At 36.3% G+C, this 72,089-nt stretch overlaps 1 pseudogene; it reads right to left on the bottom strand.

Annotated features, from left to right (window-relative positions):
• Positions 1–22,663: 22,663 nt before the first annotated feature.
• On the bottom strand, positions 22,664–62,253 carry LOC149225853 (glutamate synthase 1 [NADH], chloroplastic pseudogene; annotated as a pseudogene).
• Positions 62,254–72,089: the final 9,836 nt, after the last annotated feature.

Raw genomic sequence — 72,089 nt, 5'->3', positions numbered from 1 at the left:
AGAGAGAAATGGAATGCAAACAATCACAGGAACTTGACACTCAAATCCACGTCAAGATAGAGAGGAAAAGGCAGGAATACGATGAAAGGAGGCAGGAAGAGGAAAAGGGAGCACAAGATGAGGAAGAGAAAATAAGGGAAGAAGAAGCCGAAAAGAAAAGACAAGAAGAAGAAGTTGCGAGGAAAAAACAAGATGAACAAAAAAGGTTAGAACAGGAACTGAAGGACATGGAGGAAGAACTAGAAAGGCAACGAGCACTGGCAGAAAGGGAAAGCATACAACAGGAAGAGGAGATTAGGGAAAACAGGTAGAAGGAAATGGTAGTGGTTGAAAAAGGAGAGACGAGCAGGGTGGTTGATCCAAGCCCAAGACAAAGTAAGCTTCCTCCTTTGGACGTACCTCCCATTCCTCCCCTCACTGGCGAACACCTACCCCTCTTAGAGCTAGTCATCACAGAATATCAGGAGGAAGAGGTTCTAGATCTGACTAAGATCACACTTGATGAAGTGAACCTCAAGATTATATAGGAGAGGAAGAGATCTTGTAGCAGAAACCCAGCTGACCCGTTATCGGTAACTACAGCGACAAACATCGTGCCAAATATCACATCAAACCTGCTAATGATTACCTCGACTAGTACAACATTCATAGCTACCACAGAACACAACATAGCTCAGATGAGTAGACAGATTGTAGATTTGAAAAACAGGTTATACACATCCGAGAAAAGGGCCAGTGTAGTGGAACAAGGGAAGAGGAACTTGGAGGAGGAAATCACGACACTCTGCTTGCTACATACATGATCAACTGATTTACAAACAACAGTCGCATTAGAAATAGAAACCCTGGGAGAGACTGTGGTTGTAGTTTATGAGGAGATGGCAAAACTGCACCACACTATAGCTCCCATAGTTGCTATTTAGACTCACTCAAAGGAAAGGGTTGCCATGCTCAAAGAGGCCATGACTGCCCTAGATAAAATACATGAGTGGTCTGAAAAGTACCCCGAAGCCTTGGCAATAGTACCCAGGAAAGATTGGATTGCTCTATAGAATACCAGAGTCCAACTTCGTATCAAAATGCAGTCTAGAGATAAATTGGTCAAAGATGTACAAAGGGTGTTGGCTTCCTATAGGCAATTGTTCAGTAATCTGGAGCTAGTGATCCAACTGCATGGGTCCCCTTCTATAGGAGAAATTGGATAGGTCAGGAACTAGGAGGAGATCAACAATGAGGTGCAAGCATTCGTAGAAACATATAGATGAGTTTCCTGCACAGGAGATATGCCAGTCTTAGTAGAAAATATCAAGTATTACATTGTCGAACCAATATGGCTCTACACCAAGCTGGGTACCCTGAACAATTCTATACGTGCTAAGCAAAATACTCTTATCCCGGACGCATTGGAATTCTTACACCAACATGATGAAGGCCAACCACCAATCTCCCCCATCGCGGTAGAATACAACATATGGCGCACTTACCTAACCGAAAAGCTCGGGTTCAACATTCCACAACTCGCCATATGTAGCTTAATCAACTAGGATGATAGCCATTTCCTTTTCTTGTTTGTGTGTGTACTATGCTAGCATGGAATACTATATGAACACGAAATGTCACATAGAATGCTAAGAGTCATGTGGTTGCCGAAAGTCACTAGGAAGTCCAAGAGTCAAGAGTAGACCAACTATCTCTCTCATCCTATAAATGTAACTTCACGTCTCATTTAAATAGACATTTGAGCGAATTACTTTTGGATAGTAATAAACGCAGTGCTTAAGAGAAGTGTGGTTCTTTTAGTCAATGCAAGAGTTAATTGTACGTTTTCACTATTGAATGCTTCAAATATCTATGTGTTGGTACCATGAGTATTTTCTACACTTGATAGATCGAATGTTCTTGAAATATTCTTGATGTGCAGTCGCTCCACATGCTATTTCACACCCTAAATTTGGTTTTTCTATGTATGAATTGTATTTGGTTTATTTCACTCTATACACATGCTAATGAACTATTTCTCTAGGTGTTAGTATAATCTCCTTTTGACTGTACGGTTTTGTATGATGGTAAATGGTTGATTATTGTGAACTAATTTGTAATCGTTAAGCAATATCTATTTAATTTGCACAAATCTTATTTAAAGTCCTGCTAATAGTAACTTTACATGAGAATGTGTGGCTTATCTCTTACTATTCATGCTATATATGTATGACACAGGATACTTGTCAATATTTCTCTTGTGTTTCTTAAAACTCACACTTTCTACTAAGTTCATATCACACCTTTACCCAAAGCTAGCTCTGCAAAACTGAGTAGCAGCCGGGCCCACATACCGAAAGGGATCTTCAACGCACTTAGTGTAGGCTCTATTTGGGAACCTACACTAGAGAGATCCCCTTTACTGTTGGTGATAAATTCGAGCACATCAATATAAGGTAAACACTATTTTTTTAACTAAATCTTTCTTTTTGTTAGTTATTCTCTATTCATCGAAGAAAATTATTATATTTGTTTTCTATGTTAATTATGATTGAAAAATTTAATATGATTTTATAGTGAAAGAGGGATATCTTGGAGACACAAGAGGACTTTCACATATGTATAAATGTAAAACGTTCAAGGTTACGTAAAGTGGTGACTCATTATGATTGAAGAGGAACTGAAGGACATGGAGGAAGAGCTAGAAAGGCAACGGGCACTGGTAAAAAGGGAAAGGATACAACAGGAAGAGGATATTAGGGCAAATAGGGAGAAGGAAATGGTAGCGGTTGAACAAGGAGAGACAAGCAGGGTGGTTGATCCAAGCCCAAGACAGAGTGAGCTTCCTCCTTTGGACGTACCTCCCATTCCTCCCCTCACTGGCGAACACCTACCCTCTTAGAGCTAGGCATCACAGAAGATCAGGAGGAAGAGGTTCTAGATCTGACTAAGATCACATTTGATGAAGTGAACCTCAAGATTATATAGGAGAGGAAGAGATCTTGCAGCAGAAACCCAACTGACCCGTTATCGGTAACTACAGCGACAAACATCATGCCAAATATCACATCAAACCTGCTAATGATTACCTCGACTGGTACAACATTCATAGCTACCACAGAACACAACGTAGCTCGGATGAGTAGACAGATTGTAGATTTGAAAAATAGGTTATACACATCCGAGAAAAGAGCCAGTGTAGTGGAACAAGAGAAGAGGAACTTGGATGAGGAAATCACGACACCTCGCTTGCTACATACATGATCAACTGATTTACAAACAATAGACGCATTAGAAATAGAAACCCTGGGAGAGACTATGGTTGTAGTTTATGAGGAGATGGCAAAACTGCACCACACTATAGCTCCCATAGTTGCTATTTAGACTCACTCAAAGGAAAGGGTTGCCATGCTCAAAGAGGCCATGACTGCCCTAGATAAAATACATGAGTGGTCTGAAAAGTACCCCGAAGCTTTGGCGATAGTACCCAGGAAAGATTGGATTGCTCTGCAAAATACCAGAGTCCAACTTTGTATCAAAACGCAGTCTAGAGATAAATTGGTCAAAGATGTAGAAAGGGTGTTGGCTTCCTATAGGCAATTATTCAGTAATCTGGAGCTAGTGATCCAACTGCATGGGTCCCCTTCTATAGGAGAAATTGGACAGGTCAGGAACTAGGAGGAGATCAACAATGAGGTGCAAGAATTCGTAGAAACATATACACGAGTTTCCTGCATAGGAGATATGCCAGTCTTAGTAGAAAATATCAAGTATTACATTGTCGAACCAATATGGCTCTACACCAAGTTGGGTACCCTGAACAATCCTATACGTGCTAAGCAAAATACTCTTATCCCGGACGCATTGGAATTCTTACACCAACATGATGAAGGCTAGCCACCAATCTCCCCCGTCGCAGTAGAATAAAACATATGGCGCACTTACCTAACCGAAAAGCTCGGGTTCAACATTCTGGAACTCGCATCTGCAGCTTAATCAACTAGGATGATAGCCATTTCCCTTTTTTGTTTGTGTGTGTACTATGCTAGCATGGAATATTATATGAACACGAAAGGTCACATAGAACGCTAAGAGTCATGTGGTTGCCGAAAGTCACTAGGAAGTCCAAGAGTCAAGAGTAGACCAAATGTCTCTCTCATCCTATAAATGTAACTTCACGTCTCATTTGAATAGACATTTGAGCGAATTACTTTTGGATAGTAATAGACACTGTGCTTAAGAGAAGTGTGGTTCTTCTAGTCAATGCAAGAGTTAATTGTACGTTTTCACTATTGAATGCTTCAAATATCTATGTGTTGGTACCATGAGTATTTTCTACACTTGATAGATCGAATGTTCCCGAAATATTCTTGATGTGCAGTCGCTCCACATGCTATTTCACACCCTGAATTTGGTTTTTCTGTGTATGAATTGTATTTGGTTTATTTCACTCTATACGCATGCTAATGAACTATTTCTCTAGGTGTTAGTATAATCTCTCTTTTGACTGCACAGTTTTGTATGATGGTAAATGGTTGATTATTGTGAACTAATTTGTAATCGTTAAGCAATATCTATTTAGTTTGCACAAATCTTATTTAAGTCTTGCTAACAGTAACTTTACATGAGAATGTGTGGCTTATCTCTTGCTATTCATGCTATATATGTATGACACAGGATACTTGTCAATTATTCTCTTGTGTTTCTTAAAACTCACACTTTCTACTAAGTTCATATCACACCTTTATCCAAAGCTAGCTCTGCAAAACTGAGTAGCAGTCGGGCCCACATACCGAAAGGGATCTTCAACGCACTTAGTGTAGGCTCTAGTTGGGAACCTAAACCAGAGAGATCCCCTTTACTGTTGGTGATAAATTCGAGCACATCAACATAAGATAAACACTATTTTTTTAACTACGTCTTTCTTTTTGTTGGTTATTCTCTATTCATCGAAGAAAATTATTATATTTTTTTCTATGTTCATTATGATTGAAAAATTTAACATAATTTTATAGGGAAAAGTAAAGTAAGAAAATAACAGTTAAAAAGTGAATGAAAGGAAAGTTATCTAGTTTAAATTTAAACTAAAATTGTTATGATGTTTTTTTTCCCTATAAAAAATTGTTTTGAAAATAAAATACGAGAAATGTGAAACAAATAAGAGGCTTATTATTTGAAAATAATGGAGAGAAGATTTGTTAGGTTGCTTTGACTTTGTTTGTATTTAGGGCTTAAATCCTATTTTCTACGATTCGTTTTGATCTCTTTATTCAAATGTGTATTTACATGATTGTATTGATTGTTTGGTTAATCAAAGAAAATCAGCATGGTGGCAGCGTCAGGGGCTCCTCACATGAGTGCTACGAATTTCAATAATCTATTATTTTGTCTTATTTAATTTGAAATTGGTATCAGAGTGAAGTGGACGTTGAACGTAGTGGATATTGATGTTAGTTGAGACTGATGTTAAAGTCTCGGAGGAAGCTACAATCTGTCGATTCTACGATCCATGTGTGATAAGAAGTGATCCATGTAGCTATACGTGGACCTCATACCTAATGGTACCTCCCGCTTATTATACCCAGCCGTTGGAGATCTCATACCGAAATGGTACTTGTGTGGAGTATAAGCTGCTGAATGGAGTATAAGACGCTGAATGGATGTGACTGGTGTGTATGACAAAGGTGTTGATCATGTGAAAGAGAGGGTTGATTGACAGTCATTGTTCAAGAAACTTATAATGCTTAGAGGAGTCGATAGCCAAATTGGATTGACTTGTGAGTGAGTCGACAGTGGCTCTTTGTTGTGTGGTTCATCTAATTACCAACTATGTGTGAGAGCATGAGAGCATTGACACACTTGTGGAGCTAGCCAGAGTATTCACATGGCATATGGAAGTCCTGTAGTGCGGTTAAGGAACCTTGTTCAGTTTCTTTGAGAGCAACGAAAGAGTAATCCTGTAGTGGAGTAGAAAGCATTGACGATCATCGAGTTATGCCCAATTTTTGTGTTTTTTTTTTATTAATTTGTAATGCCCCAGTTCTCACTGTAAAGAGACAACATGTGATTGCATTAAAAGACTTTAGATAGAGTTTTTGTATGGTCCTTAGTGAGGAGTCATGAAAAATTGTTATCGGTGGTGAAGACACTGTAAAGGGTTGGTTGAAAGAACAAATTGATTCCTAGGAATGCCACTAAGCACATTAGAAGTTCTGTAGAATTGTTTGTGCGTTGATTGAAGGGACAATGCACACTCCATTAAGCGAAAAGTGCATGATGAAGCACAAATAATTATATAATTCATTCATATATGAATCAATTTTTTCATAGCGCATTTATATGTAAATTTAATATGGATTGCATATTCAAAGAGGCTCATTATATTAATGGTTTTTTTTTATTTTTTATTTTTTATTATTATTTTTTTATTATCGCTAGAGCATCTCTCTAGATTTGGTTTGTGAACATATTTGGAATTGTTGGTGGTATTTTTGATGTGTGAATCATGACATTGTTGAAGATTGGGTTTTTCTATCAAGATGACGAATCCACTTGCAGAGACATACCTGAATGAGGCTAATAAATTGGATGGCACCAACTATGCTAATTGGAAATTTAAGCTACAAACATTGTTGGAAGGCTATGGTGTTTTCACCATCACAAAGGAAACAAAAGTAAAACCTGCTATAGGAGCGATAACTAAATTGATTCAAGACTGGGAGAAGCGAGAGAACAAAGAAATGGTATTATTAAGGATGTTTGTTAAAGATAACATAATCCCTCACATTCATGATTTCAAGACATCTAGTGCAACCTGGAATAGACTTAAGGAATTTTATGAAACCAAAAATACAAATTGAGTCCTCTTTTTTAAAAGTAAACTCATGTATATTAAAATGAAGAAAATGAATCTGTTAGTTCTTGTGTTTTAGGAATAAAATACTCGAATGGTAAGCTGGGAGATAAAGACGAATCAGTGCCTAGTACTGATCTTGTGACAATTACATTAACTGGAATGTAGAGGACTATCATATATTTATGAAAGGTCTTGCAAAAAGGGAGAAAGCTCCCAACTTTGAGGATTTGACATACATATCGATGCAAGAAGAAGAGAGGCGCAAGAATTTGAAACCTCAAAATCCAAACTTAACACTTATGATGAATAAGAAGTTTTTCAAAGGAAAAGTAGGAGGAGGAATTAAAGGTGGAATCCCATCTGAGAGAAGGCCATTTCCAAATCCAAAACAAGGTATGCCATTTGTAAGAAATGATTCTGGAATGAAATGTTTTTATTCTCGTAAAATTGGACATCTTTCTAGGGACTGTTTTAAGAAGAAAAGTGATGAAGCTAGAAATAAGCATAAAATACATTCAAGACATTTTGTAGGAGAAGCCATGAATTATGATCTAAAAAATCTTAAGTTGTTTGTGTCTAATGTTGTGTTGCCTATTGAAATAAACGATGTGAATTTTTGGTTTTTGGACTCTGGAGCCTCGATTCACATGACATACAATAGGAGTTGGTATGAGAACTTCAAGGAAACACACAATTGTGCCAACATTTATCTTGGAGATGATTGTGCACATCAAATCAAGGGATATGGAGACATTCCTGTAAAGTTTCCAAATGGAAGTGTCAATCACATTCATAATGTTATGTATGTGCCCGAGATCAAGAAAAATCTGATCTCTGTGTCCATAATTATAGATCAAAATCTAAAGGTTGAATTCTTCAAAAGACATTGTATAGTAAAAGACCTGCTAGATAACTACAATCATGTTGCTTCAGGGGTTATATTTGGAGGCCTGTACAAGCTTAATGTCGCTAAAAAGAGTCATCAAGCACTGATTTTTTGTTGTTGCAGAAACCAAGAATGGTTGAAGGAATCCCTATGTTAAAGAATGAGTATGTTTCTTGTGAAGTTTGTGCATTGGGAAAAATTCACAAAGATGAATTCTCCTTAAATTATGGTAGGAGAAGAAGAGATGTATTAGAACTTGTTCATTCTGATGTTTGTGGATCCATCCAAACCACTTCCCTAGGAGGTAATTATTATTTATGTTGTTTATTAATGATTACTAAAGGTATACTTAGGCGTACTTCCTTAGGAAAAAGAGTGATATCTTTGAGTATTTCAAATAATTCAAAAACATGGCAGAGAAGAAAACAGGGAAATTCATAAATATTCTTTATTCATATCAGGGGGGAGAACACAACTTGGGGAACTTCATCAAGTACTAGATGGATCATGGAATTGTGCAGTAATTTACAATACCCTACACTCCACAGTGAACAATGTTGCAGAAAAGGAAAAACAAAACATTAGTGTAGTGTGCTTGAAGTATGATTAAAGGTAAGAATCTCTCAAACTATTTTTGGGCAGAGGCCATTAATGTTTATTTAAAGAACATAAGCCCAACAATTTATCTTGATGTCAGGACCCCATTCAAAGCCTTGTATGGATTTAAACCAACTATTCATCATTTGAGGGTATTTGGCTGTAAGGCCTTTGCACATATTCTGAAGGGGAGCAGAAAGAAACTTGATGCTAAAGGTATCAAATGCATTTTTTGGGGACACTATTCATCATTTAAAGCATATAAAATGTTTGATCCATCTACTCACAAAGTATGTGAGTAGAGATGTAATTTTCCATGAACAAGTAGATGAATGAAACAAGGACAACAACTATGAAAGGTGGAACATACTTCTTGAAGTTGAAGACCATAAAGAAGAACCAGAAAACAATGAACAACAAAAGATTGAGGAAGAATCCAGTGATATGAACATCACCAGTAGTTAGAGTTCACCTAGAGGTGGAGAAATATCTTTAGATAACATGGGTGAAGACAGTGCAGTGCTAAGGAGATCTACTCAACAGATTCATCTACTTGAAGGATATAAGGACTATGACATAATGAGTAGTGTTTTGAATGTCATAGAACCCATGAGTTTTAATGAAGATAATGAACATGAAGAGTGGAGAAACAAAATGAATGGAGAATATGAATCTATAATTAAAAACAAAACCTAGGAATTGACTGAGTTACCTAAAGGTAAAGATCCCATATAATTTAAATGGTCATACAAACCCAATTTTATAGCATATTAGAGTATAGATAAATATAAAGAAATATTGGTGGCAAACGGGTACTCACAAAAAGAGGGTGTTGATTATGCAGAAACAATTGCACCTGTAGCTAAACTAAATGTTATTATATTGTTAATCACATTAACTACAAAGTACCTTTGGAATTAACATCAATTAGATGTAAAATATTCTTTTCTGAATAATGATTTAAAGGAAGAAGTGTATTTGACACAACCTGAAGGATTTGCGAAAAAGGAGTATGAACATTTAGTTTCCAAATTAGAGAAATATTTGTATGGACTGAAGAAAACACCCAATGCATGGTATGAAAAGGTAGATTCATTCTTTCCTCCATAGGGTTTTATGAGAAGCCAAAGTGATCCAAATTTTTGTACAAAATTTTATGCAAAGGGGCATGTTGTACTGATTTCCTTGTATGTTGATGAATTAATTTTTATAGGAAATTCAGTTAAACTAATTAATGGAATTGAGGTGCAATTTTCACAAGTATTTGATATGAAATATCTTGGTGAATTAAATTACTCTTTATTTCTTGAAGTGTGGAGAGATTTTGGTCAAACTTTTGTCTCTTAAGGTAAGTATGTCAGAGAATTACTTAAAAATTTTAAGATGCTTCAGTGCAAAGCTTATTTTATTCCAATGCAACAGAATGTGAAAATTAACTCTAATGATGGCTCAAAGGAGCTTGATGGTATAGTATATAGACAACTGGTGGGAATATTGAACTATGTTACTACAACCAGACCTAATTTAACACACTTTGTTAGTGTGTTAAGTCAGTTTTTGGAAGGACCTCTAGAAATCCATTGGAGAGTAGCGAAAGATGTACTCAGGTATATTAAAGGAAAAATTTATTTTGGTCTTAAGTATGTTGAGTCATTTGATGTTGAGTTGACAAGTTACTCAAATTCATATTGGGTTGGTAATTCGAATGACAAGAGATCTACTATAGGTTATGCCTTTAGCATTGGATCTGGGATTGTTTCGTGGAGTTGCAAGGATAAGGCAATTGTATCATTGTCATCTACTAAGGAATAATATAAAGCTTTGTGTACAACAACTTGTGAAGCTATTTCATTGAGGAGAGTTCTTCAAGATGTTGGAGAAAAATAAAAGAAAGCTACAATGGTCAAATGTGACAACAAAAGCTCGATCAAGTTAGAAGACAATCCAATTTATCATGCAACAAGAAATAATGTTGATGCCCAGTTTAATTTTGTTAGAGAGAAGATATAGTCTAAAGAATTTTTTCTCGAATATTGTAATACTTGTGATAATGCTACTGATATTTTCACTAAACCCCTTGGGAAGATGAAATTTGAGGTTTTTAGGGAGATTTTAGGTGTGGAAATAATTCCTTTCTTTGTTAAGGGGGAAACTTGAAAATAATGGAGAAAAGATTTGTTAGGTTGTTTTGAGTTTGTTTGTATTTAGGACTTAGATCCTATTTTCTTGGTAGTTGTTTTGATCTCCCTATTTGAATGTATGTTTATATGATTGTATTGATTTTATCGATTAATCAATGAAAAGAAGCGTTGTGGCAGCCTCAAGGACTCCTCACCCAAGTGTTGCGAGTTTCATTCATCTATTATTTTTTCTTATTTAATTTTAAATCATATGATTACTTGATATGCCCCTTCTTTTTTTAGATTCTTAAAAGTCAAGGAGGATTTCTAATTCAAAAGTAAGATCACCAAAAATGTGAGTTTGGGTGATCTGAATGATTGAGAGTGAAGACATCAAAGTTACAAAGGAAGTTATAGCTAAAACACACACTGAAAATATTATAATTAATGTAGATTTAGGATAGTATTTAATTAAATTAAAAATACATATTCTATAGAGTTAAATATTTACTAAATTTATAATATTTCATTTGTAGTAGGAGAATGTTATAGAATTTATAAAGAAAGAAAAATCCTTCACCATTATATAATACTAGTGAAAACATCTAAATTGAATGCCTAGTAAACACAGATATGCATCAATCTATAAGAAGTATCAAAACACTCATGATAAACCTCACATTATTAAAATTTTAAAAAGTCATAAAAACTAACTAAAATATAACTTTATTTTAAATTTAGTTTTATTATTATTATTAAGTAATAATAAAAATTAATATACAAGTTAAACATATATATACTTTTAAAAATTATGGCATTGAAAACATATTTGTGTTTCATCAAATCTCTGTTAGGAGGTAGAAATATACAACCATCACATATTTTCATTCATGCGCACACTGGCTTGGAGCACTATGCTACACAAGAATGTAACATGTAAACTAAAATTTCTCCCTAAAATTAGCACATGATCATTACACAAAGCTACTAAGGCTAGCTTGTAAACTTTCTAGAAGATAAAACAATAAATAAACATGTACATAATATAGACATAGAAATTATTTAACCCCTTCATCTAGGGACATGCCCTGAAATCGAGTGAACAACATTATCCACTTGATGTTTAAGACACTCCGAGTAATGATCACATTTACCACTAGAGCTCGCTACTTTTTTATTAACCTTGAGGTTAAAATCCTCCAAAACCTCTTTAGCAAACTTGTCCTCCATGCTAATTACCCTCACTTGTAACTCAATGATGGACTCCGAAGTAGCTCTAGTGGAGGAATTGGCATTGAGTTCTTGGTTTTTCACAATTTGATATTTATTCATGCATGGAGATGATGATCTCCTTGAGTCCTTGAAATATGGTGCCACGAAACATCTTGCATACAATCCAAAATGAGCCCACACAATTGATCAGGTGCTCAAAATTATGCTCAAAAAATAAAAGTATTAGAATCTTGATAAACTTAGCTTCAGATTGAAGAGCTCGTCATTTTGATTCCAACGGTGTGAATGACACTCAAATTCAAGCTCATATGTAGAAGTTAGAGCAAGTCAAAGTTCAGGTTTGACTTGGACACATGGCAGGATTGGATGATGTGGCAAGGTCCTTCATCGAATGAGGGGGCGCTAAGTGTCAGACCGTCATTAGCCCTTACATATCGCAAATCGCAATCAAAGGTGGGTTGGTGTTAAAAATCAGCTCCAAAATAGCCAAGGTGCGATGCAATAAGGCAGGCAAGAAGGCATTTAAGAATCGACCGAAGGAGAAATGCGATGGATCACAATTGCAGATCGGTGAAGGGAAGGCATTATGAAAATTGGCCCCACCGTACTCAGGTTTTGATGCGATAAACACAATCGCAGATTGCAATTGCAACTCGCAGGAAAACAAAGACCCACATTAGGTTATCTGTTGATTGCGCAATGGAAAAGGATCCTGGATGCAATGCGACTTTAGGTTCCGGTTAATATTCCTGTCGGGTCTGCCACATCGCAATCGCACATCGCCCACCATGTTCACAAGACCTTAAGCCCGTCGATCCTTTTTTATTGTGATTTGCAAAGAATAGTCAGCTGACAGAATATGGCCCACCGTGCAGTGAAATTTTTGCCTAGTTAGCACATTTTTGGGGCTAATTTGTAGGATCATATCGAGTTTGGAGCAATTTGTGGAGAGAATAATGGGAGAACAAGGGGAAGTCATAACTTCTTCAGTTCTTCACCAAATTTTATGAAAAAATAGGCTAGATAGCCATTTTTTGACGTTCTGAACTGAATGGAGTAGGTTTTAGAAGCATTTTGAGTATTTTAAACACAAAGTTTTACATTTTTGAGCATAATAGAAAGGCCCAAGCCATTGGAAGCTGGACCAAGGAGACGCATCCCAAGAGGGGTGAACTCCTTTATCATGTGCTTGTTGTAATGTGTTTTTGATGATGTTTTGTATATGTTTATGCTACTGTTCAGTTTCTAGTTTATGTTAAATTGCTCATAAAACTAACAAAAACACTCTTCATTTTACTTGCAAAAATTGATGAATCCCTAAGCACAATGAAATAATTTTGTTAATAATTTGAGGAAGATATTAGCACTACAAACTAATATTCTAAGTCAGATCACATAACCTCCTTCTCAAACAAGACCCCTTAGTTGTTGGATGTGGGTGTCACCCCCAGCCTCCACCAAATCGAGGAGGGGCTACTTGTTAACTATGGAGAGTATATGTGGAGGGGCTACTTGTTAATGGATATTTACCTTCGTTATACAATGGAGATTCTTAATCTGGAAATAGGCTTTGTTATAATAACATGGACCAATACAATGGTCTATCAATACCACATGCCCAAAACACCATAATTCACTTCATATGACACTTTGTTGATATGATTTTTCTTAAGTTAAATAATTTAATTAAAAACAAAAAGGACATAACTACTTTAGAGATAAAGCTCAACCTTCTATTTATGTACACTACCATGAATACCCTACCATCCACTTAATAATTATCTCTACCATCCACCTAATAATTATTGATAATTAAATTAAAATTCTAGAAGCACTATTACAAAATAAACACCCACTACCAGCATAATTAAGACAAAGTATTTTTCATATATAGAAATATAAAAATGTAAAATATTTCTATACAAAATTTGTATATCCTTTAAATTTTTGTTTCCATTAAAAAGAGGATAAACGAATTTTATTAGGGTCACTATATTTGGGATGTACCACACTTTTATGGTGAGAATAAATCTCCTTTTAAAGGAGAGGATTAGGAAAGGAAGTGAAATAGATATGGGATTGGTTTTTTCCAAGAAGAGAGGTGAATCTCCCCCAAAAAAGAAAAATTGGACAAAAAAATCTAAATAAACATTCCTCTCATCTCCACTTTAAACAAAGGGAAATATTTTTTTCTCAATAAATTAGAAATATAAGAAAAATGTGTAGTCTAACTTATAGACGAAATGACCTTTTTCATGACCTTTTTCTGGTTAATTTTAATCAAAATCTGACATAGATTTTTAAAAACTTGACTTTAAACTCTTTAATTTGCATAATTCAAGTTCCCCATGGGTTTTCAGGGTGTTGTAATACATTTATGCATTCAAAACTGTATTTTAAACAACAAAAAATCTTGAAATCATATTGCCGAATTTTGGTGAATTCTCATCAAAAAACTATTTTGTCTATAAGTTAGACTACGCCTAAGAAAAATGTTCATAATAAAAGAAAAAAGTACAAAAATAATTATCAATAATAATTATGATTTAAAAAATAAATTTCTATATCAAAATTATATAATAAAATTAAAATAAATTATAATTTTTTAATAACAAAATATTATAAATTTAACTAATTTTTTTTATTAAAAAAATCGTCTTTATAAATTAAAAATATATCATTTATGAAGATAAGGCATGGTAGAAAGGCACAATTAAATTATTAAGCATAAAACCTTCAAGGGGGAAGACTTTATATTGTTGTATGATAGCAAGTTCCTAAAGCATCGAGGTAAATTCCGAATGCACTAGATGGGACTGTATGTTATTCAACTTGTGATTGATGGTGGCACGGTGTAGCTTTAGAATCTAGATGGCATTCTGCATGAAGGATTTGTAAATGGGAGTAGGCTAAAACTCTATAGGGATATCCAAGCTCCTATGCAACTTGGATAGAGGGTGGAGAAAGCCAGTTTACTAGTTGTATATAAATAAGGTAGACTGACGTTACAAGTAGAAGACTTAGAAAGAGAAGAGATTAGGCTAAGGGAATTTGTTCTATATTGAATTCTAGAGGAATGGATCACCGTGCACATTAGGAGGTTGAAGGGGTAGCGGGTAGTGTTGGTGGCACCCGTATCCAAAATTAACAGTTGAAGGAGATAGTGTGACTAGAAAAATGGCACAGGAAGCACTGATAAGAGGGGTCCAAATTATGATAGTTCTGTTATGGTTGATGGAAAATGGTGGTGAGAAACTTAATCAATGGAGAAATATAGCGGACAATTAATGAGCATGCTTTTGGAAAATAACTGGCAATTATAAAGTGAATCAAGGGCATACAGGGAAATTGCTATCAGAAATATTGCAATCGTCGTAGGAGAAGGTGAATGTCCTATTCAATTATAGTAGATGAATATTTTTATAATGAAATGTTGTGCTAGGTGGTGGCATCAAAATGAAGTAATGCTTCAGGGAGGAAAATATGGACAAGTGAGTGAATGCATAGAGGTGAGCAGTACTGGTAACTGTTGGGTGGATCATAAACCATAAGTTGGAGTAAGGGTTCAAAATTGTGAAACAAAAGAATTAATAAGTGAGGAGAGCCAAGGGAAGAAGTGATGTCTGAGAAAGAGTAGTAGGTAAATCAAAAATGAAGAGGAAATCCCAACCATAAAAGAAAAGAAGAGATGGATAAAACACCCTCTATCCCTGTCAGAAGAAAATAAAAGGAGGGTGGTAAAATGTAAGGCAACTCCAAAGAAGAAAATATCTGAGCTAATACTATGGGTACAAGTGCAAAGGCAAGTGTAGAAGTAGTCGATTTAACAACAATTGTTGGTTGCGAATACCAGCTAGGGTATACGCCACCGTTAATAAGGACTCAGGAAGAAATGACAACACCTAATGGAGGAAAGTATACAATGTGAATGCCACCCCTGCCGCCAAGAGTGCTTTGCAAGGGAAATGTGAGAGATATTATGGAACATATTAAATACTCTAACCATGATCTATGTGATACATCTGGGCATCCTGATCTCCAGGATTACATGCAATTGGTGTCAAACCTACACAATATACTAGACCTACACAATATACTAGAGATGAAACAATAGTAGTGGGCCAAAGGGTTGGAAAATGTTGGTATTTTGAGCCTATTTCATATTCTACACTTTATACGAAGAGATGGGATAACCTTTGTCACCAAGTGCATAATGGACTATGTGCATGACATATATTTATGGCTCGACCAGCTAGTACCCATTACCACCGAGGTAATTCACAATATTATTAGTCTCCCGATGGAAGGAGAATATCTAGGGCTACTTAATGATAAGAATATCGCTATAGCTATGGCCAAAAAATATGAGATGGAGAGGGGGGAATAAGGGTTCATAATTTCAATGATATCAGACCAAGCTATCAGGTTCGCGGCACATGCCATTTCCTATAATTTATTGCAAAAGTATCAAGTGAGCGAGGTTCCTCTAGGAGTCATCGTTGTGGCAAATCAATGTGCAAAGGGGGCACAATTCACATGGGTTCCTTTGATATTCAAGGAATTCGAGCAATATTGCTTGGACACAAAGGGTCTAAAGATAGAGTTTCATTATGCCTGGCTATTAATTATGATAGCACGGGTCAAGTGGGAAAGGTCAGAACACTTCCAACCGATAATGGATCCAAAAAAACCCATGGTGGTGGCCAAGTTTCACAATCTATGGGATTCTAATAAGTTTGAGCATAAAAGGCTCAATACTGTTGTGTTTTAAAAGTATGGGGATGTTATATGAATGCATCATACATCCTATTATTACATTATCATGGACAATAAAGTGGATGATCACATGAGATCAATGCTTGTTTGCATCAAATGTGAAAATAGGAACAATCAATACAGGGTTGGAGAATGGAGAATGCCTCATATATTTTACATTTATAAGACACACACATACTGATAAGATGCACAAAGTATGAGTCCATAAGGGATAAAAATAATGTATACATAGGAAGGTAATAAAGATATGATACAGTAGACTCTTAAAAAAGGGTATGTTAGGATGACTTCCAAGAATAGGCACCAGTTGCTAAGTAATATTCAACAATTATTGTAACCCTTGAGACATTAGAGTCTACTTGTGACTTCACATAGTAGTGACAAACCAGATAGATCTCCTTAGTACAACAAACCATTGTCACATTGAGATAAGAAAAAAATGCAGATAATGACATCTTTCTATTATTTGTATATTTGATTTACATCCATCGATCCCGTGAACATTGGTGACTACCTATCTCTCCATTTTATGGATAGAAAGGAAATTCCTTGTACGAGAAATATTGCACTAACTAGTTTACGTATCCACAGTCACAAAATTTGCTACAATAAGTAGAGCGTACATTCCCTCTAGTCTTTGCGTGGGCTTAGAAGTGCCACTTTCAGCAAGTTTTATTTATGGCTCCACCAAAGGTATCATCTGGTTGAAAAATACAAAAAAATTAATTCAATTAATACCATATTCGAAATAAATTTCAAGATGGGCTTATTTGATTAAAAAAATATATATTTAAAGCTATAAGATCATTTATAACTTGAAACTTTTGAACCATTAGAGCTAGACCACAATATTTACCTATATTAAAATCTTTGCGTTCCGGAATCTTAGTTTCAAACAACGAAGGTGTTATCTTTGCAATTTCTCCTTCTATTTAAGTCCCATAGCAAAGACAGAAGAAACATCATATACAAAGCCATCTGTTGATTTTGCAATCCAAGAACCCAAACACAACAATATTGCAATGCGGGCCTCGATATCCCTATATTTTTTTTCCAAGAAATTTACTAAAAAAAAAAATCAAATAATATACTAGAAAAGAACATGTCAAAACACAGAAAAGAAAACCAAACTTGCACAATGGTTGTAGGACCAAGAGTTATGTTCATGCACATCTTGAGTCCTTCCTGGAAATGTCATTCAAGCAGAGAAGTTATCCATTGTTTAAATATTTCTTCTAAATTTCTCCTATCAACTACCTCCATACACTCAAATATTCATTTCTCCGTTTGCACCACTAAACATCTATCACCATGTAGAATCCTAAGAGAAAATTCAAGTGCCGTGTTAAGAAAAAGGACTAGGAAACTGCAATTGCATCCCTCCAAAGGAATACTTATGGATTTCAAACATCAACATCATAACCAATGTACATAAGCAGAGAATGAGATATAAATGTCTCGTATAGACCCCTTTTCCATCACAAAGGACTTGGAACAGGCAGTTAATGCTTCCAAAATACCCTCCTTGTTAGTTTTAATGAATAACAATGTGAGACACTCGAGGCAGAGCACTCGACCTTTGATTCCTTTCACAACTTCAATAACAAGGCACATGAGTGGCATGTTTGACGTGTTGTTGCCATTTCTCCTTAGATTGTGACTTTCTACAATAAGTTTCTCAATTGGCACTTATGTTTTGAAAGTGAACATTGGGTGTTTATACTTGTTCTCCACTCTATCTTACAAGTTTTGATCAACTGGTATTCTTTGATCACAAATTTATTTATTTGGGCAGTTGTTGGTCGTGTTTCCATAATGGCCCAAACAACTAGTGATTTTCCATGTCTACAGTCACCAACAAAAAAAGCACCATCAATACTTCTCGCAAAATCACCAAATTTGGCATTGAAATTTGACCTATTATCCCTTTCCATATCAAGCTTCTTTGCAATAATCTGTCAAACCAAATAAAAACCTGAAATTAGAGTGAGGAGGTAAATGGAGAAATTCTAAAAAATATGGTGTGTATGTCCAATATGTTTTAGACACAAAATATAAATGTTTAAAAGATGTGTATTCAATCTTATGGATTGGGAAGGTTGCAATATCACTGAATTACTCAATTTTCCAAAGACAAAAACGTAGTCCAGAAATGATTTTTTTCAACTAAATTCATATTGGACCTGAATCGTTACATTGTTCTTATCAATAAAAATTTAAAGTTTTATATCACCTTAGCAGCAAATTTGATGCTTAGAAAAATATAGCTTACCTATTCTAGTCCAAGAAATCCCATTGCTAAGAAAAAAGGTTTTCATTCTATAATCCAATTTTGCTAGGAAAACATAGTGTACATCCAATTTTCTCTCGAGCTTGAACTTTAATCTTGATTACAAGGATACCGAATATGACTACAAATTATGAAGAATGGTAAATAACCACCCTAATTTTGTAGCCATAATAGTCTGGGGTTTCTTTCTAGGAACTTTCTTTGATGTTTGTTTTATAGGCAGAAGTTTTGGTGGCATTGACATTTCAGCCACTGAATTTGGTGGTCTTGTCATTTGAAGCACTCTGATAGTTGTTTGATTTACAAGATTTCCACTTTCTAGCGCACCATTTTTTCCATTAGTACATTCTTCTGAATCATTTGGTTCCCCATTTTCTAGCACAACTGACATCACATCTAAAGGTTTGCATTTTTCAAATGCAAGAAGTTTGTCAAGAGAATGCAAAGCAATCTTCAACTCTTCAACTTCAACTCTCTGCTTTTGTGTTTGTATTAAACACCTCGTGCCATCCATCTCGTCTCGTTGAAGAGAAATTTTTGATTCCCTGTATTGATGAATTAAATTTAATCATTGTTTGGATCTTTCATCCACCTTTTGTCAAAAGTTGTTAATATCAATTTCCCTTGTTGCAAATTTTGTAGGAAAATATTGTAATCTCTCATCGCTACTAGGAGCCAGCCTTTATTCTTATAGACAAATCAATGTAGCATTATATTGATTCTCCTGAGTCTACAATTATTTCACTTCAGTGCATAGCTCTATAATATTTTTGATCATGAATTCCATTTCACCAGACATGAACTCGAAATGTTATTGTAGCTCTGCAAAATATCTCTTTTCCTTGGCTTCATTCAATTCGAATTGCAAGTCAATATTTTCCCTCATCCAATGACCTTGAACACTCTCATTTTTCTCCATCTCATTTTCTAACTAGGTCAGTCTAGCATTATGTAAACTCAACTAGGATCTTAAGCACTCTGCTTCAGTGCCCAACTCTCTATTTTTCTGGTTTAGTAATCCCTTGTCACTGACCATCAAATATGTTTTTGTTTGCATCTTGCAATGTTGTTGTCCAAATTTCCCTTTTCGGAAATCCACAATTGTTTCTCTTCAAGTAATTTTGTGTCCTTGTCATATTCAATCTGGATTTCAATTCAATATTTTCTTCTTTAGATTTAACTAAGAGCCTTTCATTTTCCATTTCCATCTCCTCAATTTGTTTCTCATAGGCAGCCAATGAAAAAATCTTCTCCCTATGAGTGTTCCATGCTGACTGTGCCCTTTGACTGCTCTTACTGATATCCTCAGTCCCCTGTCTTTCTACTACAATCTGTGATGAAACCTCATCTTTTTCCAATTTCCAACCTGTATATGCTACCTCTATGTCTGCATATATCACCTCAATTTTACCACTCAATTGCAAAAAAAAAGATATTCTAGATTTCTCATATCAGAAACCAACACTGTGCAGTCCTTTTCTTTCTAAAAAGATCACTTCTTGAATCTCTCCTTAGCTGCCTGCAATTGTTTATAACAGGTAGCCCTACATTCCTCATATCTCCTTTAACATCGTTCTCTGCATTCCTTCTCAACATTCCGAATGACAGTGTTTTCTTTAGGGTCAAAATGGCTTCTTCTAGGAGGGTAAACCACTATATTGTCTCCTGATAAACCATTACAAACATAATCACTTATGTCCCCTTCCAACTCTAGGGTAACACCTGAACAAAGGAATTCCCCAAGGATCTGACCTACATTGCCTGTTATTTTACAAGAATCATGTCTGTGGGTAAACCTATCATATTGTATCTTTTTGTAACTTCATGGCTAGGCATCATACCAAAAGCTCTATTGACATTCGTTATGGGCATATCCATGTAAGAAGGTACACTTTTCTCTAGAGTTTCTTTTGAAACCATGATCAGCTCTTGGTCCAAGGCCATATCTAGAACATAATCTTGGGTCTAAACACAATATTGAGCAACTTCTGGGCGAATCTCCACTGCAGGCCAAAGTAGCAAAGAAAGATTAACATTTTCAAGCTTCTTATTATTGTCTATAACCACTTTATCCATATCTAGCATATTTTCATGGATGACCATCTCCTTTGCAATTTTGAAACCCATGTTGAACATAAGTTCACAAACCTCTTTGGCAAGCATGGAGAATAATTAATGATATGTTATGGTTCTCCTGGTTACGTTGTGCTTATCAATAAAAACTTAGAGTTTTTTATCACCTTAGAAGCAACTTTGATGCTTAGAAAAATATAGCTTACCTATTCTAGTCCAAGAAATCCCATTGCTAAGAAAACAAGTTTTGATTCTATAATCCAGTTTTGCTAAGAAAACATAATATGTCCAATTATGCTCTGGAGCCTGAACCTTAATCTTGATGACAAGGATACCGGCTCTGAGTACAAATTATGAAGAATGGTAAACAACCACCCTAATTTTGTAGCCATAATAGCTTGGGGTTTCTTTCCAGGAACTTTCTTTGTTGTTTGTTTTAAAGGCAGAAGTTTTGGTGGCATTGACATTTCAGCCACTAACTTTGGTGGTATTGTCATTTGAAGCACTCTAATAGTTGTTTGATTTACAAGCTTTCCATTTTCTAGCACACCATTTTTTCCATTAGTATCTTCTTCCCAATTATTTGGTTCACCTTTTTCTAGCACAACTGACATCACTTCCAAAGGTTTGCATTTTTTGAATGCAAGAAGTTTGTCGAGAGAATGCAAAGAAGTCTTCAACTCTTCAACTTCAACTCTCTTCTTTTGTGTTTGTAGCAAACACCCTGTGCCATCCATCTCTTCTCATTGAAGAGAATTTATTGTTTCCCTGTATTGATCAATTAAATTTAATCATTTTTTGGCTCTTTCATGCACTTGTTGCTAAAAGTTGTTAATATCAATTTCCCTTGTTGCAACTTTTGTATGAAAATATTATAATTTCTCATCATTTCTCGGAGCCAGCCTTTTTTCTTCCATACAAATTAGTGTAGCATTATACTGATTCTCCTAGGTCTTCAATAAATTCACTTCAGTGCATAGCTCTATAATATTTTTGACCATGAATTCCATTTCACCAGACATGAACTCAAAATGTTCTTGCAACTCTGCAAAATATCTCTTTTCCTCATCTCTCAAATGCCTCTCTTCTTCAATTTTTCTAAGCAAATAATGAATGTTTTCCTTGGCTTCATTCAATTCGAATTGGAAGTCAATTTTTTCCCTCATCCAATGACGTTGAACACTCTCATTTTTCTCCATCCCATTTTCTAACTGAGCTAGCCTAACATTATGTAAATTCAACTAGGCCCTTAATCACTCCACTTTAGTGTTAAACTTTCTATTTTTCTGGTTCAGTAATCCCTTTTCACTGACCATCAAATCAGGTTTTGTTTGCAGCTCTGCAACGTTGCTGTCCAAATTTCCCTTTTCAGAAATCCACAATTGTTTCTCTTCAAGTAATTCTTGTTTCCTTTCCATATTCAATCTGGATTCCAATTCAATCTTTTCTGCTCTAGATTGAACTAAGAGCCTTTCATTTTCCATTTCCATCTCCTCAATTTATTTCTCATAGGAATCTAATGAAGATAAAATGTTCTCCTTGTCAATATTCCATGCTTACTCTGCCCTTTGACTGCTCTTACTGATCTCCTCAGTCCCCTGTCTTGCTGCTACAATCTGTGATGAAAGCTCATCTTTTTCCAATTTCCAACCTGTATATGCTGCCTCTAATTCTGCATATATCACCTCAATTTTACCACTCAATTGCAAAACAACAGATTCTGGATTTCTCATATCACAAACCAACACTGTGAAGTCCTTTTCTTTCTAAAAAATTGACTTCTTGAATCTCTCCTCAGCTTCCTGCAATTGTTTAGAAAAGGTAGCCCTACATTCCTCATCTCTCCTTTGACATCATTCTCTGCATTCCTTCTCAACATTCCCAATGACAATGTTTTCTTTAGGATCAAACTGGCTTCTTCTAGGAGGGTAAACCACTATCTTGTCTCCTGATAAACCCTTACAAAAATAATCACTTATGTCCCCTAACGACTCTAAGGTAACACTTGAACAAAGGAATTCCCCGAGGATCTGACCTGCACTGCCTATTATTTCACAAGAATCGTGTGTATGGGTAAACCTGTCATATTGTATCTTTTTGTAACTTCATGGCTAGGCATCGTACCAAAAGCTCTATTGACATTCATTATGGGCATCTCCATGTAAGAAGGTATACCTTTCTCTAGAGTTTCCTTTGAAATCATGATCAACTCTTGGTCCAAGGCCATATCTAGATCATAATCTTGGGCCTGAACACAATATTGAGCAACTTTTAGGTGAATTTCCACTGTAGGCCAAAGTAGCAAAGAGAGGTCAACATTTTCAAGCTTCTCATTATTGTCTATAACCTCTTTATCCATATCTAGCATATCTGCATGGTCGACCATATCCTTTACAATTTTGAAACCCATCTCAAACATAAGTTCACAAACCTCTTCGGCAAGCATGAAGAAGAATTGATGACATGTTCTGGTTCTCCTGCAATATTTTCCCCTGAAATAGGATCCTGAGTAGCAATACCTAGCAGACATGTGCTTTTGTGACATTTGTGCATCATGATGCAACCTAGACGGATAAGGGGTGATGTACTAAAATCAAAGTCTTTTGCACCAAGGAGAGAAACTATGACAACATCTCTTCGGTTTTTCAATTGACCGTATGTTTGTATAGCTATACGAAAACACAAGTCACTAGCCAGCAATCTCTGATGAGTCTCGGCTAGCCTAAGTTCCCATGGAAGCCAAATGTTTTTTATTCCTGCCTAGCAAGATGCTCCAGTACGAACATCATATCATGAAATAAATACATGATTTGTATGGCCCTTTACTACACCACCTGCTATCACTCCATCTACAGCTTTAGAGACAAAATTTATTTTGATTCTAGCTCTTCGATTAGGATTCTACAACAAAATCCATCAAAATAGTCAGATACATCTTTCTCACTTTCCATCAATGCAAACCTCATATCTTGAACATGAAACCTTACAAGATGCAAAGGCCCCCAACGTTTCGTTCAGAGGAAAGTAGATGGTTTTGACCAACTTTAGTTGACGGTCCTTTTAGTAGGTGTACATTTCATTGTTCAGGCTAACAAACATTGGAAATTGTGTGTGGTTCAAGAAAAGAGGGATTGGGAAGAAAGATAATACTCAAAGAATCCTCCAAATTCCAGACATCCAGAACAAGCACATCAAATTATAGTCTACAATTTAGATGAAAGTTGTGCCTATGCATTTCATGTCAGAAAAAATGGCCCTACTAGTATTTAAGCATAAATTATGAAATGAATTTTGCACAGATTAGTTGATAGAACTACATATAAATTTCAGGAACAAAGCCTTCTAATCTTCAACTGGAATGCCCAACCCATCTCCTTCTAGGATATCCCAAGGCATGCCAAATTCTTAGACCATTGTAAGAACTGAATAAAAATAAAATAACACATAACAGAACAATGTGTACATATTCTTTAAAAAGTAAAATAAAAATTCTTCCTTTAAGTCATTACTCTATAATTTCCTTAAAATCATAAATAAGTTGTGCTAGATCTTCAACGGAATAAATATCGATATGTGGAGGGATAATAATCCCCACATTAGTAGTTGAGTTTCTTGTAAACAACAATATCACCAATGAATTTATGGCCATGAATTTCACCACCCTCACCAGGCTTTGCACCCTGTAGAGGAACATTTAAAATAAATGTTAATAGAAAATATCTAGTCTAATGTAGGAAGGAGCCTTCACATGAATGCCTGAAAGTATACCATGCACAAAACATAATAAGCCTAACAACATGTCTTGGCAGTAAGTGAAAATTGTGATGTTATCTTAGAAGATGTTCTCTCCCAAACCACCACCAATATCGTCTGTGAAGTTCCTTCATGTCTAAAGAAAATAAAAATGAGAAGTTGGTCAAATGGCCAATGGAGCAGCCTCCATCATAGATGGAATTCTCAAACTCCAACCAACAAGCATTTCCTGATGGTATCCTGTTAAAACCACAAACAACTGTTAAAAGGAAACCTCTTCAACTCCTGTCCAACACCCGAAGCATCTATGGTCTACCCTTTTACCAAGAAATATATCTAAGGTACATGCATATACAATCTATGATGAAAGATATATAATCTAATGAGAAATAGAGATTTAATGTCTGGTTTTAATTTCAACAAGAAAAATTAATCACCTGGCAAATTCCATTCTTTACACACATAAATGTAATAAGGAAAACTGAAAGCACTATCATCATATCAATGCACATACCATTTCATTCCTAGAATTGGCTTCATAGAACCTACGGATCTCAACCAAAGTACCTCGTAGACCACAAAGACTGTTGTTGTTGCTGTTTAGGCAAAAACACCTTCCTTTCACGTTGCTGCTATTGCTGGCGTTCTATTGAAATTGATGTTTCATCACATGTAATTATTGATCTTGGCATATTGGCATACTTGGAACTTGCTTGTCTGGAAAAGGAAATTTCACTACATCACTGATTAGATTGTCACTAGTAGGTAAAAGAGGATAGCCTAGTTGAGATATTTGAATCATTTCTCTCTCCATCATTTGATGGTGTTTATCCATCCACCCAGCTGTAATCATCCATTTGGGCATGTTCATTTCTCTGAACTATCTATTCACTTACATAAGTGACTCCAGGATTAGAGTGCAATAAATAAGCCTTGGAACTATCTGGCAGTCTTGAAGGTACAGGACCAAAGCCAGGAGGAGGTCCAAAATGATGAACAGGTTTATTCACATGTCCTTTTTAATGTTTAGTTTAGGGGTGTTTGTCAGCTTGGTAGTTATACTAGTTTTGGTAGTTGTTGTATCAGCCTTGGATAGTGTTCATGAATCAAAGTTTGTTACATGAGGTTCACTGGAGATTTTTGGTTGACTGGAATTCGCTTGAACCATGGCTTATGAAAAATCATTGGAAACTCGCTTGTCTGACATGCCAGAAACAACAGTACTCATAGAGACTACAAGTGGAGTTGATGAATAAAAACTTTGAGAAGGAATCCAATTTGAATGTGTAGAAACAGAATCAACTTTTCCCAGAGTACTAGAAGGAAGCTCTGACTTTAATAAAGATCCATTTTCTTGAAAATGATGACCAAGATTCAAGTTTGTCATCCCATTAAAAATAAGTGTTTCATCATCTTTATACCATGTAGGATGGAGATGATTTATCTGTTCATTAGATTGTTGACTAAAATTTCCAAAGCCGGTGAAACCTGCATGACAGTTAAAAAATGGTGCAGTGTAATTTTTCATACCCCAACTTTCAGGACAACTGGTTAACCCAATAGTAGACGTTCCAATACCAATTGACCAATGATCATAAAAACTTGCAAAACTTTCAAATTATTGGGAAACTTCATGGGGAGTTGCATGTGCCCCCAAAGAAAGGTCTGTCTAGTGGTCAATGTTTTAGAATACCCAGAAATCTATATTGGCAAGTTAGTTGAACGAGGGAAATTGGAGAAGGTTTCTTGAGGTTCTTGAGGAAGACACAATGGAGTCAAATTCTGAATACTTAAAGATGCAACAGGGTTATGTTGTGAATTTGAAACAATATTTAACTCTCTAAATTCTTTTCTGTTGTAGTGGGTTTAAAGACAATTTCTTCATTTTCTTCTTATTTATCTAAATATTCCTTCACAATAGTAACTCCTAAAGCACATAACATGATTTTTTCAGATGAAGAAGCTTCTTCCTTTGCAAAATTGGATACCGTCTCTCGTGGAACATTATCAAATTTATTCATGGAATTAGAGACTTTAGGGTTTACAACTTCTGACTGGTCTTCAATCTTGCATTCAGGAACCTCTCCAGCAATACAAAACTTCATCAAGTCTGCATCAAAATATATTCCATACCTTCTATATTCTACTACATTTACAACAGTCTTTGCAGCTTCTAGACTCATTTGAACCAGAATGATCTTTTCTTTTTTTCCAGCAAATCCACTCTAAGAATGTCGCTTGGAAAAATATAGAGCAAGTTGTGTTCGGCCAAAGGCAGAAATCCCCTCATTTCAAAATCCTCCCACAATGCAACACCTCCTCCTCTCGCTTCCTCCTCATTGTACCTCTTAGGAGTAGAAAATGCAATATCACCTTCCACCCTACTTCCATTGGAATCTTGGTGAAGACATGCAAATACCAAAAGTTTGTCAAGTAATATGACCCAATGACTCCAGAAAGATGATCTTTCTCTGGATTGCTTCTCTTTAACATCATTACATGCTACAATATATGGTCTGTGAGGCAACCATTCCATAAAAACTAGTGTTGCTGGCAAATATGGACTAGAGGAAACATCATCTAATTTCTCACATTTGCTAATTATGTGCCCCGCAAAGTCAAAAGCAGTAGTAAAAGAATTCTGAAGTAGAACAAATCGTTGCAAAATTTCCTTATAAGACATAATTTTTTTTAGTTTCACTAATATTATGAACTTTGACGATTATAATTGACACAATCTGAAGAACCAGAAGTCCACTAAAAGTCGAGCCATTGACCAATGTATCCAAACCAATCCCCATTCTGAAATGAGTTCAGGTTTGGTAAGCTCCCCAAACTCATTTATTGCAGAGGAACAAACTTCATCAAATGTCTCGAGGTTGGCAATTAAAAATATTTGAAATTTATAAGTAAAGGGGCATCTATGAACTAGGAAAACACCAAACACAATGTCAAAATTGGCTTGAAAAGTTGAAATCTTGAAACAAAGCATACCTTGTGCATGTAAAGAGAATCCCATTAAGGTGAATGAAATGAATTTTAAAAGCTTTTTTAATCTCTAAAATATTAAATTGTTTTATATTTGATATGATTTCACCTTGGTCTTGACCCTTAAGGGGAAACCTCCCATCCTCTCTCTCTTCCTCTCCCATTAACACCATTTGTAAGGGTCTGCTTGGTTACCGATACTTCCATCTAAGGAAGTAATTGAGAATAGCGTTCATGATTATGTAGAAACACAAATCAAAATAAATCCTCAATAGATGAAATAAATGAGCAAGCAAAATGCTCTTATCATACACTATGGAAGAATAAAGGCCAAACTAAAATTTGAAATTCTCCTAAGATATTAATCGGCATGCACAAAATTGGCTCTAATAATAAATTGTTCAATACAAGAGAATCAACAATTTGTAAAATTGATGTACAATAATAAAATGTTTGATATGGAGAAAGATCCACCATCTCTGATTCATGTAACAAACTTTTGTTCTTGCAAGTTAACGAGTAACAATAAACTTTAAGAGACTAAAAACATAACACACTAAATGAACATACCACTTCCTACCATTGCCCTTGAACACCTAGGTGAAGAGCCATACCAGATAAAAATTATATTCATTGTAATCAGATTTACTTCAAAGAAAAAAAGATGAATACCTTGTCAAATATATAATCAAATTGTATATTGATGTTGAGAATGGAATTTCAACTACCAAGCTTCAAAAATACTAATAGACTGCAACAAGTTCATCTCCCATGTATGTTGTCAGTATTGCAAGATGGAAACCACAAACAACAAAGTGACACAATACAAGTTGAAAGTGCTATAGCTCAATGTTGGAAAATATTTTGATACCAATATGATTTAATAGTATAAAGATAAATTAATTTTAGAATAGGTGTTGTAGTAATATAACAATAATATGTCCAGTTACTTCCCATAGAAAATTAATAGTTTAGTTTTCTTAATTTGGAGGAAGATTTAGATAAACTAAGACAGACTAACAAGAATAGACCCACAAATTGAGATCAAACATGATGATGGTAATTTCCAATTGATGGCCAAAGTGAGGCAGCGTGCACATAGTAGCTTGTTGCAACTGAAAAATCATAGCCTAAAGATTCCCCTTCTCTATAAAGTTCCTTATAGATTATTTTCTTTATGAGACACCAAATAATGAGCCTAGAATTTAAGAGAACCCTACAAAGACTACTTTCTGAGAGATCATCACTGATTATTGAGGTTTTATATGGATTTTATAAGTCTTGGGGTCAATTTTACAAGCTTTCTTGTGCTAGTCTAGCTTATCACTGACTAGAAAATTTAGCAGGCAGAAAATGTAGCTAGACTCAAAATGGCTGAAAGTTACAAGGAAATTAAAGTATTTCACAAAATTATTATTATTATCAGTAAAGGAAACTTCTTCCTTGGTTGGTGGTGCATGAAAGATAATAAATTTCACCCTATCCTGCTTATCATTTTCACTTCGAAAAAAGAATCAAGCAATTCAAATTTATCTTAAAAGGTGAAACTAAGACCAGATGGAACAATGGAATGGAAAATGTTGGTATTTTGGGTTTTCATAACAACAACAATGAAAAGTCTAGTTTTTTCTCATGTTATGGGAAAAAGGGAAAACCAATCTGGGCTCACAGTACTTTGAATTCTTATTAGTTTGTGGTTAGTTCTTTCCAGTTAGCTTATGAATTTTCAGATCTAGAATAAAGAAGCAGTTTAGTGAGTGCCTTTAAGTTTCATCTTTCTAGGATTCATAGTTACGGATTTGTTTACCATATAGTGAAAATGTTAGAAATGGCATCCTTCAGTTCATGAATTTCCCAGATAAGAAGTCATGATTATATTGTACAAAGTCATTTATGAATCTGTCAACATTTTCGAAAGACAATAAAATATTTGTGGTATCACATTTCAATTTATCACAATGATTTTAGTTCACCATTAATTTAAACCTTGAGGATGAAATGAAACTACAATAAAGAATAATTTTTCCTCATAGAAATGTCCTCCAAGTTGACAAATGACACAACAAATATTTCATTTTTTTTACTAGTTTTCTCAAAATGAAATGGCATCAACATGTTTACATTTAGATTCTATATGCCAAATATTATATGTCGATGATTAATAAGAGATATTACAAAATCTAAAATGGGAGGCAATGACGAGAACCAATGAAATTAAAATTGCATTGCAACTGTTGTTGCTTTAGCCCCATTATCACATATTCAAGGCTTAGTCATTTTTTAAAGGAATAGAGAATAAGATCCTTCAGTTAGAACAAATCATAGAAAAATACCCAATTATTACATAATAATTAAAGTATCGAATACGTATGCTTCACCTGTGTTATCTCAAAATCAGACCCTGGAAGGCTGCTGACCAGGAAGACTTCAAGTAACTGTTTCAAACCAATCTTTTGACTAAGGTTTAGCCTCCTTAGCCTGAGAGGGCTCTCTCAAAAGGTTATTGATTTTGATTAAAAAATAAGAGGGCTAACTCTTGTGAAATAACAGTGACAAATATGAAGGTTGGACAAACATTACATAAGTTTCCATTGGGCCTATGGAGTCAATAAAACCTCAGCAAATAATGATACAGCCTTTACATAGAAGTCAGGGCATGTGGCATTTAAATGTTCAAAACACAACTCTTATAAAACCACAGTTCATGAATGTGTACAGGAAATCAGAGCAGCATAAGTGAATTCTGAGTGATTACACATCTATGCAACTGTAAAATAAATCAAGGATAAAGTAAAACCACACATCTTGAACATAGAAACACTTTATGAATCCTGAGAAGAAAAGCAGTTCTATTATATTACTGAACTCTGTCTTTCTACATAAGCCAAAACAGTACTCTGTTTTATAAAATCTCCAACCCTCATTACATAGATGTTCCAGCTATATATAGAATCCTTATTCTAACTACTTCGAGCTTCCTCCTCCAGCATGAGGGGAACTCAATAACTGCCTCTAATGACACCTATTAGCTATTGAACTAACTAATAAATACAATAAGGAACTGACTGTAGTGTTTAAGAGTTCTAAATTAACTATGACTCTAACTCCATTTTGCATGCATAATGACTTCTTCTTATTCTCTGACACCTGGTCCTCTTTCGACTTGGCTGAGCTGGATGTTTAATACTCCACAGTGATCTTGAACGCTGAACCTTTCAACTGCTCAGAAGTATTAGGAGATTTCCCTTACTTCTCGGCTCCAGTTTTCCTCAAAATGCTCGAATGTACCAAGCATGTTTCTAGCCTTTAATAACCCATAATATGGAACACTGCCACGTTCTGGATGTGTTGTGAGCTGCATCGATTGACATGTGTGCAAGCAAAAGGTCCTTGTATGCAAAAGATTTGCTACCTCTTGAACAGTGACAACGGGGATATCACAGAACTTTAAAAATGGGTTGAAATATTCCACCTTTTTAAATCCTCCACCTGTCTTGTTTTGATTGGCTATTGTCGTTCCCGCTGATATCTTGTATACCCTTTTGGCGTTTCCTTTTCAAAATTTCCGCTCAAAATACAAAACTGCCTGTTCTGTGTTAAAATCATCACCTTCAGCAGTTTCGTAGCGCGCTACGAAACTGCTGAATTATTTAAGCAGCTTGCCTTTGGCCCGAGACCTTCAGGTCTTCAATCTTCTTCTTCAGAGCTTTATTCTCAGCCCTTAATTGCATATTTATTTTTCTAATGAACTGGGCCTCTTTGATGGCTGGTACTGTCCACGTGTGAAATTGTGCATGGCCATCAACTACTGAATTCAACTGATTTTGAAAGGTTTCAGTCCCTTTCCACAGAGCTTTACGATAATTTGTATACACATCTGCATGTTTTCTAACTGCTTGCTTCAATTTGGCAATCTCATATTTGGCTGCTTCTAATTGGCTCTTTATGACTGCTATATTATCTTCTTGAGATGTGATGATTGTTCTGCTTGCATTATTTTGCCTAACTTTCTCGATTGCCTCTATTTTTGACATCGCTTCTTTTACTTGCTTCCTTGTAATAGGTCTTCTAGGTTTTACAATGAATTCTTCACCTGGCTCATCGAACTTGAGCTTTTTTGAGGCTTTAGACTTCTTGGCAGTTTCTGGTGATGACTGTGTCAAATCAATATGGACTGGTTCAAACTGCTCGAATTCAATGGCCTGTAATAAATCATTCAAGCTTGCCTTGGATGTTGGGCTCTCTTCAACAGCTATGGCTTTACCCTTTTCCTTATTTATTTGACCTCTTGTCCTTACCCTTGAGACTGCTTCAGATCTGCTTGTTTCAGGTGTAGTCTTCTTATCCTGAGTTTTTTCCTTTGTTGATTTCTGAGGTTGTTCTTGAATGATTAGTGGCTTCATTGGTTTTCTTGGCTGTGACTTGTTTTGCTTTTTGGCTCTTGCTTCTTTTTGAAGTTCAGCTATTGTGAGTTCTCTGACTGGTTGTGGAGTAAGGCCAGTCTTGCTTTGGAATCCAGCCATGAAAATAAATGAATTCCAGTCCCTGCCTATCTTTTGGAGGCCATCTAAAACTAACAACTTAATCAAACCATGATGAAATAAAGAGGTTTCACAGTCCTCTTTCCTTAACTGCACCTTGTCACACATCTTACTCAAACTGCGAAATAGGTAAAAAGGAATGTCTATGGAAACTTTCCCAGTGAAATGTAAAAGAAATTTGAAATGGTAAGAATAGACCTTATTGTACCTTCCTTCACAGGTCAAGTATTTTTGAATGCAGGTGAGAAGAAGAGCATAATGTTCCTTGACATAATTTCTGGGCACTGCTTTTGTTAAGTCTTCATTTACATATGCCTCCTTTAAAAATTCTTTACAAGGGTTCATATCAGACTTAAAATTTTTAAACCATTCTTCCCGTCCTCTTGGGATCTCTGTCACAGCAGCTATGGCTTTTGGAGAAACTTGGACTTCTAACATAGCTATCTTTGAATTTAAACCAGTGAAGTTTAGCGCAAATTCTTTGGTTACCTGCGCATGTCCTCCTTGTAGCTTCTTGCAAAAGTTCCAGCAGCCGGCATCTTTGAACGCTTTCTTCACGCCTTCATCCCTCAACGCTATATCCAAGCCCTCAGGTTCAGTCCTCTGGCATTTACCGGATCTGTGCTCTTTTCTCTCCATTTTCCTTTCAAAATCTTCACACACACAGAGTCTAACAGCTTCAGTTGCAATGGTAGTTCAGTTCCTTTTAATTCAGCCTCGCTTGAAAACAGCCTCGCTTGAAATCCAAATTCTTTGTCACTCATGCAGCACTTACGACTATCATTAAGTACATGCACGGTAAAATCCCTTAGGAATGATATTTCTGTGCATGTTGACAGAGCTAGTAGTGGGATAGTGGCAAATGAGTGTTCAAACGTGATACGAGAGGTACAAAAACTGACATGAGTGGACACAACTGATGACTCGGATAACAGACTTGACCTTTCAGGAAAGATTCGCTGCAAAAAGCACGAATCCATGATTTCGCAGCGCTGTTAGTTTGAAATTCTAATAATGCGCTGCGAAACGGCCTAATCATGACGCGCTGCGAAATTGCTAAACCATAATTGCGCTGCGAAACTGGCCAATGGGATTTATGCTGCGAAATCACTAAAAGACACGATGACTCGGACATGGATAAGACATGACTATGGAACAATGATGGATGAATTAGAACCAATGGGAGTCGAGTATGGTTTAAGTTAAGAACTTTAACATTCAAATCCTAAGTAAGAAAAAAAATGAAATCAACCTAACACAGACTTTTGCTATTGGACTAGGGCAGACGATTATATACATCAAATTTTTTTAGTTCTGAGTGATAACAACCTGAACTAAAAAAATGGATGTTGTGACATAGAAATGCTTAAAACCTGAGCCATTACCAAGGATGTTTTCCCCATCAAGGTTTGAGCAAATCTCATGCTAGTATTGTCAGTAAAGTTATTTTCTTCAACTAGTGGCAATGCCAAGAAGGGTTAGAAATAATAAACACTTCAAAAGCTTACAAATGCACATTGACAACTCCACCTTCTGCCTTCCACTGAATCTCATCGGCCTTAATATAGTTCCTCCCAAGAAACAGAGAACTAAAACAATTGTCAAATCAGAAAGCTAGTAAAGATTCACGATCTCGGTCATCCATGTGTCTATATCAACTAGCATTACCATCAACCAAAATTTTACCTAACTTGAGAGTAGATAAGTGCTAAATTTTATCATTAGATATTTTAATAAAATAAAACATGGTACAAATAGAAGGAATAAAAGATAATCGTAAACAAAGAAACAAAAGTAGGTTAGGAAGAATGCTAAAACCAATTTATCTATATAGAGAAACTTCACTGCCACATCTAATAAAAGAAATCAAATATAACCCAAGCATTTTGTTCAAATACGTTTTTTGTTTGGAAGTGCTTTGAAAAACATGCCTTGTAGAGCTGCACCATAAAGAGCATATTTCCTTTGCCTTAAGTGCCAGGCTTGGGGCTTTGTATTCACCTCCCTCCCAATATTTTAACCCAATATCATCCCTTTTATTTTCATACAATTCATGTGGGGCAGACCACGGTGAGAATGGAACCTAATGGATGCCTCTATTGACCTCAACTGTGAACCAATGCACCATTGACATTTAAAGTAGTTTTCAAGGACATAAATTTCAAAAGATAAAGTTGTTAGTAAAAGACAGAGTTTAAGATGAGAAAATATGAAGATGTCTATATTAGATTTCAGGCTATAGTACTTGAACTACCATATCATAAAATATGTCTTAAATGTTAAAAAAAACAAGTCACAAATCAATCTAGTTTGTACAGTAGATGCCACCATCCCTATTAGAATGAGGTTCATAAATTAGTAAGTGCCTATTCTTACAGCCTTCCAAAAGAAACCTTGAAACCTTGTTTTGTGCATGAGCTCACGTGAATGCATATAGTAGCGCATAATATCAGAGGAACATGTGATGGCTTAAGGGATAAACCTTGACGGGTGCAACTATCACCATGGATGGATAGTCCCCATCCCAGCCACACCACAGGGAGTAAAGGATATTTTTAAAACTTGAAGTTGGAATTAACCCATATATTCGGGAATTCCATATGATATATTTTACTAGTAAAAAAGCCTTTGAGGGGAGGTTTACACACTTTAGTTGATTAATCCCTACTAACTCAAACTCTAATTTGCTTCTAGATAAATATGAAAGAGAAAGAGACATATAAAGAAATAAGCACTTTATAGATATAAAGATTTAATGCATATGGTTAAAATTGTAGTTGTCCATCAACTCATATTATGTTAGAGGCCTTATCAAATCTATAGTTACACGATAATAAAATAAACAAACTTAGTGTGTAATAACCCAAAAATAGATATACATGCAAAATGTCGCTAATTATCACCATATATGTCAAAATTATAAATAATTGTTGATGTCATTATCGGAGGATCTACTACTTAAAAACAAGAATGGAGAAATCATTGGAGATCTTTCCCTTGTTGGTTTGTTTAAAATGTGGTAGAGAAATATCTCTTTCTCTTATGCCTTCAACATGCAAATTATAGCCCCAACAGAACCCTCCCATGCATCAAAACCTTAAGGATATTATTCTTCACTAGCTAGAGCTTGGTCCATCTCAAAGGTTGAAATTTCAAGCATAGTTGTAATATTCCTAATTAGCTATGGCTAATTGGAATATTCGATTTTGTTCGACTTTTGCATTTTATAGTTATTTGTAAATAAAAAGTGAGGAAGGGGGAACATAACTCACTTTAGAATAAAAAGTCACTTCCTAGGTAGCACAACATTGTGACTTAAGGGGTACCAAGGGGGCCAAAGGGGGACACAGAAATGGGGCCCACGCAGACACATGGAGAGACTACGCAAGACGGAAGGAACACATGGAAAGAAGGGGATCACGCAGGAGAAAGTGAGCCTAGGGCTTGTGAGAGGCAGAGAATATAAAATAGAGAGGAACCCCCTCATTTGGGATCATTCTGGTTATGAGCATTTGTGATAGTCATTTCGACTTAGAGCACGCTGGCTATTTAGCTAGTCTGCAGCACTGTTTAGTGCATTGAGTGTCTCCGTTCGGAGATCTCACCCTTAGCCCCAGGGGATTTTGAGTGCCTGCTCGAGCAAGGTATTTCCATTGGCATTCCAACAGTAGTTTCATCGGCATTTCAACAGCAGTTTCATCAGCTTTTCAGCAGTAGTTTCATCGGCGTCTTTGAGGAACCGCGCAGAACCCCAAAGGGGTGATTTTTGGGGGTCGGCCATTTCAGAAAATCTTTCTAGGTTTTTCTGGGATTTTTTAGTAGAGTCCAATTCCAGAGTTTCAACCTTTTCTGAGGAGGGGAGTAGCCTCAAATCCTCATTCGATTTCTAGTAGTAGCAATAGCACGGCAGTTTTCCAGCAGCTAAAATGCAGATCAGTGTGAGGCCATTCCAGGAAAGCTTTCTGGATTTTTCTGGGTTTCTTGAGTAGAGACTGAATCCAGAGTTTCAAGCTTTTTCCGAGGAGGGCAGCAACCCCAAATCATCATTTGTTTTCTAGCAACAGCGGTAGCACAACAACATCATCCACGCAGAGAGGCCATTCTTGTCATTCTGAGAGTATTTCTTCACTTGCCTTGTGCAAGTCGAGGTGCCATCTGTCTAATCACCTCTTGTACTCATTTATTGCTCAGTATAATAAAATGGCTTAGCATTTCTCGCTGCACTTTTTATGTATCTGCTTATATTTCCGGTTTACATTATTATATGTTGTTCCACTGTTATTTTATCACTTCTGGGTTATTATATCATTTGCACATATTTGGTTGGAGTTTTTGCTGGGGTTTGAGGAATATTTTGGGTTAAGAATATTACAACAGTTTACCACTGGCCAAACCTTCAATCACTGTGTACACACAAAGTATTCTCCATTTGAAAATCAATGGAATGGAGGAAAGGAAAAAACGGTCATGGAAACAAAAAACAATGGAAGAAGAATAAAGGAAGGAGACCCATGATTCTAGAGTTGTCCTCTCGTTATGTACAACATGAGCTTGTACTCTCAAGAAAGGTCAAAAGTGATTTTCAATTTGATAAATTCGGGATTAATTCTTCCCCATCCCCAATCATTCAACATAAATCAACTTCCCTTATGGGAAAATTAGCAATTAAGCATGTGTGAGCTATTACATGTACAAGGAGGGAGATTTAAGGAGAACAACAACAAGTAAACAATGTTGTAAAGTCTCTAAGGTGACAAAATATCACAGTCAAAAGGGTCATGCATGACCTGGGTGTTTTCTACAATTAGATCAACCCCACCATGGGGAAAATGTAGTGGATTGATAGAGACACCAACAATTGAGAAAACTACACCTGGTCGAGAATCAGAGTTTGATCTACGATATATTATTGTTTCATTGTATTGTCTGATGTAGAAATATTTTCAAATAAAGATATCTACTCTGAAGAATATGGCTATTAGAGTGTATGTGACTAGAATTTTACTTGAATTTTATTTTCATTATTAATGAAATATATATGATTTCTTTAGATTTCCTTGTTACTTGCTTGTTACTACGATAAAAGAAAATTAAGAAAGACATCTCCACCATATCATGTATTACTGCACAATGACAATGATAATAAACGGGAGTATGATGTGCAAGTTTGATGGAGGTTATGCGAGCAAACACCCTTTATACTATTGTTAATATCCTAGAAAAAGGCCACTACAATGGCCTTTCATTCATAATTATTTGTGCTCAGGTTGATGCTGAAGAACATTGTACGCAACTTCAAGGAAATAACTTAGTTTCATTGAGCCTGCCAATCATGATTGTGGAAGATTTCAGTCATATTGAATTGTTAAGAGCAATGCATACTCTGATTAGTGTAGAGTTGTAGGTATGCACATCAATGTTAGTCATATAAGTACAATATGCAAAATTAACTATAGGAATATTAAAGTGCATCCGTTGAAAATACCTCTATAATTTTGAATGCACATTTGTATCTCTCTGTAAATGAAATGAATCAAAGAAAAGAGATCATGCTACTTTTGGTATTTCAGGAACTTGTATTATGAAGGTAATGATAGGGAGTGTTTTCTGTCTTCTTTCAATTTGCGTGGTTAAATTTTTGTCGTGCATATCCTTATTTGCAATTTATGGAAACTTGTCTTTAGTTGTATTTTCTAAATTGCAAGATTATTCTTTGCCCTCGCAGATCATTTTGGTGACTTGGTTAAGTTCATATGAAGAAAGCTTACTTCTATAATTCTATTTAGTCAATCATTCCAAATTTTTATGTTTCTTTGCACCTTTAATGAGATTGAAGGGGAAAATAGAATTTGAAAAGATTTGTAGGTAAGAGAGACATATAGATTTTGTATGTATTTTTCTTGTTTTGATGATTTGATATGAAGGTTGTTTTTGTTGTAGACTTTGTTATCTGTAGCTCGAAGAGTACTTAGGTTACCTGAGAGGTAGAATCACATGATTTTGAGGGGTTAAATGTCTTAACACATTTCGCATATTTGTCAAAGTTGATATGCCACTGTGGTAATAGTTGCAATTATCCTAGACATCACAAAGATGACAACTGTGAGCCAAAGAGGGCCACAAGGCACAACACAAGGTATGGCACTAAAGACGCTAATGATGTTAATTCCAGATTGAGGAAAGATACAATCACATCCACTTGGGGTTATGCACCATGAAGCCAACTTCTAAATTGGAAAGGCTTAAGTAAAAGACATTCATGTCTAGTTGTAAGACCCCCTTATTGGTATCTAAGTATCTCAGAACCTATTTCTTGCAATGGTCGAACCTCAAACAAAAAAATATTCATGAGTACTACATGAGTTAGAAAATGAGGATAAATTAATGACTTTTGCAATCATTTAAGATGTATTCCATAAAATGTTTCTAACAAGAAACTGTTGATAAGTGTCCACATCTTAGTATATCTAAATTGAGCTTTTTTCTTGAAACTAGTATAATTGCACATAATCCTAACTCATTTGTCAATATCCAATCAAAATGTAACAGTGGATTTTATGCCAACCAGTCCCAATAACGAGTTGCATGCCACACTATTCGACCTAGGTGGGATAGTTTAGTTTGGACCAGTTGGTTAAGCTAAGTAATTCACGCAAATTCAAGAATTGCTTTTGGTAACAGTTTGAAAGAGAGATTACCTGGAATCAATAGATTCAGCAATAGCTTAAGCAATAGATCTAGTTCTAGGTGTAATTGATCCAGAGCAGTGAATGTGTTAGGGTCCCACCCTAACCCCCTTATTTATGTAGTAGGATCGAGTCATAGTTATAGTTAAGTAAGGAGTCAATAAATCCCATATTAATAATTGTAAGTGGTTAACCCGCAATTAATGACGGGACTATAGTTAGTTGCAAATGGGCCATGGTATTAGATAGATGGTATTAATAAGAACCATGGTATTGATCCATGGTATTGCATGTATGAGTTATATATAAAGGATAGAGACTCCCTGCGAAGAGCATCGTGTCTTATTTTGTAATCGAGCTCTGCTCTACTGGAGGTTGCCCCCTCGAAGAGGCAAGTGAACATTGTTTTCTGAATAATAAAATACTTTCTCTTGTTTCTCACTATTCTATGTTTTGGGTATATTTCTTCACATATTTGGTGTTATAGTAATCGTCTTGCAGGTTAAGAGCATAACAAGTGGTATCAGAGCACTTTCCAGGGCAGGTGGGATCTCAATTTTTTAGCAATTTTTTTTTTTTGGCTAGAGACTTGTTCTGGCGTCTTTAAACCACAAGATCTGTCGTTGAGCGCATAAAATTGCAGATTTGGGGAAGCATGCACGTAGGAAATACAAGAGGTGGTCACGCTTGTTGGACTCCCTTGTAAGCCTTGTGGGTACCCCTTCGAGTAGTAGCGCATTAGAAAGAATCGCGCACGAACTGTCTTCCAAGTACCCTCTAGGTATATCAGAAGCCCCCTAGCTACTTTGAAACCTCGCCATAGATAAACCATCGGCCGTCTTGTTGCTACAGCACACCGAGAGCAGCACTCGGAGAGATTACTCACCTATACAATAAGGTAGTTGGGTTGTACGACTAAGGGTACGGTTGATCCTCCTTAGTTAGAACCCTGAAACATTGGGCCAAGTACTACTGTCAGACTCTTATTTATATTGCGATCTGTAGCACCTGGCACTCCTCAAGACCATAGTTCCCTTTTCTATCTTGGGATCACACATAATCTCTGCCAGATCAGATCACGCAAGGGGATTTGCAGAAGCAACAAACATCAGTCCCGTAGTTCCGAGTTAGTAGACCAGCCTTTCCAATCTATTAGATCCATCAGATCCACAATAGCAATCTGTCTGCCGATTAGAGCTATCTGATCAGCCATTCAGATCTCTCAGATCCACCAGATCTGAGTAGTTGTGTGGGGTTCCTATACTGGGGCATGATTTTCGCAGGACTTTTGGCAGCATTGAAATTTTGAGGATTCGGCTACTGCAATATTCCTAAGGAGTAAAAAAGAAAAAGAAAAGTTTGAGACCCCCCGGGGCTCTTATTGGTGATCTAGCCCATAAGAATCAGGACGACGAGCTGAGCAAGGTGGTACCATTCAATTGTTAGTGAAAAAAAAAAATTCGGGCGGTCCCAAATTTCAAGTACATCGGATCGGTGCATGGTAGAAACTAGAGCTCAAGCTATGGCCAATGAGAAGATCGACAAACTTGAACAATCCTTGCAAGCCATCCAAGCTCAGCTTGAACAACTAACGGACGCACTCTCTAAGGGCAAGGAGGAATCCTGCGAGGAGGCGTATATTGGCAATGGACACAGTGAGGGTGAGTCTAGCCACTCTCTTCACCACTGGGGCACCCACCAACAATCCCGTCCGCGACCTCCCAAGCTGGATATGCATAAATTTGATGGTTCTCACTCGGCCGCATGGGTAGCACAAATGGAGCAGTATTTCAATCTGAATAACATCTTAGATAATGAGACTCAGCTTATGGTGGGGAGCATGTACTTGGACAATGAAAGATGGCAATGCTGGTGTTACACAAAAATATCGTCACCATGACTATTTTCAGTCAGTATGGGTCCATCATCACTTATACTGTCCTCCTAAGCAAGTCTCAGACCTCAGCTCTTCATTTCAAGCTTTGTAAATGAGAGAAAGACATTAAAAATCAACAAAGCTCTGGTTCCGCACTTTCTCTCACTGTTGCCTGTGGTCCCGCACCCCCTGTTCACATTACCTGCGGACCTGCCCACTCTGTCTCTAAAGGAGTGGGTGCAGACCCCTATGAAAGTAAAAAAGGCACAAGTTTATTCTAAAAAACTCACTTTGGGTTAATTCTAGATGATTCTAGAAGGAATTTTGACATGGATTGTTCGCTCTTAGGTGTTTCATGCATCCCAAAAGAGAAGGAGCTAATCCCTTGATGAGAGGAGCTATCCCTTTGAAGGAGGGCTTTATCCCTTTGAAGGAGGACCTAGTAACTTCCCTCCATTGCACTATAAATTAAGGCATTGGGCTGGTTGCTATGGAGGTTAGAAGCTGAAAATTTTTGAGGGTAAATGCTGGTGGAATTGAGACTTCCTAGTTAAGCTTAGGAGGAGAGATCACATACCTTTTTGGCTTCATTGGGAAGAGAGTGAAACTTGTCAAAGTAGAGGAGACTTCTTGCTGGACCCTGGGAGGAGCTTGTACAACATCAAGGCACAGGTTGTAAAGTTCTTCTTTGATTTGAATTAATACAATGAGATTCATTTTTCTCAACAAATTGCCTTATGTCATTTGTTTCATGAATTCCTTGATCATCATGATAAGTATGCTTTATGATATTGGCTTTTCAGGTGATATTTAATTTGTTTGCTTGTTTGTGCTTGCAGATTCGCTACAAGGGAGCTCATTTGGATCAAAAGAGCGAGGCTTCCACAAACTTGCATTGGACCCAAGCTAAGCCTAAAATACTTGTTTGCCTTTGTTTATAAATTGCATATTTAGAGAAAGATAGTTTTTGATTGGCATGCTTGTCACTAGATATCGTTTGATACTAGGAAGGTCAATCTTTTCTGCAATATCGACTCATTTCGTGTGACAGGTGGGAATGGCATCAACGTTGCAATGGAAGTTTTATGACTTGGGCCACCTTCAAAAAAGCTCTTACAGAGCGCTTTGACCAGGAATCTTCTTTTTTGGGTCGTCTCACTAAGCTCCGACAGACTGGCACAGTGGATGAATATGTTACATCCTTTGAAGCCTTAGCTTTCCGCACTAGGAATCTCCCAGATGCGTTCTACATGGAATGTTTTATCAACGGTCTTAAAGAGACCATACAAGCCCACGTCCGTCTACACCACCCTCCCACATGTTCGGAGGCTTGCAAGGTAGCCCGTAACGTGGAACATGCATTAGCAGCCCAGTCCATTTGCCCAAATTTCACGCCAAGGGTCGCCCCCCACAGGCTCACAGAACGACTCAAACACTTAAGGTTCAAAATGTGTCACTTGCAGAAATGGCCGAAAGAAGAAAGCAAGGATTATGTTACTACTGTGATGAAAAATACTCCCCAGGTCATAAATGCAAGGAGCCCAATTTTTTTCAAATTGATGCCACTGATTACAGCTCATTGGAGGAAGCCCCACCACTTGAGGAACCGGAGGAGGTAGAAGAGGACAACCAGAAGGACAATGTACCTGACGAACCAGTTTTTTTGCTACATTCTTTGGCAAGGATTTCTTCACCTCAAACTCTCATAATCGGAGGTTTCATTAAACATCGCCCAGTAGTAGTCTTGATTGATAGTGGAAGTACACATAATTTCATCCATCAAAAATTCGCGGAAGCAGTGCATTGTTTTGTACGAGTAGTTTCTAACTTCCAAGTCCAAATTGCGGATGGGGGAATAGTGAAATGTGAAGGCCGCTGTGAAAATGTCAAACTTCAAATGGGGGATTATCAATTGAAAACCCACATGTTTGCCATACACATGGGAGGGTGCGACATTGTCCTCGGTGCTGAATGGCTTCGCACTCTTGGGCCAATCACAATGGATTTCCAAGAGTTATATATGAGCTTTAAGCAGAACAACTCCACACATACCCTCCGTGGACTCCATGCGTGAGCTCCCTCTATCATCAGCTCACATAGGATGGAAAAATTTCTAAAAAAGGGCCATCATGGACTTATAGCTCAATTTAATGCCATCCAGGCCGTCGAACCCAATTCTCTGCCGATTTATCCTGAGATGCAACAGATTTTAAATAACCATCTGCCAGTCTTTGACAAGCCTCATGAGCTTCCACCCATGCTAGGGGAACATGATCATAGCATCACCTTGGTTCCAGGGGCCCAACCACCAAATGTGCACCCATACAGATATTCGTTCACCCAAAAGAATGAAATAGAAAAAATAATCAAGGAACTTTTGGAAGCAGGTGTCATTCATCCTAGCATTAGTCCTTATTCAGCATCGATGGTCATGGTGCTCAAGAACGATGGGGAATGGCGGATGTGTCCAAACTTCAGGGCCCTCAATAAGTTGACAGTCAAAGATAAATTTCCCATCCCGGTTGTTGATGATTTGCTGGATGAACTCAATGGGGCTCAATTCTTCACTAAGTTGGATCTTCACTCAGGCTACCACCAAATTCGCATGAAGGAAGTCGACATTCCAAAGACTGCTTTTAGAACTCATGAAGGGCATTATGAGTTCCTGATCATGCCATTCGGTCTTTGTAATGCCCCATCTACTTTTCAGAGCCTTATGAACCACCTTCTCAAACCATATCTCAGGAAATTTGTCCTTGTCTTCTTCAATGACATCCTCATCTATAGTTGCACTTGGGCCGCACATCTTCAGCATGTAGATCTGCTCTTGCAACTGCTCTGCAAGCATAAATTATTTGTTAAGATGTCCAAATGTTCTTTTGGCATGGAAGAAGTTGAGTATTTGAGCCACATTGTGTAGCGTGAAGGTGTCAAGGTGGACCCCAAAAAGATCTAGGCAATGCAGGATTGGCCTAAACCTAAGACCTTGAAGAGCCTGAGAGGATTTTTGGGTCTCACAGGCTATTATCACAAATTTGTCTGCAATTATGGTCGCATTGCGAAGCCCCTCACTGAAATCCTCAAGAAAAATTCATTCTTCTGGAATGATGATGCACAACAGGCATTTACAGCTCTTAAAAATTCCATGTGTTCCACTCCAATCTTAGCACTACCTGATTTCACCAAATCTTTTGTCATTGAATGTGATGCTTCGGGTACGGGTATTGGGGTGGTCTTAATGCAGGAAGGTCGACCCTTGGCATTCATAAGCCAACAACTAAGTGGGAAGGATCTGGGACAATCTGCCTATGAGAAGGAAATGATGGCCATCTTACATGCAGTAGATACCTGGGAACCTTACTTACTGGGGCGACGTTTCCAAATCCACACAGACCATCACAGTCTTAAATATTTTTTGGAGCAATGCCTGTCCTCCCCACAACAAAATAAATGGCTCGCAAAAATGCTGGGATATGATTATGAGATCATTTACAAGAAAGGGCGCGAAAATAATGTCGTAGATGAATTATCTCACCAATTTGAGGAGGAAAGTACCCTGCTTGCAATTTCCCTTCCCATTCCAGAATGGATTGAAGAGGCTCGCAGGGAATGGTTTTCACATCCCTAGCTCTCCCAACTCATTACTCAATTGCAGGCAGATCCAAATTCCACCAAGGGCTACTCGTGGTAGGATGAGATTCTTCGCTACAAGGACAGAGTCATAATATCACCAACATCCACCCTCAAAAGCCGCATTTTGGCAGAATTGCACTCATCCCCCATTGCAGGACATTCAGGCTTTCAGAAGACATATGCTCGCACTAGAAGATCATTTTTTTGGACAGGCATGAAAAAGGACATTCTTACTTTTGTAGCGGAATGTGATGTCTGTCAACACCACAAAGGGGAGACAGTCAAAGCACCAGGCACATTACAATCGTTGCCCATCCTGGCATCTATATGGACGGAGGTTTCTATGGATTTCATTACAGGTCTTCCAAAGTCAGGAAACAAGTCAGTCATCATGGTGGTTGTGGACCGACTTTCTAAGTATGCTCATTTATGTGCCCTACCCTACCCGTTTACACCGACTTTGGTCGCTCAATCTTTCATGGATCAGATCTTCAAATTACATGGCATGACCACTTCTATTGTGTCTGATCGTGACCCGATCTTCATCAGTAATTTTTGGTAGGAAATCTTCAGGCTACAAGGCACCCAACTAAAACTCAGTACTTCCTATCATCCACAAACGGATGGTCAAACTGAAGCCGTCAACAAATGTCTGGAAACCTACCTTAGGTGTTTCACTTCAGAAAAGAAACATCTATGGGTACAGTGGTTGCCTCTAGCTGAATGGTGGTATAACACCAACTATCATGCCATCACCAAAGTGACTCCCTATGAAGCAATTTATGGTCAACTCCCTCCTTCCCCTACTTCTTACATCAGGGGGTGCTCAAAGGTACAAGCAGTGGATCAACTCCTACAAAATTGCACAACCATGCTCACCCATCTTAGAGAGAATCTTCATCAAGCTGAAAACCGCATGAAGCAATAGGTAGATCAGCATCGCTCAGAGCACCAATTTCAAGAAGGGGATCGGGTATTTTTGAGGCTGCAACCATACAAGCAAACTTCACTCAAAGACAATGGTTGTCATAAACTATCTCCAAAATTCTACGGACCATATCAAGTACTTCAGCGCATTGGAGAAGTGGCCTACAAGCTAGCTTTGCCACCCACTGCAAAAATCCATGCAGTTTTCCATGTCTCATGCCTCAAGAAAGTGATTGGGAACAATTACAGAATTCAAACCAGTTTACCTGAATTGGATGAAGAAGGGTCAATCTGGCTCCAACCTGAACAAGTCCTAGACACACGAGAACGGCACCTGTGTGGCCACATGATCAAGGAAGTGCTCCTCAAGTGGAAAGACACCTCTCCGAAAGATGCAACCTGGGAACCAGCCACTATTCTTCAGCAGTTTCTACAGCTCCAACCTTGAGGACAAGGCTATTCTTAAGGGGGAGGTCATGTTAGGGTCCCACCCTAACCCCCTTATTTATGTAGTAGGATCGAGTCATAGTTATAGTTAAGTAAGGAGTCAATAAAGCCCATATTAATAATTGTAAGTGGTTAACCCGCAATTAATGATGGGACCATAATTAATTGCAAATGGGCCATGGTATTAGATAGATGGTATTAATAAGAACCATGGTATTGATCCATGGTATTGCATGTATGAGTCATATATAAAGGATAGAGACTCCCTGCGAGGAGCATCGTGTATTATTTTGTAATCAAGCTCTGCTCTATTGGAGGTTGCGCCCTCGAAGAGGCAAGTGAACATTGCTTTCTGAATAATAAAATACTTGCTCTTGTTTCTCACTATTCTATGTTATGGGTATATTTCTTCACATATTTGGTGTTCTGGTAATCGTCTTGCAGGTTAAGAGCATAACAGAATGATCGAGTGGCTTACTCAACAACAAAGGTAGTAGATCCAAATCCAAGTGGCCCTGGGCAATATATAAGTGAAATGATTGAGTTTGGGGTTTGTAGAGATCATATAGTCCCCCAGTCCCCTAGAAGCAGAGATCTCGCCAACTATGATTGGGTTGTAATTCCAGTTTTATAACCATAGAAAGGAGTTTCAGTTGACCGAGTGAAATCAGGGGCCCCACCACCCATAACACCCAACAGAACAAACCATCATTATAAGCACCCTCTATTTTAGCTTCAATTTAGATAGTTATAGCCTCTTTCCAAGTTCCATGTCTAAAAATATGAGCCTAAGGATATTTCCTAAAGGCGTGAAAGGTGAGGATGTTTTCTTCCTTCCTAAAAGCAGAGAAAGAATGTCGGGTTTAAGAAGGTGTGAGACGACGGGCTCACCAAAATGTGTTGAACAAGAAAACACTAAAATGAAATAATAAGACAAAGACCCCATAATTCAATGCAAGGAATAACAAACCACTCAAACAAAAAGAAAGTTACAAAAATGAAAGAGAATACCACAGGAGGGAAAAAGATGTGACTGTGGAGAATGTGAAGGGGAATTAAATTCCATTAAATAAAATGTTGAGTCTTTTCTTTAGTTCAATGGGAGGTATTTATGATTATAAATAGTTATTAATTGTATGAAAAGTGTTAGGTCTTTGTGTCACCAAATATTATTTGAGGGGATTTTGCTTGATTTATCAAAAGTGAATTATGGTAATGATCAATCATCATTTCCAATTAAATGTTTAGTTTCATAAGGATAAGTAATTTATGGAGATTTTTTATGATGTTCAATAGAGGGAGTCAACATGGGAAAGGTAATATCTTGGCTCTCACATGTTTTAGAATATTGATATCTCTTTGTCCATAACCATTAGGGGTGGAAAAATAACATAGGTTCTAGAGCTAAGTTTGTTCCAAGTTAGGTATATGCGGAACCACAAATTGGTGTTGACCTCATGGATATGATAGAAATTTGGTGGCTTGTAGGGTAGTCTTGTCATGAAATAAGAAGGGTAGACATCAAAATAAATCAAAAAGTATAGTGAATTAGCAATGTCATAGCATTAATGATTATTTCCAATTAAATGTTTGTTTTAGTAAGGATAACTAATCTATGGAGATTTTCCATGATGTTCAATAGAGGGATTCAACATGGGAAAGACGATAGTTTGGCTTCCGCTTGCTTTAAAAATTGATTTCTTTGTCCATAAACATTAGAGGTGCAAAAAAATCCTAGGCTCTAGAGCTAAGTTTGTTCCAAATTAGCTATATCTTGAACCACAAATTGTTGTTGACCTCATGGATATGATAAACATTTGGTGGCTTGTAGGGCGGTGTCGTCATGAATTTTTTTTGTCATTTATTATCTAGTCATATTTTTTACTCCTAGACTAAATTAGTCATTTAAGTTAGTTGCTTTTAGTTTAGTCACTTATTATCTAGTCGTATATTTTATACCTAAAATAAATTAGTCATTTTTAGTTTGGTCACTTTAAATCGCTGAAATTTAGTAGTAATTCAGTTGAAATAATTGTGGTGACTGACTTTTTAGTCACATAGTCATTAATTTCATCATTTTCTACTATTTTATATCAGCTGAAAGCCTTTGGTGCTAGAGTTATAGCCATATCAATTATCATTATTTGTTGTTGTTGTAGAAATAAAAATGGTTGAAGGGCTCTCTATATTAAAGAATGAGTTTGTTGCTTGTGAAGGCTGTGAATTAGGAAACACTCACAAATATTAATTCCCCTCCAATTATGATAGGAAAATGAGAGATGTATTATAACTTGTGCATTTCGATGTTTTTGGACCCATGCAAACCAGCTCCCTAGGAGGTTCTTATTATTTTTCATTGTTTATTGATGATTTCACAAGGTACACTCAATGCTAAAGGTATCAAATGCATTTCTGTAGGACACTATTCATAATTTAAATGATATAAAATGTTTGACTCTTCTACTCACAAAGTATTTGCGAGTAGAGATGTAATTTTCCATGAACAAGTACATGTAATTGCATTATCTCCAAAGTACCATTGCAATGTACATCAATTAGATGTAAAATCTACTTTTCTGAATGGTGATTTAAATGAGGAAGTGTATTTGACACAATCTAAATGGTTTGTGACAAAGGGGCAGGAACATTTAGTTTGCAGATTAAAGAAATCTTTGTATGAGCTGAAGGAGGCACCCAGGTCATGGTATGAAAAGATAGATTCCTTCTTTCTTCAACAGGGTTTTATGAGAAGCCAAAGTTATCCAAATTTGCATACCCAATTTGATGCAAAGGGGCATGTTGTACTGATTTCCTTGTATGTTGATGATTTAATTATTACAGGAAATTCAGTTAAACTAATAAATAAAATTAAGGTGCAATTGCCACAAATATTTGAGATGAAAGATCTTGGTGAATTACATTACTTTTTAGGTCTTGAAGTGTGGAGAAATGTTGGTCAGAATTTTGTCTCTCAAGGTATGTATGTTAGAGAATTGCTTAAAAAGTTTAAGATGGATCAGTGCAAAGTTGTTTTTGTTCTAATGCAACAGAATGTGAAACATCACTTTAATGATGGTACAAAGGAAGTTGATGGTACAATATATAGATGGTTGGTGGGAATCTTGAACTATCTTACTACAATTAGACCTGACTTAGCATACTATGTTAGTGTGTTAAATGAGTTTTTGATGAGCCCTATAGAAAGCCATTGGAGAGCAATGAAAGATGTACTCAGGTATCCTAAAGGAATTTTGATTTTGATTTTCATTATATTGATTCATTTGATGTTGAGCTGACAGGTTACTCAGATTTAAATTGAGCTAGTAATTTGGATGATAGAAGATCTACTACAGGTTACGCTTTTAGCATTGGATCCGGGATTGTTTGATGGAGTAGAAAGAAGAAACCAAATGTATCATTGTCAACCACTGAGGTGGAATATAAGGCTTTGCGTGCAACAACTTGTGAAGTTGTTTGGTTGAGGAGAGTTCTTCAAGATGTTGGAGAAAAGTAAAAGAAGGCTATAATGATCGAATGTGACAACCAGAGCTCGTTGAAGTTGGAAAACAATCCAATTTATCATGTAAAAACAAAGCATGTTGATGATCAGTGTCATTTTGTTAGAGAGAAGATACAATCTAAAGATTTTTTTCTTGAATATTGTAATACTTGTGAAAATGCTATTGATATTTTCACTAAACCCCTTGGGAAGATGAAATTTGAGTTGTTTAGGGAGATTTTAGGTGTGGAAATAAATCCTTTCCCATTAAGAAGAAAACTTGAAAATAATGGAGAAAATATTTGTTAGGTTGTTTTGACATTGTTTTATTTAAGACATAGGTCCTATTTTTGTAACATTTGTTTTGACCTCCGTATTAATGTTTGATTAATCAATGAAAAGTAGTGTTGTGGCAGCCTAAGTGACTCCTCACCTAACTTGTGCTGCGAGTTTCATTCATCTATTATTTTGCCTTCTTTAATTTCAAATCATATGCTTACTTGATAAGTCCCTATTTAGATTCGTAAAAGTCAAAGAGGATTTCTTATTCAAAAGTAAGATCACCAAACATGTATGTGATGCCGGGCACGCCACAGGTGTCGTTGTTGCATCCGGGCGCGCGGGGACGATAACAGGCGCAGCAGCCTGAATAGTGATACGATTTGCACAGCTGCACACTGCAGGCGAGGGGTGTGTAAGTGGAGAATGGGTAGGTTTTGTTGTCACATGTTACCCACGTGTAGTCTTCTTCGATGTCGAGCACTAAACGCTCGATCTGCAGAGGGGTTCTCTGCTGGATTTGGAATGTGTAGCTCAGCGTTGTCGTGTCTAGGGTAATCTGCGTGACGAGCTCCCTGGGCTGCTCTCGGACACATTTGGAGGCAATTGGCAGAAACAGATGATGACGGCGGCGATTAGGACTACAAGGAGGGAAGCCATTGCGTGGATGGGAGGCAGCGGGTAGTGGGATGGATGGAATTTGGAGTATAAATAGGAAGGGTTGGGGGACGATTCGATCCCTAGCTGGTCCTCGTACACGCATTCATTCGGCTGCCAACATTGACTTCAAACGCTGCTACGTATAGTTGGCAATAATGTATAATGACATTTTACTTGCACCAGGGTCACCGAGATCAGGATTCGAGATCGTGCACTTGTATTTTTTCTCGCTTCCTCTTATTGAGTCTCTCGGAGGAAAATTTGGTAAATGTTTTTGGATTTCAATTTTATTTAAAAGGAAAAAAAAAAAATTAATAAAGGAACCCTACATGGATGTTTTTGCATTTTATAAAAATGTTTATAGTTCAAATATTTTTTAAAATAAGTTTTTTTAGTTAAAATTGTAATCAAAATATTTAATAGATAAAATTATAAAATTTAATTGTGGAGATAAGTGTTTGGATAAGTGTTTTACAATTTACTATATTTAAAAATAATAAAATAATATTTAATAATAAAAAAATATATCAATGTCTCTTATAAATAAACGATTTCAATTTTTATTTTAATTTTATATCCACTTTATATAGAGATAAACTACTTGAAAATAATGAAAAAGAAAAAAAAACTTTTTAATATTAAAAAGATATGTAATTCCTTCACTGAGTACACATATGCCATCTTCAAATAATATAATTGATATAATACTATATGTAATTCATTTTATGTTTAGTTGTCATGTAATAGCTTAAATTAAAATAAACTAATAAGAAAAAATATTTTACTCTTAGCCATAAATAAAATATTTCAAAGTTTATATTAAGTTAACATATTTTTATATCAAATTAATAAAAATAAAAATAAAGTAATTTAAATTATAAAAAAAATCTTATGTTTTCATTTTCTTTATTGTAAAGGACATGTATAATTTATTGCATTGTTAATATGAAGTTGATATATAACATTTAAAAAATATCAACAGCAAAAAAAATTACTATAAGAGAGGAAGGGGATATTTTTTCCCTCAATAAATAAACATAGATTCAATATGCTTAGCCATTGTGGACCTCAACTACTATATATATATATATATATATATGGAGAGGGAGAGAGGACAAAAATAATTATTTATATTTAGAGAGAGTTTTATAGATATATGTCTTCTATTTCTAAATATGATTGAGAAATGTATTGAGATTCTAAATGTGTAAAAGGTCAACTCCAAATAAAATATTTCAAAATATATATATATATATATATATATATATATATATATATATAAAAGTTATTCAGGGAAATTTGTAATTTATTATTTTTTAATATGGAGTTGACATACATATATATATATATATAACATTTAAAAAAATAATTATAACAAAAATAATTTTATATATAGAAAGAGTCAAAATGTGTAAAATGTTACCCCAAATAAAATATTTCAATATCAACTATATATGAAAGTTATTTAGGGAAATTTGTAATTTATTATTTTTTAATATGGAGTTGACATACATATATATAACATTTAAAAAGATAATTCTAACAAAAATATTTTTATATATAAAAATACTACATATTTTCTGCTTCCAAATATGATTAGAACATGTATTGATTTTCTAATGTGTAAACTGTGAATCTATGTTGTGTGTGTTTTCTACTTTCAAATATAATGTGTAGAATGTGAATTATATATATATATATATATATATATATATATATATATATATATATATATATATATACATTATTATGAATATTTTATATAAAGAAAGAGAATTTTTATTCCATTTAGTTATTTTTAGGGGGATTTGTAATTCATTCATCTTTTAACATGGAGTTGATATGTAGGATTATATATATATATATATATATATATATATATATATATATATATATATATATATAAAATATGTTGCTCAAAATCAACATAGATCTATCTCGACTTAGAATCTACGAAGAGTCAAGAGAGATAAAATATTTCAACATGAAAACCTTTATTTAAGTTTTGCATTAAAAAAAGGTTTTCATCTTGAGATATTTTATTCTTGTTGGCCCTTTGTAGATTGAGAGATAAGATGGATCTATGCTCATATTTAATTAAATTTATTAAAATGTAATATTTCTTTTTTTTTTGTGAATCAACCATTTATATTAATTCATGATAAATTTACATCGTGGTGAGCAAAACCTCAAAATAGCAAAGGCCAGACCCCTATTGGATTTGTTGACCAACAAAAACAAACAAAAAGACACAAACATCAACAAAAGAAAACTAGAAGACGCAAGATCAATTGCCCAAACGGACCAGAACTGCTCAAAAATCAAAATACATCCCACCCTCATCATTAACCATCCAAGTTACACAGATCTTGATTGTCAAGCCTACCCTCTCTAGGGTTGTGGAATGCTTCATGTACAAGAGACACCATGTATGCCATTCTCCCTTCAGATTTGTCTAGCCACTCTCGAAGTCGATTCTGACCTCTTCAAAGGGAAACTAGCTGATCTAGAATATGCCATTGATTATGTTGTATATTATTCGGGAAACTAATGACCTCATTTTGATCATTGTGTCTATCCTGAGCCAATTTTTCAACCGCTACTGTCACTTAACGAATGTGGGCCACAAGGGAATCAAAGGATGAAGGCAACTTCACACACCTAGAGGAGATGTCATGCGGTTGCTGTAGAAAATTATGGTGTAGATTTGCAATTGCCCGTGAAGTTTCAATCAAAATCACATGAAAAAACCTACTCTACTAATCTATAGAATTCAATTCACAATTTAGAACATCAATCACAAACATGAAATGAGAAATAACAGACATGCACCAAGTGTTTTTCTAGGGGAAAGAAATCTGCTAAAAACCCCTTTTCCTTCTTGCATTAATTTGATGAATAGAGATGTATTACAATTATTCTGCCCAACTGAGTATTGATTTTTGTGTAGCTTGGGAGGTACTCCAAGCCTTGGTGTTTGAGGGTTGGAGGTCAAAGCACCACAAATGGGCTTGTGGGCTTGAGGTCCAAGCTTGGGGGTTTTACACCCATCATGATTGGGGACAAAACCATGATGGAGGTAAGACATGTGATGGACATGGATGATAGTTCTTGACGATATGATTCCAACACGTCAAGAATCATTCGAATCCGAGTTTTTGTTAGAGAGAATGAATTTTTGAAGTTGACTAATTAATTATTGGTTACCAAGTCATGTAGGCTTGGTGTAAACAAAGTCCAATATAAAGGTATCTTCATCAATTCGTTGAGCCCTCATATGTGATACATATGAGGTAAAGTATTTTGTTTTAGAGCATCCAAGAGAGCAATACATCCTCTTAATTTTTTATGGAGAAAAGAAGGTCTAGCCACAACAAGAAGAGAGTCAAAGGGGCAGTGTGAGGAAGTTGAAAAGGCATCGTAATATTCTCTATTTTCTGTAGGAGAAAGCGTGGTGAGAAAGGGTTGTTTTGAGGCGTGAATTGGGTTTTTATTGGGTGCTTTTGTTGGGAAGAGAAGGCCGCATATTTGGAGGAAAAACTGAGTTGTTTTGAGGGTAGTTTGTGGGGGTCTCGAGGGAGGTTGAAGGCTATAGGAGCTTCTGTGCTAGGCTGCAGGCCATAGGCAACAACTAGGCCATATTTTGGTGTTGTGTTTCGGTGATACAAGGCACGGAGGGGCAACATAAGTGTCGAGGGCCTCTCCCTTGGAGAACCACAGCCCTAGAAGGGCTCGCTTGCTGAGCTGCGTGGAGGTTGAGGGCAGCATGGTGTGCCCAAAATAGTAGTACAACAATGAAATGTAGTAACATCAACGTTTGTGGAGGTGTATTGGGTCAAGATGTGACCAATATTTGCATCTGCTAAGGATAGCCTATGGAAGTCAAGGAGGAGGGATAGATTTGATGGTTAGATCCCCTACACTAGTGACAGATTCCACAGTGATTGGGTAGCAAACTTGCAGCAAAAGATTGTTGTGCATTGGGTCAAAGTGTTGACCATTGCTTGGGTCATTTTGTCGGCTACTTGTAAGAGGCCTTAGGAGTTGTTTGGAGGAGCCCACGTGGATATTTGGGAGGCGTACCAAGCAGCTAAGGTGATAGTAGGAACATCAGATCGGAAGGTAAAAGGATAACAACAAGGTGTATTACAGATGGACCCATGTATGATGGATTGATGGTGTCCTAGGCAAGGACACATTGATGTGCCCAAATTTGTGCAATAGCTCCTCTATTGCAGAAGCAAAAGGAAAATTGGAGAAGTATGTGGGAAACCATGTGTACGGGTATCCCAAGTGTGGGGATGCCCTAACTAGGTGCATATGCTATAGTGTGGAGTTAGTCTCTCGTGGACTGTTGGAGGGGAGCGTGAGAGAAGAACAAGTGTGGATGAGATTGGGCACTTATGGTCTGTTGGAGGACAAAGTGATAGTGTCCAAGTTGGAGCCCGATGAGAAACACCTTGATGGACAAAGGTGGTTGCAAGAGAGGTAGTTGATAAGCTCAGGGTTTGATCAACCAGGAACAATTTGTGGAGCCCGAGACTTGTGTGTGGAGAAGGAAATCTATAGCAGAAGATGGCCAGTCCTCCTAGCCTATGTTCATTGTGGGAGATGGACATCTTGCAGTGATAGGTGTCAACCCTCTATTCCCTATGTCGGTCTTCATTGGAGTAGTGCAGGAAGAAAATAGTGGGGTAAAGTCCCTAAGTAGCTAAGGAGTAGTAGTGGACAGATTGAGAGTTGTTCACAAATGGAGTTGTGAACAACTCAACAAGAGTCTCGGTGTGTTTTGGCCTTGATGGATGAAGGAACAACTAGAGAGTAGATTTGATAGCTAAGATTCAGTGGCCAGATGGATTTGGAGCATTGATAGAGGTAGGAGATGCAGATCAAAAGCCGAAGGACTAGGCAGGTACAGGGTACGATTGAGGGGAGCTGAGAGAGTCAGCTACATCAGCCAAATGTTTAGTGTATCTTGTTGAGGATGAATTGGTTGTTAATGGACTGACACCAAGCCCCAACTTTTTATCTTGTACTAAGGGCCATTATCCCTGGTACATGAGCCCTAGATTGATGTATTATATGTTGTTAATATAACAAAGTTGGGTTGAAAAATTAAAAGTTTTCTATGTTCTCTGCATGTGTGATTTACTACTTTTTATTTCTGTTGCGCAAAGTAGTTTATGGTTGATATTCTTGGTTTGGTAGTGTCAATGATTTTAATACTCTAACCTAGACCTAAGGTCGTGGAAATTCAACATGGTGTCAGAGTGTGTCTGAGCTTCTTTGAGAGATAGTGAATCAGAGTGTGCACAACGAATCAAATTAGAGGGAGTTGTTAGTGTTTAGATCATGGAGCAGAGGGTTTAGCCAGAGACATTGAGATGTGGCCTCAATAGACTACATGATGAGATGGGTTGGGAGTTCTGGTGGATTGGTGGTGAACCTGGTGCACTTCAGTATGTTGTGTGGTGGTTTGTAGATCATGGAATTCCTATGTCTTGTCATGGATGGTTGCGAGAAATCAAGGGTTTCTTTGGCATGGACAAGATCATGTGGATCAAGATGGCTTCATGTGATGTATTACAGGTTGGCAGGCTAGAATCTTCATTGGATCGTGATATTGCATCTGAGATTTTTGGTATTTTCATGAGTGGTATTTGATCCAGGAGGATGAGTGTTTGTAGGACTGAGCTAGTGGAGATCGTGTAGGCTTAGAGGGAGTCTAGCCTAATAGGGCGCAACCCTATGGAGGTTTCAGATCTTCAGGTTCAGAGATGATGAGGTAGAGGCACTACTAAGATTTTTAGATTCATTCTACATGGTATGTTGTAGTGATCGATGCCAAATGGGCTAGTGTCGTCACCGGATGATGATGGTTACTTCCTAGTCTTGGAAGTACCTCCCTCACTAAGAGGGAGTGTTTATCTTTGTGTAGCTTGGGAGGTAATCCAAGCCCTAGTGTTTGAGGGTTGGAGGTCAAAGCACCATAAATGGGCTTGTGGACTTGAGGTCCAAGCTTGGGGCTTTTGCACCCATCATGATTTGGGCGAAAACTGTGATGGAGGTATGACATGTGATGGATGCAGATGATAGTGCTCGGTGATACAATTCCATCCCATCGAGAATCATTCAAATATGAGTTGTCGTTAGAGAGAAATGAATTTTTGAAGTTGACTAATTAATTATTGGTTACCAAGTGATGTAGGCTTGGTATAAACACAGTCCAATAGAAGGGCCTCTTCATCAATTCGTTGAGCCCTCATATGTGTATAAATATGAGGTAAAGTATTGTGTTTTAGAGCATCTAAGAGAGCAATACATCCTCTGAAATTTGGATGGAGAAAAGAAGGTCTAGCCGCAACAAGAAGAGAGTCAAAGGGATAGTGTGAGGAGGTCTAGAAGGCAACGTGTTATTCTTTGTTTTCTATAGGTGATAGCGTGGTGAGAAATGGTATTTTGAGGCATGAATTGGGTTGTTCTTCGGTGCTTTTGTTGGGCAGAGAAGGCTGTAGATTTGGAGGACAAACGAATTTGTTTTGAGGGCAGTTTGTGGAGGTATGGAGGGAGGCCAAAGGCTACAACAGTTGTTGTGCTAGGCCTTAGGAGATAGCTAGCAGCTAGGCCATCCTTTGGTGTTGTTTTTGGGTGATACAAGGCACAAAGGGGCAACGTAAGTGTTAAGGGCATCTCCCTTGGAGAACCAAAAACCTAGAAGAGCTTACTTGCTGAGTTGCAAGGAGGTTGAGGGCGGCATGGTGTACCCTAGCTAGTAGTACAACAGTGAAACTTAGTGACAACAACGTTTATGGAGTTTTATTCGGTCAAGATGTGACCAATATTTGGATCAATTAAGGGGAACCTGTGGAAGTCAAGGAGGAGGGGTAGATCTAATGATTAGATGCCCTACACTAGTGATAGATTCCATAGTGATTGAGAAGCAAACTTGCAACACAAGATTGTTGTGCATTGTGTCAAAGTGTTGACCATTGCTTGGGTTAGTTTATGGGTTTCTTATAAGAGGCCTTAGGAGTTGTTTGAAGGAGCCCACATGGATAGTTGGGAGGCCTACCAAGCATCCAAGGTGATAGCAGGCACATTAGATATGAAGGCAAGAGGACAAACAAGGTGTATTGCAGATGGACCCATGTATGATGGATTGATGGTGTCCTCGACAAGGACACATTGATGTGCCCAGATTCGTGCAAGATATCCTCTATTGCAAAAGCAAAGGGAGGATTGGAGAAGTCCGTGGGCATCCATCCGTAAGGATCTCCGAGTGCGGGGATGCCCTAGCTAGGTGCAGATGCTACAACTTGGACTTGGTCTCTCATGGACTTTTGGAGGGGAGCGTGAGAGAATACCAAGTGTGGATGAGTTTGGGCACTTATGGTCTGTTGGAGGACACTGTGATAGTGTCCAATTCAGAACTCGGTGAGCAATGCCTTAATGGACAAAGGTGGTTGTAGGAGAGGTAGTTGATGAGCTTAAGGGTTTGATCAACTGGGAGCAATTTTTGGAGCCCGAGACTTGTGTGTGGAGAAGGACATCTACAGTAGAAGATGGGAAGTCCTCCTAGCCTGTGTTCATTATGGGAGATGGACATCTTGCGGTGATAGGTGGCATCCCTCTGTGCCCTATATTGGTCTTCATCGGAGTAGTGCAAGAAGACCATAGTGGGATGAAGTCCCTAAGTAGCTGAGCAGCAGCAATGGGCAGATTGAGAGTTGTTCACAAATGGAGCTATGAACAACTCAACATGAATCTCGATGTGTTGTGGGCTTGATGGATGAAGGCACAACTAGAGAGCATATTCGATAGCCAGGATTTAGTGGCCAGATGGACTTGGAGCATTGATAGAGGCAGGAGATGTAGATCATAAGCCAAAGGACCAGGCAGGTATAGGGTACAACCGAGGAGAGTTGAGAGAGTTGACTACATTAGCCAGTTTTGGCTCGTTAAGATGTCTTTTTACAGGCAGTCTTAATCCCTACATTAGTTGTCAACCCGAGGTAATTCTTTCTATTTCAAGAGTGCCAACGCAGTATGTCCAATGAAGCTAGAGGTTATCGAATGATGAATCATTGCAATATTTAAAGGCTAATTCTTCAATTCAATTCACACAACTCTGCAAAGAACTGTCTATGAAAGAAATAATCACAACACACTATGTAATTCTGTGCAACTTGTTCCGAAACCAATTGGAGTTGAATGCAAATGAGAATTACAATAATAATCACTCAAATAAGCTTGAGGCTAATCCCACTTAATCAAGTAAAGCAACTATGATTATTGAACAACACTACCAATCTATAACAACCCAAGTGAATATGCATTATTAAATTGAACAACAATAATAAATGAATCGCAATCAACAATCGGTAATTGAACAACAAATTGTAAGTGAACAACAACAACGATAAAGGATTCCTAAATGGTAAACATTCTATGTTGCAATCCATAGAAGTTAATCAATCTTGTCTCTCAAGATCTATGATAACATCTATTCAAATTAACAACAACCAAACACACATTCACTCATTCTAATCAAGGCGCTACTTAAGTATATCTCACAGCTTCGATATAAATCTAATTGAGCAGAAGTATAAACCAATGTCACAAATATTCAAGATAAATGAAATAACTAAACATTAGATCAATTGCAAACACTGAATATAAAACTACAACACAAATGATCCAGGTCCAGGTGTGACAAAGGACCCTTCCAAGACCTTTTACTTTCGTGATGTGTTCAATTGCATTTTTAAAAATAACATGAATGAATACATTTGCATGCTGTAAAGAAGAGGAACATGACAATCATCAATACATGAAAACATAAGTTGTTGATAATGAAGTTTGTCCAGCAGGGACTACATCTCCGGGCCCTGGTGTCAAGATGGTGTAGGCCGCTGCATTAAGTGTTTTCAATAGTGATGGTGTACATAAGAGGTGACATCGCTATCATACAAGGAAAATGCCCTCACACAGGAGTGGTTCCAAGAGATGTTACGCTACAAGAACTCTCAATTAAAAGGACTCCTATCAGTATGACACAAAACTCATGCATGATGATCATCCCGCCAACATGGCATAAAAGGGATCTCAATGCAAACATACATGGTGACAACATGAGTATCCCGTCAACATGATGACAAAGGGATCTCGAATAAAACATGATGAATCATGACAAAAAGTACATAACACAGATGATTCTACGTCACATCAAGGAGGAATCATGAAGCAAGTATGAAAACAAGATCCCACATCAAACATCAAATAGGGATCTGTGCAACACAATTCATAGCAAAAGAAGTACATGAACACACTGCATATATATCACATCCAGGGGCCATCTGAAGAAAATGATGTCAAGCTATTGAAGCTTCTCGTACCAGCAATCTCACGGCATCGAATCGCATGGAAATGGTTGCTCGCACATGGATGCTAACACCTGCACTCCACTTAGAAAAGTGGCCAAAAAATAGAATGAGAAAATGGATAATCTAAACACACCATCAGATTTGTGGCATCGAATAGTGCAAAATCAACTGTCAAATTTCTAAATTCTGAGAAAATGAAAATATGGGGCTAAGGGAATCTTTTAGATTCCCCCTAGATTCCTCAAAGATTCCCTCCTCCAGGTCCTCTGAAAATCTGCTTCTTAGATTAGGAAACTAACTATGCCATTTGGTTTGTGTTGCCGAGAGGTGTAAGATCGACATAAAGTTTGTCCAATTTGGACACTGCAAAAATTTCATCCTCTTGGAAATTTCACTCAGTCATGGTTCCACCTACAATAAATTAATTAAAAAAATATCGTCTTGTTTTCTGTGCCCACTCCTGGTTCCTCCATGCCTGTGGGTGCAAAAAAATGAGTTTTATATAAACTTTTGGGCAGATATTCCCACGTGGATTGGTTGGCATGCTGGCTAAACATGTCGAGTTGTTGAGGAGGGGTCGGGGGGTCAAATCTCGCCCCTCCCCGAATTAACATGTGTATATATTTTGTTAAGGCCTAATGGTTGGGGAATTAAATATTCTGTTGGCATGTTTTTGTTTTGCAACTAACATCAAAATTGAACCGAGGTTGATGGCATATTAACATTTAGCACATTTAATGAGGGGCAAATTAAGGTTAGGTGGAGCGTCGTATTAAGGTGTTGATATGCTCCATATATGGGGCCTCCTGGTGGGGGCCAGCCCATGTGGGTCGGGCGAGTTCAATCCCCGCTGGCCTCACTTAATTCATGACACTTATTAATAAGGTGGTGGGTGTGATGTGGGTGGCAGGGGTCATGGCCCGCCACCACTTTATATATATATATATATATATATAATATTATATATATATATATATATATATATATATATATATTTAATTCCTTAATCAAATTGGTCGTTTGTTGGAAAATTCGAAAATTGACCATAGGAGATATTTTAATGAGGCCACAATTTCACCCAGAATCCAGCCCAGGTTGGTCAGAATCCAATGGCTAGATTTCTACGAAATTGCGTCTTCCTTAAGCTTGCCAAGTCACCCGGTCAACCCTAAACTTTGACTGCCTCTAACTTTCGCATATAGACTCAATTTGGCGAACAATTCACACGACCGTGATCACGATGACGAGATATTCAACATGAACCTAGTTCGAGCACAATCCAAACACTTTGATTTTTGACCCTTTCTAAGTCCTCTTGGACTTCTGCATGTGTCTGGAGCCTCCTAGCTCAACAAAGGAGTAGTGGAACTTCTTGTGACTAGGCCCAGACTCACCAGAATCCTCTTCTTAATAAAAAATCAGAATACAGAGATGTATCAAACGTAACCTTCTTTCATTAAATTCAAAGTAATAGCTGGCAGAGTCACTGAATTAACAACTTTTTTGCTTCAGAAAGAATAATTACAAATTAAAAGTCTCAACCCATATCTAGTTGCCTTTCAGCCCTATATAACATAAAAGGGAAACTTGGATAGAAGCGAATCCTCAAGATCAGGAGATCCTAAAGATTTCACAATATAAAATCTGATCATATGATAAAACAAGAGTATTCAAACTGATCTTCCACTTCCTTATCTTCCCTAGACGATGTGGCTTTTCCCCTTTATTGGCTCGTGCTATCCTGCCAACTGAAAAACTTTTTCCCAATCACATCTTTGCATACAAAGATAGGAAAGAATCATTTTTTCATACTAAATTTTCCTATTTTATCACCAAATAGTTTCTTCGAACTTTATTTGATAGTTTCCTCATTTTAATCTATAAATGGAGATAATCTTATAAGGATGAATGATAAATGAAGCATTTAATGAAGAGAAATCATACCCTTTTCCTATCCCAACATAATGCCCAACTTACCTTGTTGCACATCCTCATGCAAGAGTATAGTTCAGATGCAACTGTGAGAGGGAATAAGTAGGGTATACTTCCTCCCTGTAATTTCTAAAACCATTCTTTTGCTTGAGGATAGCAAAAGCCTGGGTTACCTCATGATATTTTAAGTTATAATCACTATGGTATTGATCAGGAGGGTACCATATGATTGGGGTTCTATAGCGACATCCTATCCAATATGGCCCCATTGTTAAAATCATATTGCTATATTTATAAAAATGGGAAGAGTCAACTTGGAAGTTACGGTATCCAAACAGCTCTTGGCCCCTCACAGTGTTACTGGAAACTTCCCATCTTTGCCTTGATGCAGCGAAGGCTTCTTCTTTAATATCCGGGAAGTATTCCTTTTCAGCCTGAATGATATCAGTATGGATTGGCCCCAATTTTCCTACGACACCGTCTTTTTTCATAAACTGCTTATGCTGGACAGATAGGAGTAGTGGCTGTGTAGGTTCTCCTCTGACCCATGGGTCAATGCCATACTCACGCCTTTTGAATGTGTTGTAAGCCTTGGCCCATTTTAGCTGATTAGTAGCAAAGGAGAGGAATGCCTGAAATTGAATGTCCCCTATAAAAGGGGCAGGGTGGTTGTCCTTGTCATCCTCTAAAACAAAATTATGCATATAGAGCTCACAAAGGAGGCCTTGAACCTTCTCATCGTGTTCTCTGAAACATTTAATAAAGTCAGGAGTGGTTTTAATTTCTGCTGGTTTACTAGCCTTACTGGCCTTAACTTTTAACAGGAGATATCTCTCCATAAGAAATAAAGCATAATTGGTGGCGGGAACTCAACAAGATAGAGTGTCTGAATAGAGAGAACAGACAGTGTCCATTTGTTCTCTGGCTTTCTGCAATTGACCCTCTAAATTTTCAACCTTCTTTTGCTCAGCCTTGTATCCACGGATTTTTTTGGATTTTATAAAAATGTTTAAAAAAAAATTAATAAAGGAGCAATCCATGGATGTTTTTGGATTTTATAAAAATATTTATAGTTCAAATATTTTTTAAAATAAGCTTTTAATTAAAATTGTAATCAAAATATTTAATAGATAAAATTGTAAAATTTAATTGTGCAGATAAGTGTTTGTATAAGTGTTTTACAATTTACTATATTTAAAAATAATAAAATAATATTTACAATAACAAATAAAAAAATAGTAATAACAAAAAATATATCAATGTCTCCTACAAATAAATGATTTCAATTTCTATCTTAATTTTACATCCACTTTATATAGAGATAAACTACTTGAAAATAATGAAAAAGAAAAGAAAAATTAATATTAAAAAGATATGTAATTCCTCCACTGAGTACACATATGCCATATACAAATAATATATTGATATAATATGATATGTAATTCATTTTATATTTAGTTGCCATGTAATAGCTTAAATTAAAATAAACTAATAAGAAAAAATATTTTACTCTTAGCCATAAATAAAATATTTCAATGTTTATATTAAGTAACATAATTTTATATCAAATTAATAAAAAGAAAAATAAAGTAATTTAAATTAAAAAAAAAAAATCTTATGTTTTCATTTTCTTTATTGTAAGGGATATGTATAATTTATTGCATTGTTAATATGAAGTTGATATATAACATTTAAAAAATATCAATAACAAAAAAAATTACTATAAGAGAGGAAGGGGATGTTTTTTTCCCTCAATGAATAAACATAGATTCAATATGCTTAGGCATTGTGGACCTCAACTATATATATATATTATGGAGAGGGAGAGAGGACAAAAATAATTATTTATATTTAGAGAGAGTTCTATAGATATATGCCTTCTATTTTAAATATGATTGAAAAATGTATTGAGATTCTAAATGTGTAAAAAATCAACCCAAATAAAATATTTCAATATCTACTATATATATATATATATATAGTTACTTAGGGAAACTTGTAATTTATTATTTTTTAATATGGAGTTGACATACATATATATAACATTTAAAAAAATAATTATAACAAAAATAATTTTATATATAGAAAGAGTCTTCTACTACATATTCTCTGCTTTCAAATATGATTAGAACATGTATTGATTTTATAATGTGTAAAATGTGAATAATAAATAAGTTTTCATCTTGAGATATTTGATCCTTGTTGGGACTTGGTAGAGCCAGAGTTAAGATGGATCTATGTTGGTATTTAATTAAATTTACTAAAATGTAAAATTTTTTTTTTTTTTGAATCAACCATTTATATTAATTCATGATAAATTTACATCATGGTGATCACAACCTCAAAATAGTAAAGGCCTCACTCCTACCATATTTTTTTACCCAAAAATACAAACAAAAAGACACAAACATCAATAAAAGAAAACTAGAAGACCCAAGATCAATTGCCCAAATGGACCAGAACTACTCAAAAATCAGAATACATCCCACCCTCATCATTAGCCATCCAAGTTACCTAGAGCTTGATTGTCAAGACTACCCTCTCTAAGGTGGTGGAATGCTTCATGTACAAGAGACCCCATGTGTGCCATTCTCACTTCAAAGTTGTCTAGCCACTCCAAAAGTTGCTTCTGACCTCTTCAAAGGGAAACTAGCTAATCTAGAATATGCCATTGACTATGTTGTATATCATTCATGAAACTAATGACCTCATTTTGATCATTGTGTCTATTTTGAGCCAATTGTTCGACCGCTATTGTCACTTAAAGAATTTGGGCTGCCAGGGAATCAAAGGATGGAGGCAAGTCCACGTGCCTAGAGGAGATGTCATGGGGTTGCTGTAGAAAATTATGGTGTAGATTTGTAACTTCTCATGAAGTTTAATTAAAAATCACAAGACACAAACCTACTCTACTACTATGAAAAATTAAAATCATAATTTAGAACATCAATAACAAACATGCAATGAGAAATAACACACATGCACACAATATTTTTTCGAGTGGAAAGCAATCTGCTAAAAACCCATTTTCCTTCTCGCATTAATTTGATGAATAGAGATGTATTACAATTGTTTTTCTTAACTGAGAACAACTATAAGTGAATAACCTATCTCTCTGCACACTGAGAAGCTCTAACCTAGACTTAGTCAATTTATGCCTCTACTTGAGTCCCTATTTCCTTGTGCAATTCCTTGATAAATTAGGCCCCTATTATTTAGGAATTTCTCCAAAATGGATTGTGCAATTCCTAATGTTGAGCATCTCACTGTATGCAATGCCTATACACTCAAGTCTAGTCTAAAATTGATGTTATACTGCTTTGGAATATACACCACAACTGGGGAACTCGAATTCTCTACATGCACTAGCTATTTTTGGTTGATTAATCAATTAACTGGATGATCACTAAGTTAGACAAAAGTTCCACTTCAGAACTGACCTTCCATTAGTTCCTCCAATAGTTAGAACTAGTTTAACTAAAACAACTTGAAATAACTGACCTTGATGGCTACAAATTAGAAGTAACACACGGTTAACTGAACTCTAATTCCTCCAACTCAAATTTACTAAGTAAATTGGATGACACAAGCCATGCCACACAAGTTAACTACATCTAAGTTGTTTTCTAATGTGGAAATTCAAAATTTCTCAATTTAATCAAGGCAAAATGGAATTGAGAATTTATTGCTGCATTTTTCAACACTCTCTATCAGCAAGAAGGGATTATCGACCACCTCTATCCTACACCTGTGGAACTTGAACTTCCCTCTTGATAATAACTTTGTCAAAATTTTGTCATCTTGTTCCTCTGTCGAAATGTATTGTAAAAATATTATACACCTCTACACACATAACCGTAAATGGAAAAGTGGGTGAATGCACATAGGTGAGCTATAATGGTAGTTGTTAGGTGGGTCATAAACCACAAGTTGGAGAAACAGTTCAAAATTACAAAACAAAAGAATTAAGCAATGAAGAGAGCCGAGGGAAGAAGTGAAGGTTGAGAAAGAGTAGCAGGCAAACCAGAATGGAAGAAGAAATCCCAACAATAAAAGAGTGGAAGATGCGTGCAAAATGTTGTCTGTCCCCATCAAAAGAAAATGAAAAGAGGGTGGTAAAAAGCAAGGAAACTCCAAAGAAGAAAAGCTTTGAGCCAATATAGGAGGATACAAGCTTAGAGCCAAGTCCAAAAGTAGTAGATTAACAATAGTTGTGGGTTGTGGATACGAGCCAGGGTATACGTCGTCGTTAACATGGCCTCCAGTAGAAATGACAACACCTAAGGGAGGCAAGTATATAGTGTGAATGCCACCCTTTCTACCATGAGTGCTTTGCAAAGGTAATGTGAGAAATATTATGGAACAAATTAATTATTGTGACCATGATCTATGTGATCCCTCTCGACATCCTAATCTCCAAGATTACATGTATACGGTTTCGAACTCACACAATGTATTAGAGCTTAAACAACAATAGTGGCCCAAAGGATTGGAAACTGCTGGTATTTTGAATTTATTTCATATTCCGCATTTCATATGGAGAGATGGGGTAACCTTTTTAGCCGAGTTCCTACTAACCTATCTACATGATGGATATTTATGGCTTATCTGACTAGTACCCATTACCATCGAGGTAATTCACAAGATCATTGGTCTCCCGATGGAAGGAGAATATCTAGGACTACTTATTAATGATAAGACTCTCACTGTAACTATGGAAAAAACATATGAGATGGAGAGGGGTAATCAAGGGCTCATAATTTCAATGATACTAGACCAAGCTATCAAGTTCATGACATTAGCCATTTCCTATAAGTTATTCCACAAGTGTCAAGTGAATGAGGTGCCTCCAGGAGTCATTGTTTTGGCGGATTAATGTACCAAGGGGAAGCAATTTACATGGGTTCCTTTTCTATTGAAGGAATTCAAGAAAGACTACTTGGAGACCGAGGAAGTAAATCTAGAGTTTCATTATGCTTGGCTATTATTTATGATATCATTGTTCGAGTGGAAAAGGCATGAACACTTCCAGCCAATAGTGGATCCAATATAACCCATGGTGGTGGCTAGGTTTCAGAATTTGTGGGCTTCTAATGAGCTTGAGCATAAAAGGTGAAATACTCTTGTGTTTTTCCTGTATGGGGATGCGATATGAAAGATCATTGAGGAAACACCATGCTTTCCTACCGAAAGCATGAAAAATTATAAGGGTATAGTATATTTTAGGGCGTACCCTCACCATATTTGGGTTTTGTTACGAAGAGATCCATGTAAGTGCTAGCAAAAGCAACCTTATATATTGACCGCAGAAGAAATTAAGGGGTATCATAGAAATATGGGACCCTGTGTGGGGAACCCCAAAGGAAGGATCTTATAGTGTCAAGACAATCTTGAGTGGGGAGGAAATGAACAGAACCCCAATAGGCTAAGATCAGCAAGAACCCCAATTTATGGTGGTTCCAAAGCTAGAATCACAAAAGGAACTTGTAACTCCTAGAGGGAAACTTCAGTCACGAAAGAAGATAATATTAAGGAGCAGCGTGGGGAGTGTGTCTACAAAAAAGGTGAGGAAAAATCAGAAGGGTAACCACATACCTCCAATCTAGACAATATTGATAGAGGATGACTTTGAGCGCATTGGAGACCAAAAGGTAGATGTTGTTGTGGCTAAGTATGATAAATTAGAAAAAACTAATAAGGGAGATGAATGCTAAATTGACTTTTTCCTCAATTAAAATAGGATCGGGGCGTATGCCTTCTATGACATCTAGATTGTAGCCCCAGGCTTAAGCACAAATCCACACAACCTCATCAACCCATCAACCAAGAAGGATATACAAGATATGAAGTGTTACAGTAGAAATCTGGGAAGTGCGTATGCGAAAGCCCTTAGCTACCTCTACGCAAGTTAAGGTTATATTTTCAGTGATCGGTTCATAGGATTTGATGCAAATACAATACAACACATCCCAAGTGCTACAATACATACTTGTAGCCACATGCGAAAATTTGGAACAAAATCAAAATGTAGGGGAACAACTACACCATGAGCAACAGAATCTGAGAGAGGATTGTTTGAAATGGTGCAGTACCCTTACCTAGGGTTATAAGGAGTGCATTGAAGGATCAGTGGATGTAACAACACCCACCTAAGAGTTAGAAATGAGAATTAAGGAAGCCATTCAGGGACTAAAAAAATTAGTGACGAAGGCTGAGGCCATGAAATAATCATAAGTGCCGTTAGAGGATCGATAACGCGAGGAACTGACTTGAAAAAACATGGAAATGAGAGGAAGTGTCAGGAAATGACAGAGAAAGGTGATCATTTTTGGAAGGAATTGCCCAATATTCCAACTATCAAATGGGTGACAAAGCAAATACAAGAAGAAGACGACCAAATTCACCATATTGATCTAATTGTGGGAAAGATGAATCCCACTAATAGAAGGCAAGAAATATATGTTAAGGTGCAGCTCAAGGAATCTTTGGGAAAAATTTGTGAAGAATAGAAGAACTAGACAAATAGCCAGGATCATGTTGTGATGATTGTGGATGAATTCAACGAACTATTGAAGAATGTGTAGATTGTAACTAGTGAGGACGTTGATGTTATCATTAGGGAACCGACCACTCGAATATGGAACATAAAAGGAATGACCAAAGTTTAGGAAGAAATATGGGAAACCTTCTAAAAGGATATGAAGGAGAAGATTTCTTTGATGTAGGACTAAGTGGCTCAATGACGAGCCACATTTTTGTGTTGGGGGCCTATTGGAGCCCAATTTTTTCTTTTAATTTTTTTTAGCATTTTAGGACTATGTAGCAGGGATGAGGAGAGTGGAAAGGACAAGATAGAGTGAAGCATAGGGATGGTGCAATAAGGAGAGCATGAAATATGGATGATATAGTAGGTAGGTCATGGTGAAGGTGGAAATTGCACAATACACTAACAGAGGCACTTGAGGAAGGAAGATGCATGAAAAGGAATATTGACAGTTACAATTCTGTAGAGGATGGAGTCAACTAGGGATATCATGGTGAGCAGATAGTTGGAGATATTTTGAAGAAGAGATGAGGTAGAGTGGAGCCAAACGGTGGAAGGCACATTTTCAACAGTTGTTAGCCCGCATGGGACAACTTAGGGGATAAAAGGAAATATCTTAATGGTTTATTAGGGCAACTAGATTGTTTATGTGGGAAACTGAGAGGATTCGAGAGGATTCCAAGTAGTTATAAAACATCCCATTGAAGACAAAGTAGGGGTAGGGTGAAAGATTGAATAGTAGTTAGTGACGAAGGAATATTGATCGATGGCCCAGTATCATTAAGATAGAGTCAAAAAGTGTGTATATGGTGTCTGTTTCCATTAAATGTAATCTAAGGGTATGTAGCTAAATTTGTTGTTGCTTCACAACCTTTTTGTAATGACTTTAGTTCGTGTTAGACATGTCTAATATTCATGCTCATAGTTGGGCCATTGGTACTATGTAATGCTACCATGGAAGGTCAATGAGCCTGCTTACTTAACCTATGTAATCTTGGATACCATGCCTCTTCTACTAATATGAATGAAAATCAGTGATTGGGAGTTATTTTAACCTCTGCTTGCAAATATGTAAGAATGTTTTTGTGTTAGTTTGTAGTATCTCTTACGATAAGCTGATGGATTATAACTTTGGTTAATAATCATAATTTTTATGTTAAGAACATGTTATGGGTTTGTTTTGTATGATGATGATATCTTTTGGTATGGACCTGTAATGTTGTATGTGATGAATTTTCTTCAATGATCATGAAGGGCCAAATAACTGACAGTGGGTCAAAGTGTTAAATAATGTCAAGTGTACATAACAGAGTTGTTAGAGTTTGGCATTGACTCTACTGCTAATAAACTGACTCAGTGCTTGAGGTCATGTGTCGTGCATAGTTGTTGTGGACTTTGGATGGGTAGATAGTGTTAGTACCTTGCACAACACACAGTAACACTTAGGCGAGGTAGCATGTGCCAGTCTGGAGTATTGTGTCGTAAGCCATAAGGTAGTCCTGATAGACTGCGAAAACCTGATTTTGACAGTCATCCATTAGTGTCTTGTGTGAGACTTCACTCACCTCATGGGTGTTTCCAAAAGTTTTGATGCTAAATGGGTCATTGTTGTCCATCACGTCGCAAATCACAGGCTTGTCAGAATCTTAAGTGCTAGGAGGACCTCCTCCTCCACATATCCATCCCACCCATCTAGAGTTGTTGGATATGCCTAGTACATACAATACTTTTATCATAATAGATGTTGAGAGAGGGTGAAGAGAGTGATGGAGGATCTAAAGAAGGGATTGGAGAAGAAGAGGAAGGATCTCATAGAGGACCAAATTTTTAGAGAGGTGTTGGGCTATTCATAGACCAAGGAAACCTAATTCTTTAAAATTGTTGAAACTTACTAGATCCTAATGACCATATTGGCTTAGGATTTGGAGAGGACTCAAGCATTCAAATGAAGATATCATTTATACTATTCATATTTTCGAGGGAAAATTTGAGGTAATGTGTAAAGGAGCCTTTGAGGTGATTTTCTTACTTTCTCCACTCATAGAGGAAGAAGTTACCCAACCTAGGGATGAGAAAGAAAATGACATGTCATACAATCCCAGTATTTTAAAATCCAGGGACCAACCTTTTGCTCCAAAGCATCCATGGGAAAAAAAAACCATAGCATCTAAGGAAGGATAGGTGGTAGAATAACTCTAATTTTCCCTTAGAATGAGATCATGGTTTGCTTATTGTTAATTTTTTTCTTATAATGTTTCATGGGGGCATCACTAGGGGAGAAATATCATACCACGTGCATTCATATTGGGGGATATATATTGAGTAAAAAATGACATAACATATTGGGGGATATATATAGGTAAAAGGGTTTTATATTGGCAGGTATAAAAAATGGAGTTCAAAGTTAATGAAAAAATATAAAGGGGTATAAAAAAATGTTAATGAAAAAATGGATACTTATAATATCTAGTGAATGTGGAGGTTTTTTTAATTGGCAAGGTGTATTGGATTCTTAGTAGGTGGTTAGATAATGTGTTTTTTAGAGGTAGTTTCCAGTATGTAGTGAAATTAGAGTTATTATTTAGTATGTCGTGAATGCATGTGATATGTCATAGGTTCATTGAGTGAAGCTCCTGTTTATTATTTATATGGGTTTATTTGTAAAGAAAAAAATTCAAATTCTTTTGTCAATCATTTTTAAAAAACTATTTAGTAAGCTGTATAGAATGATGTTCAAAATGATAGACAATAAATTGGTGGGAACACTAGTTTCCCTTGAAGTAGTCACCCACCATTAACTTGGAATTACATTTTTTACCCATATTATAATATATTCGTATTTTCTTTAACTTGAAACGAAAATATGATTTTCATAATCTTTTATCACCAAAATTATTGTCAATGATTGCACATTAAAATATTTATAACTTATTGTAAATTTAGCATTGAATAATATTTTAGTCAATCCAAATTTATTGATATTGAAATATTCATAATTATCAATATTTATATCAAATAAATTGCTTATAATAAATAAAAACATTATAGAGTTGAGACTTTTGGGATCCATAACATGTTTGAGAGAATAATTACGGCAAAATCACATAAAAAATCATTTGTCGACGCGTTTCGAACCAAACAGGACGATGAACCACACTGTTTGGTTCGAAATGCTAAAGATGAACCACACTATTTGGTTCGAAACGCGTTGACAAATGATTTTTTATGTGATTTTGCCGAAATTATTCTCTCAAACAAATAAAAACATGTTTAGAATATAAAATCTTAGTAATAGTGAAAAATGGGGAAAGTAATGATGAACCATATTCCTGTATCAAATTTTGTATCAAGTTTTAGGGAATAATATTGTACACAAAAATCTTTAATATTGAAAACATAAATCAACCCATAAAATAAAATGAGAAATTTATAATTATTAATTATGTAAACCTTAAAGAAAATAAATCGTTATTTTTCATTCTTTTTTTTTATATGTGACTAAAAAATCCATATAATAGAATTAATTTTATAAAAACATAATTTTATATATAAACTATAAATACACCATGTTCTATTATCTATTTTTTTATTTCATTAATTATATATATATGATAGGGGATAAAAGAATTTAGGTAAACACTACTTATCTTAACTATATCTTTCTTTGTTTGTTGTTATTCTCTATTCTTCGAAGAAAATTATTATAATTTTTTCTCGTTTTATTATGATGGAAAGATTTAATATAATTTTATAGTAAAAATTAAAGTAAGGAAAAAGAAGTTAAAAAGTGAATGAAAAGAAAGGTATCGAGTTTAAATTTAAACTGAAATTGTTATAATGTTTTTATGCACCTATAAAAAAGAGTTTGGAAAATAAAATATGAGAAATGTGAAACAAATAAGAAGCTTATCACTTGAAAATAATGAAGAGAAGATTTATTAGGTTGTTTTGACTTTGTTTGTATTTAGGACATAAATCTTATTTTTCTGGGATTTGTTTTGATCTCCTTGTTTGAATGTACTTTTATATGAAACTGAAATTGTTATAATGTTTTTATGCACCTATAAAAAAGAGTTTGGAAAATAAAATATGAGAAATGTGAAACAAATAAGAAGCTTATCACTTGAAAAT

The sequence above is a fragment of the Pinus tabuliformis genome, chromosome J, assembly GCF_031772625.1.
Source record: "Pinus tabuliformis cultivar Carrire ecotype Pingquan chromosome J, CPIR1, whole genome shotgun sequence".
In the NCBI taxonomy this organism is placed as follows: Eukaryota; Viridiplantae; Streptophyta; class Pinopsida; order Pinales; family Pinaceae; genus Pinus; species Pinus tabuliformis.
This window is presented reverse-complemented; position numbering and strand designations above follow the sequence as displayed.